Source organism: Camelus bactrianus, chromosome 5 (assembly GCF_048773025.1).
Source record: "Camelus bactrianus isolate YW-2024 breed Bactrian camel chromosome 5, ASM4877302v1, whole genome shotgun sequence".
NCBI lineage: Eukaryota > Metazoa > Chordata > Mammalia > Artiodactyla > Camelidae > Camelus > Camelus bactrianus.
The window spans coordinates 19,178,504-19,250,592 of record NC_133543.1 but is presented as its reverse complement, the minus strand read 5'-3'; the positions used below and the strand labels follow the sequence as shown (position 1 = coordinate 19,250,592).

The following is a 72,089-nucleotide window of genomic DNA, read 5'->3' as shown; positions in this document are numbered from 1 at the left end:
TGATATTTAGACTACCCATAATTTAATTAACTTAGCAAAACTCTTAAGTTTCAAGTTATCAGAAAGATTTGGGGAAACTATTTAAGTAGACATACCACAAAACACAATTATTGCTAAAAAGTCACATAAAAATTCTTATCTCAATCACATCTATTTAATTCACTTATTCCTAACAATTATGTTTAGACTACTCCCCAAAAAAAACTTCATGAGGCAGAAGACAAAGTCTGCCATCACCCCAAACTATTTTTCCTGCTGAAAAATTCTGTAACAGAGATAACATGAAATTATTTGGTTAGTAAACCCAGGTTGAATATGAATTGCATATCTGCATTATTTTCAATAATATCAATGTTGATAACTCTAAAGACATGTCTATTTTAATTAAACCAACAAACGTAAACTAGCTTTTATTTACTGAATATTATCCTAGATCATAATGTACTTGAAAAATAGTTAGAGGAGTTTTTTTTTTAATTTCTGAGAGTATATGTAATTTATATAGTGCTTGCTTGTTTTTAAGCCAACTAAATAGAGTGCTTTACAAATTAATTTTAGCAATACCATCTGAAAGTAGAAAAAAATCACGCATCTTTAACATACATTCATAAACGCACATAAATGTACAGACAGACACAGAGATCTTATAGCTTTCATTTTAAAATTGTAGCCTCATGGATATGGTAATATAAAACTCACTAGTTTATAAAAGAAGTTGGATTTAAATTGTGTTTTGGCAAACGGAGTAAGTTAAGTTTACTTGCCCAGATGGTAAACTTTTTACTAATAGTTTTGAGGAAGACACTTACAATTTGTCATTTGCCTGAGTTCCAAATAACTTTTCCCCCTTTTGTTTTTCTTCTGATAAGAATTATTTTCCTAATGTTTGTATTCCAAAGGGATGGCCTAGATGAGAGTCCCTGGAGAAGGCCAGGTAGAACATTTACATCTCAAAGGCACAGAGAAAGAATGCAAATTTCTCCAAGAAGGACTTTTGTTTTCCAAGGCCAGAGTTTTTATCAGTCTTTTAAAATAAATATGGGAGATTAGGGCTTTGCAAAAAAGGTAGGTGAATTTTGAGTTGTTTCTGGAGCCAAGTTTCTGGTCTTACAAAGATTTGTTAAGATAAGGACAGTTGCTCTTAATTCCTCAAAGAATTGGTTTGCAGCCTAGATGATATCAAAGGGCTGATCCTTCCACCCAACCACATTATCTTCAATTTGCTTTTTTATGTCAGGGAGGAGATTTCCAACTAAGACAGAAATCAAAAGATTTTTATGTTCTGGATTTAGAACCGTTTGTCTTTGGAATGTTTTAGTAAATTCTTTCACAAAGGCCTCAGAAGGTTTCTCTGTCCCTCTGGGTGCACAGTTTTAGTTTAGTTTAGGGAAGGAGGCTGAAAATATTTCTAGCAGTATTGAACAATCCCATGGACACAAGAGGTGTTTCCAAAGAAGGTGCAAAAATATTACTCTCCCAAGATGCAGAGCACTCCCCAAGACAGCCAAATAGACAGTCCCCCTGAATGCTGGCAATAGAGTAGCTGCAGATGGAGTTCTGCCCACATTGCTGATGGTTACCAAGCTGAATCCTCAGGACACAAAACAAGACACACAAGAGGGGAGCACCTGTCACCGGGAGAGGAAGGATCAATAATCAATGGGTCTGAATTTGGAAAGAATAGGACCACATGAAATTTTATTTTTCTCTTTCAACAGGGTGTTACTGAACTCAGGTCCAGCTGCTCACCACTCAGAAACCAAGACTTGGGAGAGACAATTGTGATAGAAAGGAAAGTTGCTTTTAATCAGAATGCCGGCAATCCAGGGCGACGGTGAACTCAGTGTCTGCAAAAACCAACTCCAAAGATTCTGTTCAGCCATGAAAGTTTTAAAGGGAAAAAGGGGGTATTTTAAAGGGAAAAATCTCAGTTAATCACTGAGACAAGGGATCAGATTTGTCACCATCCTCCCTTCCTTTAGGGGTTCTGTTAGACAGATTACCTCACTAGTGCTGACCCAAGTAATTCCTGATTGACTGGTTTAAGATTCCATTCCATTCCTGAGAGAGGCTGAAACTGTAATTAAGTGAGGTATTAAGTCTTGGTTTAATGATATGGGACATATCAAAAGTGACTCAATTTGGGTGTTTTGTCTCTTTTTTAACACCACTGATCAATTTCTGCCAGTCCACATTCTGCCTGCTAGTACCCATGGAACCCTTCAGTAGTTTGTCTGTGTGTGTGTGAGTGTGTGTGTGTGTATTTTGCAGCTGTTTTGGGGTTGTTGGAATCAGTATATAGTAGATGGGGAAGTATTAAAGTTATGCAATTTGTATACAGAAATGATAATATTTTCCGGGCTTCCAGGAAGAAATACATAGCTATCCTTTTGAGGTTTATTTTACGTTCAGAGAAAATTTGAAACTAATCAAAGTAAATAGCCTGTGTCCACTTCCCATCACAAACCACTAGACTGAAATGGTATGAAAATAACAAGATATCATTTACTCTTTCTTTTTGGGTACCAGGAACATCTTACAGAGAATTTGGGTAAATTGTGCTCTTTCCAAAAAAAAAAAAAAAACCATGAAAAAATTGATTGATAAGTTAATATTTATTGATAGCCTATTCTGAGCTAGGAGTTACAAAGTATTCAAAATAAGTCATAGACCCTGCCCTCAGGGGGCTTAACCATCATTGAGAAGACACACAGAAACATCAAAGTGTGAGTCCCAACATAAAGCATTTGCTAAGTACTAAAGAAGTGGTGTAGACCAGAGTTGGGCAATTTTTTTCTGTAAAGAACAGATAGTAATTATATTAGGCGTGCATTTCTTATGGTCATTGGGCTAGCTCCACTACTCAGGTCTGCCCTTGCAGAGAGAAAGCAGCTCCAGACAGCACATAAGCACATAAATGAATGGGCGGGACTGTGTTCCAATAAAACCGTATTTACGAAAATAGACGGCAGGCTGGATTTGGAAGGAGGACCATGCTTTGTGGAGCTCTGGTTTAGACATTAAGTAGTGTGCATATTTAGAGAATTGAGAGAGTTTAACAGTGGGTAGAAAGGGAAGTCTTCGTGCAGTAGGAGGAGATTGAAGACTAAGCAGGAATTAGGTAGAGAGGTGATCTTCTGGGTGGGAACACTGTGAATAAAAGCTATGTATAATTGCAAGGCTTTGTGAGAAAATGGGTGGGAGTAAAATTAGAAAAAATGGGCTTCTCTGTGAAAGCACCCCAAGAGGGAAGGGCATTTGCACTTCTGACAAGCACTTGCTGAGAGATTAAATACACAATTTAGGTCCTGAGATGCATATTCCTAGAGCCATGGGGCCCAGTTCAGTTCCTTTTGCCCTTCCACCACGCTGCTTTTCTAGCCTATCTCTTTCTGTAGGATTGGCATTTCCCGCCCCAGGGCACAGAGATGTCAGCCTACAGGAAGAATGAAATTTGCTGTTGAGTACTGGGGTGAGTCACTTTGTGATGATTTTTCTATATGGTCAAGAGTGGCACACCAATCCAAGTGACGGAGGTACTTCTGAATGTCTGTGTCTCTGGTGACAAGAGCTCTCAGTTTAAGCAAACCCTTATGTCAAAGGGTGGCATTTCTTAAAGTGTATTAATCAGAACACTAGTCTGGCCAAATGATTCCAGGAAAAGGGGGTTCTATGGTATAAACAATGCTTTCTTTTGGATGTTGACCAGGTACATTGGTAAATTAAAGGGCATGAGAAGATCTGTTGCAAAGAAGTCTGTTTAACTTGTATAACCGTAAATTTCCCAAACACTTGACCACAGAACCGTTTCCCATGGAGCATCTGTGACCATCTCGTGGCACCCGTTTCGAAAAACAATGCTTTAAGGAAACTGATGTGAATATAAATATTGCTAACAGGTACTAGTTGTGGCTTCAAGTTAACATGAAAGACAAAATGGGGGAGAGAGAATATAAAAAAATTCAGATAACTCAAGCATGGATTGGAATACAACCTTCTTATTTGTTGCACCCATTTGAATTCTGTTTGTCCCAACCTACCCCCAGCATTCTAGTTTCAGGTGAACAGGAGTACTAGAGTGCTGAGATAGGAAAGCAAAAAATGGGGAGCAGGAAATTTAAATTTATTTTCTTCTTCTTTTTTCTTGTTGTTGATGTTAAACTTCTGTCTTTGTCCCCTTCTTCCAAGTCCTTCTGGAGCCTTTGTTTGACTGAAAGCATGAAAATGATTGTCATCTGGAGCTATTCACGGCAGGCGGAACTGAGCTTAGAGGGAAAACAAATGTATAATTAGCAAGAACGTAAACATCCCCATCCAAGCCCAACTCTCCTTCTCTGTAGGGCAGACGAAGAGATGTGCAGAGGAGCTAGGCAACCCAGAGTCTCATTGAAGTATCTGGAGGATTCAACTGGGAAATTCTGTGCAATTTGCTGCAAACAAGTCAGACATTACAATCTAATTAAGTATAACCCTATGTTGAAGAGGATCTACTTAGCATTTCATAGCATTTCCTTTTCCTTCTCTATTTTCATTTCTTCTATGTGCTTCTGAAACATCCTTTCTAATTTTTATGCACTGTCCTGCTGTCTGGTTTTGTCAGCTTCTTCACTTGGCACGTAAGGATCTACTGTGTAACAAGTATCAGCGAGTCAGTGAAGACTTCGACATGATCCTCACTGTTGAGAGGCTGATATTCAATATGGCCAGAGAGACACAGAGGTAATAAATGCAGTCAAATGTTTAGATGTTATGTTCAATATCTGCATAGGGGTAAGAATGATGCAGGAAAAATGGATGTGGAGTGTGAGGAGGGCCGTGTCCCAAGTCTCAGCTGAGTCCCTGGGATGTCAAGTGTGGATCCTTGGCTTCAAACAGGAAAGAATTCAAGAGCAAGCCACAGCTGAGTAAACGTAGATTTATTCAGAGAGATGCATATTCCACAGGCAGAGTACAGGCTGTTTCAGAAGGCAAGATCAAGGCCACGAGGTGTGGGGGCTGGGTGCTCAGATTAGAGTAAAAGTAGGTACACACTCCATAGACAGAGTGTGAGCCATCTCCGAAGATGAGGGAGAGAGAGAGGCGGCCACGAGGCACAGTGTTGCTAGTTTTCATGGGCTCGGTAGCTTCATATGCTAACAAGTGGGAGGACTGTTCCAACTACCCTGGAGAAGGGGCTGGGATTCCCAGGAATTTGGCCACTGCCCATTTTTTGACCTTTTATGGTCAGCCTTGGAACTGTCATGGCGCCTGTGGGAGTGTCATTTACCATGCTAATATATTACAGTGAACGTACAATGAAGCTCAAGTTCTACTAGAAGTCAAATCTCCCGCCATCTTGAGCTTCAAGGCCTACTGGGGGTTGAATCTTCCACCATTTGGTTGTTAATTGTGTCATTCCTTGAATGGTTGTGCCCTGCCCCCTTCCCTCCTGTCTCGGGAGGATCCAGGGGAAGCAGTTGCGGTTCTACCTGGATATGCCAGGGGAAGTTTCATGCCGAAGATGACCTTAGAACCAAATCTTTAAGAATGAGCAAGGAGGGTGTAGATCAAACAGAAAGGTACTCACATCCTTCAAATATGTGTTGCTGGTTAGTTCCATGTGCAGTTGGATGATCAGCAAAACCTCAAGCCCACCCCATCCCTTTACTACCTTGTAGATAAGGGAACTTTATCATCAGGGACCTTCAGAGTGAAGTGTGTGAACCCAGGATGAGGGATGTTCAAGATGATCCACTAGAGTGTAGAAAGGAAATGTCCGAACTTTAAAGATGTTATCTCATCTCTTCGAAACTTCTGTTTTTGAAATTTCTATTTTTGAGTTTTATGATGTGTCTATGAATATCATTGTCTATGTTTATGACTTATAAATAAATATAAATTTATTGAGGGGTGCAGGGTGCATTTTTTTACTGATGCGGTGCAGGATCCAAGAGCTTGTAGACCACCTGTATGTATTATTCATCTAGGAAGTGGTTGCAAATATCTTAGATTTTATCTTTATTCAATAGACTATTCCTGAGAGTTTTCTTAGACATTATTTTTTTTTCTTTTAGTAACAGTAACACACTATTTTATGCCTCTAATATGTTCCAGGTTCTGAACTAGGCAATTTGCATAAAGTACCTCAGTTAACCTTATAATAGTACTAATAGTATAGGAAAACTAGCCCAGGATGTGATTGAAAAACTGAGGACCATAAAAGTTTAGTAATTTCCTCTAGATTAAAAGAGGCAGAGCCAGGGTTGAAATTACACGTAGTCTGACTTAAATGCCCATGTGTTGAACGATTAACAGTCGTCTTTTTAAGGTCAACAAAAATAAGTTACTAACATGCTTGCTTTGTTTTGTTGGAGGTGGTAGAAATTAAGTATTCATAGCCTTTTGCACCTATAATTTTTCTATGAAAATGCATATTCCTGTAAGCAAAAGTGAACTCTGATGCTTATTAGGTTATTCATCCTTTTATAATTGCATTTGGTTTTTGAAAATGTGTCTCTTCTTTGACTAGAAAGAATTACCCATCTGTGGTAATTTATCATTAATAGAACACTTATTTAGTACTTATTATGTGTCAGAGATTAAGTCCCCAGTTAAGTAAGAACTCAGAGTAATAGCTAGCAGGTCATGAAGTAAGAATTCTAACCCAGGCAGTCTCTTTGGCTTTGGAACCCATGCTATTAACCATTAAGCTATGATCCCGCCCCATAGAAGGGCACCCAGTTTTCTCAACAAGAATGCTTATTGCAGCATTGTTTGTAATAATGAAAACCTGAAAGCAAACTAAATAGCCATCAATAGCAGCCATCATTATATTCCATTCCCTGTGGCAATCCATGTGGAATGGAATACAGTAAACACGATGCAGCCAGTAGAAATGCTAACTGTTTTGGTTTCTTGGGGCTGTCATAGCAAATTAACCCTTACTTGGTGGCTTAAAACAAAGGAATTTATTCTTTCACTGATCTGCAGGTCAGAAATCCAAAATCAAGGTATCATCAGCGTCAGACTGCTTCTGAAGGCCCTAGGAAAGAATCCTTCCTCTCATCTTCCACCTTCTCGTGGCCCCAGGCGTTGCTTGTAGCTACGTCCATCCAATCTTTATCTCATCTTCATATGATCCTCTCTCTGTGTCTGCGTCCAAATCTCCCTCTCCTTTTCCTTAAAAGGACACCAGTCATTGGATTTAGGGCCCATCCTAAATCCAGGATGATTTTATCTGTGGACCCTTAATTAATTAAATTTGCAAAGACACTCTCTTTCCCAGTAAGGTCACATTCTGAAGTTCTGGGTGGACATAAATTTGGGGGGACCCTATTCAACTCACTATATTAGTTGAAACCTATATTTATTGAAATGAAAAATGATATATTATTAAGTAAAAAATCCACGAAATTGCAGTATGCTTAGCATGATTTCATTTTTATAAAGAAGTATATGTTAACCTGTGTGTATACAACACACAGAAACATGTTTAGAAGAGCGTACACCAAAATGGTAATACTGATTATCTCTGTGTAGTAGCATTATGTGTGATTTTTGCTTGTCTATCATTTTGTATACAATCTGAGTGTTTTGCTGTGAAGAAAAAAATCATCAGAAAAACACTTTCTATTTTTTTTTAAACAAATCTATATTTGACTCAAAAATTCCCAAACAGTATAATGACAAGAGTTTGAAACCCTGTTGGTCTAAAACTTTTGATGCTTACAGAACATCACCTGGGGGGAAGTCATTAGAAAGGATTTTGCTTTTTGTTTGCATGGAAAACCACTTTATCTGCTGTGTTCCTAATCGCAAGTCTTTTGTCATCCCCACCCTCATCCCAGTGCAATGACTACAAAAAGCCTCTAAACTCAATTTTTTACCTCTTGGTTAGAATCATACATCTTTTCCTCCACAGAATTTTCAGATATTAGGCAAAGGGTTTTAAAAGATTTCTACAGTATGAATCAATATCCCTTTAATCTTTTTTTTTTTTTTTTTTTTTTGGTTTCTCACTTTTTAAAAACTTTATTTAGTTTTTGAAGTACAGTCAATTACAATGTGTCAACTTCTGGAGTACAGCAAATTGTCCCAGTCATGCATATCCATACATATATTTGTTTTCATATTCTTTTTCAACATCCCTTTAGTTTTTCCATGTGCAAAACCTCAACTTCCAATATTGTGACTCAAAGAAAATACTGTCACACTTCTTTGCCTTCTCTTATGGTGGTTGCCCATCTCTGAATGCATAGAAGTTAGCCAAGAAAACATGTGGTTATCTGAAAGACAAATTTCTCTATACCTTTTGAAAATAAATTATTTCGTTCCCATAATTGCCTAATGTTTTATGAGAAATTGAAATGCTTTTCCCAGTATGTCTGTTTTGTATTTGCGGCCAATCTGCTGCTTTTCTCGACCCACTTAGCATTGATCCATTACCATCAGCTGTCTGGTTGGGATTGCTTCGCTACTTGCTATCTCTGCAGTCAGAGTTCCAGTCCTTTGGGAGGTTCTGACTATTTTTGTCATCACCTTCGCAATTTAGTTTCATGTTTTGCAACATGAAAAATACTTTGGGAGGCTCTTCAAATTGCGAACAGTGTTGAGAATGTTAACAGACCCAGACGGTCAGATTTACCATGAGGTCCTTACCAGGCTGAGCACTCTCGGAGGGCGCGCACTGCGTTTGTCTTCCTTCTTATACCCCTATGCTTGTACCCAGTCTGGCCCACAGCTCTCACTCAATGAGCTTGCTTATTTGGCTTCCAAAACTCTAGACTTCCTATCAGCCTCATTAGGCTGAAACTCAGAATCTTTTTCCACCAGGGATGGGTAGTGACAGTGCCTAGCGGAGCCAGAGGAGAGAAAAGGCCGGCAGATTCTCCTTTCCTTGCTTCTGAGTATGCAAATTTGTCCCTGGGATAGAGGTCCAGTCTTGGCCCTCAGCTCTGGGCACACGCGCTTTTAGGCTATGATTTAAAGATGCAAGGAGACCAGCAATAGGAGAAGGAGTTTCTTCAGTGAATATGAAAAGGATTAAAAATCCAGGATATAGTGCCAGTCCCCAAGCCATCCCGCCCTAGTCATCAGCCAGGCAAAGCGGGCAGAACCACCTCTCTCCCTCTGCCCCCACCCCGTGCTGTGCACATTCTTCAGAAGGATGCTGTATGTGGACCTTGGGGTTGGCCAGTCCGCCACAGACCATGTCCACAAGCTCCCCCACCCCCCAATCTCTGGGAGCCGTGTTGTGATTGATTGCATTTAACCATTATCTTGCGAGTGTGCGGTGAGGTGGTTGAGGATAACGGGAGCCTAATGATCGCAGGTTTTCTTGAAAGCAGGCACAAACACTGGATCCCATTTGTCCTGCAGGGACTGCGAGAAGCCCAGAGGAACTTTGGCTTATACAATGGGGGCAGCTGCTGCCTCAGTGCCAGGGGTAATTCCTTCCACAGAGGTAGTAAGACAGAGTTTTAAGTGTAGGGGAAAAGCCCTATCTCTTTCCCTGGCCATATAAAAGATGGGGAGTGCCAAAGCTGGCTGAATGCTCATTTTGTGACTGCTGGCATGACTGAACTTGGCATTGTTTTAGCAATCGTCTCTCAGAAAAAGGAGGTAACCTTGGTTAGAAAGGAGTACCCATCCTTGGGCAGCTCCATCCAGAAGCATCCTTAGACTGTTAATGTCAGGAGTAGAACCCACCTCCCTGCTGGAAGAATAAAAAAGAAAAGACAGCAGCTGAGTCCATTGGGATGCTGAATTACTGAACAACATTCTGCAGAACTATTGGAGCAGGAAAGAAACGCCTGTGTTGTTTGCATCATTTCTTGCTTCAAAAGAAGAGAAGCTAAAAAACAAAAACAATAAAGACAGATGTAAAATTTCTGTTTCCAGACTCCCAGTTGACACAGATAGAATCTGAAAAATAAAATAAAATCTTATTGCAAAAACAGCAAAACTGCCAAAGAGGGGAGAAAAGTAACCTCAGATCTGCAAGAAATATCAATCTTCAAAGTCCATTATCCAAAGACCTTTGTACATCAATACTTGATTTGAATTATGGAGCTGGGTTGTACCTTCATTTACATGGCATTTCCCCGAGTAGCTAGATAATATCAATACCTTGCATTTATACGGCGATCATCTTCCCAGATGGCTTCATTAAATTGTATGTTTTATGAGACCCACTGAAATGTGGTCATCTCTGAATGAGAATGATGCTCCCGGGTAACTCGGGGCAAGGGGAAAATCGTGTTTTGCATTTATGGTGTCTTTCTATCAGTGATCGTAAAAATCTTCAGTTAGCAAGCCTTGCCTGAGCATCTGTGTGGGCAGAGCCTGAGACAAGGCTCCGCATGGTGACATACGGAAGATTACAAGGCGTGGTCCCAGCCCTCCAATACCTCAGTCTCCATTAAGAACTGTTTTTCCTTTTCACCAATGTGAAAACTTGAGGCCAGAGAAACTTAGGGAATTGGTGGAGATCTGATGGTATATTTTTCCAGAAATGAGAATCCTTATTTCCAGGTTTGGATGTGAGTGATTTTTGATAATAACACCTAAACATGTTTAAAGTATTTCAAACATGTATTTAAGTGGAATGGTCAAGGCTTTGGTTTTACTTAAAGAAGAAAAGACCAACCCCAAAAAAGGAAAATGAAGAAGTGTCTCTTATGTTGTCAACCTAGATTATAAATATTACTAAATATCTAAGGCCGTGATAACTGCCTTTAGGGACAGAGGAAACGCAGGATTCCAACTCCGAAGAGCTTGGCTGACTTGGGAAGTAAACGACTGCATATCCGTGGCGATTTCAAGGAAACAGGAAACCTCACTCATCTCTTGGATAAAGATTCAGTTTGTTGGCTTATCTCTCTACCTTGTACAATTGCAAGTGCCCCCAGGAGAAGTAACACATTAAGCCATGCCCAGCACAATGCTGGGCACACGACACTCACTCTGTGAGGATTATGAGGAATTTACATTGTGCGGATAAATTTATCATAGCCTTCCTTGAGAACTTAGTTTTAATGAGTTTGGAGGGGGAGTTGGGTGGAGAGGGTAGGAGTAACAGATGCCAAAAAAGGGAAGAAGAAATAGTTAAGGGTGAAAAGAAAGCAGAAAAGAGAGCCTGTGGGACTGGGAAAACCTCGTCTTATGATCTCTCTTAGGGACTGCAGCGATGTGTCATGTACTATATATTTTGAGATATGGGGATATGAGATTCTTATACTTAAAATACCTATGAGATTATACATCGTGGTAGAAGTCCCAGCTCTAATACTGACCTGCTTGGGATTTGGGGCAAGTCTCCCTTACCTGGGTCTTAGACATCCCATCTATTAAGGGGATACACTGAATGATGCCTAACATAACTTTCTATACATGGCATTCTGCTTTTCGATTTAAGTGAGAATATGGGACTATTTAGAACAAGAACTAGAGAAGCAATTATCCTGATGTTTGCTTAGCTTGGTGAAGAGACGGGATAATGTTAAAAATCAAAGGTTTCGTGAACCTTTCTTAATGTACTACTATAGCATTTGCAGCCCCTCAGTCTACTGATCAAAATATATTGGGTTCTATCCTGTCAGCGTTACGAGACCTTAGCCAACTTCAGATGCATTTAGAACAATGGGTGATTCATCTCCCGTCTACGTTTCTGTATATTTCTTCTTTCCTAAGCTGAATCTTCTTCAGGGCTGTCTAACTTGTGGTTCTCTCAGTTGGTAAGGACTTTAAAAAATTTGTAGTTAAAAATGAAACTGTTACCCGCAAAGCATTTTAAATTCCCAAAACTTTCCCCACAAAGTAAAAGTGCTAAATTATATATTAAAATTGGAAGTGCTAAAAGAATTCAGAGAGTAGAAAAATCATAATAGTCATGCGGAATCCAGGGAAAGCTTGAAAGTAGAAATGGGGCTAAAAGTTTGGCCTTGAGGACATTTTAGACTGGAATTGTTGGAGAAAGGCTTTCTACTCTAAGGGTATCTTACAAAGAGCAGGACTTCCAAATGTAGGTCTAAGGGCCATGCTGGCCCAAGGGGAAGTTTTCAATGATCCATGACTGTTAAGAAAAGTCATAGTGAGTACGTCTGAAAATGAAATGTAGCAATTTAAAGGACTGTTCTTTATTTTGAGATAGTATCCTTCTTTCGCTTTAGTGGTAACATACCCTTTTGTAAAATGATACAGGTCGTGGGTAGCAGATGTTTTTATATTGTGGCGTAATGGCATCAAATTTGGTCTCCGTTTGATGGTCTCTCTCATTCCCTTTGAAATTTTACTAGCCCGTGACATCCAAGATTTGGGCACCACCAGTTAGGTGACCGTTCCTGATATGTGACCTTTATCGCAGCCCTCCCTTATGTAGGCCAAGAGGCCGAGTACGGCTTTCTAGCCGGAGAGAGGACCACTGTGTTTTAAGATTTTCTTTCCCTGTTCCTGTGACTGGCAAGGCTTAGCCACGATGTGGACAGAGTTAAGCTTGCTCTGCTGGACCTACAACGTGTCCCGGGTCTCTGAACGACCTCGCACCCTAGACAACACCATGTGCTCTGTTGACTTTGACTGTATTTTTGAGCTCTATGCCACATTGGCAGCAGGAGAGCTGCCAACCTGTTTACCCAAGTCCCTGCTTTGTATTGATTACATAAATCAATACTATTTCACAACCCTTCCTCACTCTGTTGATGGAGAATGCTTTGATCGTTGGATCTTTACTTTAGTAAAGGCATGAAGAATTCTTTCTCACAAGCCAGTCTTGAGTATTTCAAGTGCTTCTTCACTCTGACATATGGGGTGGGACCACCCCTCGAAGCCACCATGTAAACATTCACGTCTCTCTGGAGGAAACATGTGTGGGGACACAGTTTTTCAGTAGAAAACTTTATGGTTTTCTCTTTGTCCTCGTGTCTTCTGGCCCCTTACTAAGGAATCCATATAAGAAAATTTTATTTGCTTTTTATGGGGGGGGTGGTAATTAGGTTTATTTATTCATTTATTTTTAATAGAAGTAATGGGGATTGAACACAGGACCTCGTGAATGCTAGGCATGTGCTCCACCACTGAGCTATACCCTCCCCTCCATATAAGGAAACTGTAATGATGATGCTAGGACTCGAACTGTGAAAAAAGTAGTGAATTTTCTATATTTTAATTGATGTTTTGCTAAATATTTTAGTATTTATATTTTATTACGTATTTTAATAGATGACAAATTTTCTACCTTTTTAATCAGCTCAGTATAATCTTTGAGCTGATATGGGGTAAAAAAAGATTTTAGAAACACAAACTCTGGTTTCACATTTCTCAATTCAAAGATGAAGGACACTAAGGCCCAGGGCAGGTAGTGACCAGCTCAAGGTCACCCAGCCGCTTAGCCCAAGTGCAAGGACTTGAAGTTGATCTAGTGCTCTCTCTCCTACCTCCCTCCAAAACCCCAGTGGAATTGAAATCATTGCAATAGCCACTGCCAAGTACTTAACAATGGATATTTGATGGTGGTCCTTTAAGTCTGTACCAGGGTGGTTTTCAGTTTTTCCCTTCATCAGCACAGGAAGGCAAGGACATCACACTGACTCTAATATTTCATGCTTAGCTCTGGATTCCCTTGGTTTTATATTTCTGACTCTTCCCTCCGTTTCTCGTAGGGCTTTATGATTTAATTTAATTTCAGCTTATGGCTGGCTTTGGTACCCAGAAAGAGTGGTAATTTGTCCTTTAAATTATTCACCCAGGGGAGTCAGTGTTCTTCGAAAGCGAGGGCGGGGAGAACCCAGAAGCTTCGTCCCCTCAGAGGGATACATGACACACACTGACACCTCATTCACTTGTTCTCCTGCCACCACACCTTATCTCCTGTGTTCAGCCCTGGTTCCTATAATACCTTGTTTTTCTGCCGAGCATTTCACATTCACAAATAAAGCAATTTACAGAGTATTTACACACTGACTGGTGACTAATTATATACGTGCAAACACTGCAATCATTCTGGACAAACAGCATTCCTCTACATTAGGTTCTCTGTAGGAAAGTGTCTGAGAGTTATTTGCAGAGAGAAATTTGGGGCAACAGTCTTGGCTCTGACATTCAATTTTTCAACGTCCGGGAGTTTATATAATCCAGGAAGCACCTCTGGACTGTGGCGCTCAGGTCTGAGCTCGGGGCTGGAAGGGTTATAAAAGGAAGGGGAAAAAAAAAAAGGGTGATGATGACCCTGGTGGATCTTAACGAAAATTGCTAATAAAACCAGGCAATGATGCGTGCAACCACTCACAAAGAACACAGGATGTTATAAAGTCACCTGCCGAGGTGTTTGGTACAGATGGACAGGTGCTGTTTTATGCAGAACTGGAGTACAGGATGGAGGAGACTGTAGCCTTTTTTAAGCTAAAAGGATAAGAGATGAATAATGTTCAGAGCTAATTTCTGAGCGCCTACCCTGTGCTAAATTCTTCACATATTCTCTCATTTAATCCTACTGTCATTTACTCCCACTGTCATTTCCACTTAGCAAATACATGTACTAAGTTTTACTAAGAAGTAAAAAAATGTTCTCCAGATTACCTGGATAGCTAGTAAGGGAGAGTAGGAATTACACCCAGGTCTGTCTGACACTGAACCACGCCGTTACACCTTCCCCACCCTAAGAGAAGGGTGACAAGCATTGTTAAAAGGCAACTATCTAGTACATAGACACGCACTATACACACACACACACATAAATATATGATTGGCAAATCAGAGGAAATTCTCTGCTACTTTTTTCAGCCCCTTATAAAAGCAATATACACTTTTAGACAACTAGATGTCTAGCTTAAGTTCAATTAGAGCTTCGAATACACGTATTACCTCTGGGAGACTGAAAGCTCTGTGAGCCCCTCATGTGTGAATTCAATTTGAATGGAGGAGTGTGCAGATCTGGAAGCACAGTGCGGTGAATGAGCAGGAGAGAAATCTCTTAGAGAGCACCTTGCTATGTTTTTTGACCTCAAATTGTGTGGGCCCTTGTCATAATTAATAGCGAGTGTTGCCACTTTCTTCTTGGTCTTTATCATTGCCTCCCTGACAAATAGTTTATAGTCTGTAATCTTCCCAGCGGTCTTCTCCCCCTGATGTTTTATACCTCTGTGACTTTGTCTCAGAGTTTTGTTTTGCATTTGCCTGCTCATCCATGGTGACCTTGTTTGGGCTTTGTTTAGTTTATTTGTTGCCTGATGATACATACCGAGCCTTACAGGGACCATTGGACTTTATATACATTCAATTTATTGACTGCAGTCATCACTGCTTCCCAACAGGCCCCAGGCCAAAACTAAACGATGAATGCCCTTCTCACTCAGAGGTTCCACCTATCCTGGTTCCCATCTGCTCTCCTCTTGGGCCATATGTTTTTTGTTTTGTTTTGTTTTGTTTTGTTTTGTTTTGTTTTGCAGCCAGCAGTGATCTTACTAATCGTCACAGCTTGAAGCAATGTGACCATGAGAATGCAGGTTAGTTTGCCTGCTTGTGACTGGATTGCTTCATAAGCACTTCTGTCACTCCTTTTTGTTTTTTCTTTTTCTTTCCAGTTTGTTTGAATGTGATATAAGAGCTCGCCAACAATTAAAACTTAAAATCAAGCTAAGGTCAGTAGTGGCAGAAGACATTTAATGAGTTTGTATCAAGAACATAAGCATCCTTATTATGAAATCACCCCACATTTGTAGCTACTACTGAATAGTGGGTGACCTCAGTGCAGAGTTAGAAAATGATAAAGAACTTATATTGACTATTCTGGGCATATTATCAAGGAGATGTAACAAAAGCTTTTTCTACAAATATACCAAGAATTATCTATTAAGGTCTCAGAGCCTGTCAAGCTCAGACAGCAGAAAAGTTTTCTTCTACATAATCTAAAAGATTTAGAGCATGGTCCTGCTCTAGGTCAAGATGAATTCTATGGAAAAAAAAAAAAAAAAAAGCACCGGGTTGGAATCAGAAAATCTGATTTCTATTTTGACCCAACCGTTAGTAAACTTCCACAAGTCCTTTACCATTGTTAGCCTTCCCTCTCCTCACAGCACTGACAAAGGGCATACAAAGATGCTGCACTCTGGGTAAAACAAAAGCCTCCTTTCCTTGATAGAACTTACTTCATTCTCATGGACCACTGCCCCAGGCTCTTCCAACCCCAGCAATTAGGTTGTGTGTTCACCAAGAGTCCTCTGTGATTGTTACCAGTTGTGTTGCTGAAATTACATAAAGTGAATGCAAAAATTCATAGTCAGACAAAGTGAAAATATAAAAAGGATGGTTTTTGTTCCTACAACAGATAAGTTAAAAGCTCTGGATTCTTGGTTAAGGTTACTGTTACTAAAGAAACTTCCAGATGTGTTAGAGGTGGGCTGGATATTTGGAAATGACTGGACAAACATTGAGAAGGGTTCAGCTCACCAGCATTTTGGACCCTACCAGTCTCTGACCGCTATAAACAAAATCAAAGACATAAAGTTTTTGTATTTATGGAGCTGGATGAATTTGGAATGCAAATTTACCCGAGAGCCAGGGTTTGGCTACATTTGCACATTTTGTATGTTTTGCTTTTGTACTTTTTTATTTCCCAATGCGCCACTCATCTCCCCCTTGAGCGAGGGGTGGTATTATGTCACATCATTCTTATGTCAAAGCTGCTGTTCTCTGGGGTCCTACTTTTTACATTTGAGGTCTCTGCCTCTTAAATTTAGCAGACTCTAAGATTTCACATTGTCTCTCATCTGAAAAGTCTGTCGAAACAGAATTTCAGTTTTCCCAATCAGTAATCAGCCGCTTCCTTGCTCTGCTTAGCTTTCTGGGGTCCCATTTTCCCTTAGTTTTTGGTCTGCCAATCCCTCTTTTTCTTTTCAACTCTTTGATGCTTTTAAGGTGATACTTAAAATACATCTGTATAATCACGGCTTTCAGCTGGAGGCTTTTTCTGTACAACCTGGCCCACAGTACATGCTATAGACTTCCTACAAGTCACCTATCTATGATTCTTGCTGAGAAACCCAGCTGCCTTCTGAAATTGGCACGTCCCGCTGGAAGAGGCTGGTGCCAAGTCTGACAGCTTAGAAAGCCATAATTCAATTTTTTTTCTAAAGTAAAACTAAAACCTCAGGGTTCCTTTGCATTACATAATTCAGTCTCCAATATGCCAAAACAGCTAATACATTTTAGGTGGACAAATTGGTGGTAGGTAATGATTTGGCCTCCATTTCTTGATTTTTTTTTTTTCCTTACCTTAGTATTCTGAGGAAGCTAAATTTATGTAAATCATCGAATACAGTGCTTTCTAGTAAAACTTCATGTGGTGATACAAATGTTCTATAAACCGCACCGCCCACCCTGGGCCTTTTGCTCTCTTGAGGTGTGGCTGGTGTAACGGAGGATCTGAATTTTTACGTTATTTTATTTTAATTGCTGTAAATAGCTGCATGTGTCTAGTGCCCGCTGTATTAGTGCAGATTCTTTTTTTTTTCATTCTTCAATTTTATTAGGTAGAATTGTTACAATTTGACTGCACATATATAATATATTGCATGTAAATACCTATATACAATATACTGCACTTTTTTTTTAAAGTTTACATATATGTACTGACCATTGTTTCTAAGAACGGTTTAGAGCTTTAGCTTTTTAAACTTACATAGTTATCAAAGGAATAAAGCCAACCACAAAATAAGAACCAACAGAATGCGGTAATCCAATCATAAAGGACAGTCATATGTGCTTACACATATTCAAGAAGTCAATCATCCACGTTATAAATAATAAGTAGTTCATTTTCGACAGTGCAGATTCTAAGACAGATTTCTTTCTGCTATTTCAGGATAAACCCCTGTTATATAAGAATGCTACATAAAAATAATTTTGTGACCACGGTCTTCTCTTCAGAAGCTATGTAGTTCATGAAACTAAAATAACAGCAACCACTATTGCCACGAAATAACAACAACAGCAAAATGTTAATTAACCCAGCAAATATTTATTGAGCTCATATTATGAACCAGGCACCACGCTGCAAAGGGTGTCCTATACCTGATGATCCCTCTGCTTTCTGTGTAGATGAGGATTAAGTGGTTGATGATAGAAGACTTTATAAACAACTTTCAGTGTAAAATACAACTTCATTACTTCAAGTTCCCATTAGCATATTAGGGAGGAATGTTTATTTGACAGTATACAGTGTAGCCAACTGCTAGCTCTGTGAGATGATCTGAAACGGGGAAGAAACCAAACATTCCATGGGGCAAACTGTGTCCTGGAGTATCACAGGGTCTCAGAATTCCCACACTGACAATATCTGTTTAATTTGTTCTAATCCAATGCTTACCAACTATGAGCATTGAATCCCCACAAAATACCTGTTAATATTAATTCCATGGAATACATTTTGGGAATTGGAGATTTATACTAAGGAATTTTACAAGGCATAGGTAAGCAGAAACACTGGGTAACCTACATCATGGTTTTTTTTCCAAGTGGTGTTTGCGGATCTTCAGTGGGGGCTTGGATATATTCTCAGGAGCCCCTAATTTTACTGGAGAATTCTGAAATGATGTGATTTTAATTACACGATAACGTCCAAATATTAACACAAGCATATTTTGAATCATGTTGGTAAACATATTCTAACAGAGTAATCTACATGATTTCTCTTAAGATTGGCTTCTAATTGTCTCATACTGATTAAAAAAAACAACAGAGATGGATTTAAATGATCACTTGCCCCAAATGAAGACCAAACAACGGTAGGGTTAATTGTACAAATAAAGGTTTAATAAATGGAAGTAGTGAAAGAATTGAGCCATCACATGATAAACAGTAATAATAGCATGTTATATCTCAAAATAATTTGTTCTGTAGCAACTATTTCAATATATTTGAAACGTTTCAGTTTCAAAAAAAGCACCTTTTACATTACTGTAATTTGAAGCTTGCTTATTTTATGCTTTTGTTCATATTTACTTTGCAAATGTTTTGGTTTATAGATGTTTATGAGTTAAGTCTAAGAATTTTCTATCTAGTTTCATGTTTAGAACATTATAATTTTTGTTGGCTTGAGTAATATTATGATCAAAATAACTGAAGTCAAAACTAGGGTTACATACAAATTATTTTTGTGTGGAAGCACTGTGCTGGGATATTTCTGTTACATTTCTCAATGCACTGTATAGCATTCTTAAATATTTAGCCAATATTTAAAATTGGTTTGCATTCCATGTCTCTGCATCATCTGTTAAATTTGCTGTGTGGCCAGGGAAGTTCTGGAAAGTATTAAAATCTCATCACGGATAATCATGAGTTGACTGTGTTTCATATCACTGCAGATAAAAATAGCTTTATTGAACTACTCAAATACGGCAATGTCAGGTTTTGTGGATTTTTTTCCCTCTTGATCTCTATTGTCTTTTAAAAAAATTCCATACACAGCACACGCACTATGCAAAGCATGCTTTCAACGACCGCCTGGAAGTCAATGTTTCCAGATCTCTATTACTAGACCCATTTGCTCACTTGAATTCCAGATGCACATTTCCAGCACTCTCTTAGACATTTTAACCTAGATGTTCAACAAGTAGTTCAAACTCATTCAACCCCAGGTTCAATTCTTCTGTTCTCGTTCCAGATCAGTGATGACTTCCACTGGGCTCATCAAACTTGAAACCCTGAAGTCAGCTTCCACTCCTTTCCTGTCCTCACCCTCACAAGAGCGGTCAGCAAGTCCTGACGATTCCCTCCGTGCCCTCGCCATTGCCTTATTTCAGGCTTGTACCATCTCTCAGCTGATGACCGTGACAGCCGCCTACCTAGATTCCCTGACACACCAGTTACCTTCAATGCCAATCTTCAAACAGGAAGAACTTAGCTGATCTCACTGAGAGTTCTCAGCTGATTTGCTTCTGCCTATGGGAGCTGGCCTAATTTCATTTACAGAAACTTCTGCCTTATGAGGCTGTGAATTTGTTGAAGGTGAGGGCTCTGCCTTGCTCATTTTTTTTTTCTTACTTAAGTACAGTAAGTTACAACGTGTCAATTTCTGGTGTACAGCATAATGTTTCAGTCATATGTATACCTACATATATTCATTTCCATATTCTTTTTTATCCTGTTCATTATTTTTGTCTCAGTGTTTTATGAAGTTCTTTGCAAGCAACTGGTGCTACGTGTAGCTGAACGTTGACAGGGCACTAGTGAGGTGCTAAGAGCACATGTTTTAGACTCAGATCTAGGTTTAACTTCTGCTTCCTCTGCTACTTTGTTACTAAGTGACCCTGGGCAGATGGACTTTAAGATAGTGATTCTCAACTCTAGCATCTCATTAGAGTTATGCAAGGGATTTATTAAAAGGGCCCAGGCCCATTCTTCACCCCCAATTAAATTAGAATATATGGAGGGTGAGGCTCATGCACTAGAAATTTTAATAGACCCACAGGTGGTTTAATAGATCCACAGGTTAATATGCAGCTAGGGTTGTGAATCACTGCCCTTGGCTTTCATTTCTCATCCACTATATGGGATCTACTTTAAAGGGGTTGTGAGCATGTGAAATGAAAGGAATTTAGCATAATGTCTGGCATCTAGTAAGTCATGAAGTTAATACAAAACCTCAATTTGTAAACTTCCTCTTCTCAATTGCTAACCACTGGGTGCTTTGCCTTCCTTTCAATGCCTGGAACATATCAAACTTTTTTGCTTGTAATGCCTTTGTATTTGCAATTCACCCTGCTCTTAGCAGATCCCTCTTTAAGTCACACCTGAAGTCACGCATGGTCTCCAGGGATTCTCCTTTATGCTCCATCACAGTACGCAGATGTTCATCATCTTCGTAGCACTTGTCTCAATTCGAAATTAGGTATTAATTTAACTCTGTACTGTCTGTTTCCCCAACTATACTGCAAGCTTCACAAAGGCAGGGACCTCGTCTGTTTTGCTTTCTTCCTCAGGTCTGGCACCAAGTCCCCGGGATGTGCCAGATGTTCAGGTGATAGTTGTTGAGGGATGAATGGATTAATAATTGATCCATCCCATGATCTCAAAAAGGCAAAAATCCTTGACTTTTTCTATCCCACGACTCTATGCATTCCCACATTAAAACACCACAACCAAAACCCAAACTAGTCCTAGAAATGACAGCCTCTAGTGTTTTGGGTTCTAGCTATTGACTAGAAAAACTGCAATCCTTTTTTTTTTTGAGGGGGATGTTTTTAATTTGGGTAAGGCTTCCAAGTCCAAGGTTCTCAGAGGCTTATTCATCAACTCTTGGGCAATAATTAATGTTAGTCTAAAAATATCTTGCTTCAACAAGGCAAATAAACTTTTGTGGGTGTTTGTGCTAGCTAAATAAAGAGGTTTTTGTTTTCAAGTTTACCTTTTGTTCCATCCAGTTGAGAAACCAAACAACACGTAAGGTTAATAGACGAAATTTTTCTCTCAAGTCATAGAATTATCAAATCATTGATACTTTGGCCTGTGAAAAGGACCTCAGAAATAAACTAGACCAATCCCTCATTTTACAAATGACAAAAAAGCCTAGAAATATGAATTTATTGGACATGTTTATGCACTTGCTGTCACAGTATCAGGTTTCAAGAATCCTTGATCAGTGTCCTGTCAGCCATGTTACACCAACTTCAAATTAACCCAAAGTTATTCTGATTTTTCAGAGTTCATAATTTATATTCTGGCATCAAGTAATTTGAGATTTTGATATTTCTGTAATAAAAAGTACCTATTCCAAATTCATGAGCATGACATTAATATCTAATGTCTCAAATACCTGTCCACACTCCAGGCTCTACCATCTATTTCATATTTTTCCAACTCTGAGCTCTTCAAACCTTATTGGAAGAAGACAGTGGTTCTCTGTATTTCTCCTAAGGAATTTGTACTTTGCCTTATGCTGCAGTAGGGATGACTGTATTGGATGTAAGAACCTTAGGAGCTGGTGTCACCTGGTCCCTGATTTTTAGGTCTTGTCTCTCCTTGTAATCAATAAATATTTAAACCAAAACAAAGATCTTTCCAGGTTAGAAATTTTCCATAAGGATTTTCTTGGTGGCAATTTTTAAGTGTTTGAAAAAGCTAGGTAGAGAACGCATGGCTTGGGTGAACAGGACTTATGTTGCTTTAACGTGAGCATTATGTCAGGACATTCTGCAAAAATTGGCTCTTTTCTGGATGCTTTCCTCCTTTTTAAAGTTCCTCATCCATTCAGTACAATACACCCACAGCTTTTTTCTTCTTTTTTAACTGTAGTGTAAAAACGTACCGGAGGCAGATTTAAGAGCTATAAGAAACACCAGAGAAGACAAGAAAGTTTATATAAATACACACTTAGATGCATTTTGTTGCAAATTTAATTACTCCTTCAATTTTCAGAAATAAATGTAGCAATAAAAAGGTCAGAAACAAAAAAAGCCATCGTTTACCAGTTCAAAGTAGAAAAACAGAAAGGAATTTCACCAACTAACATTTCTTTGCAACACTCTTAAGCAACTAATCTAAGCCCAAACTTCATCTAAAACCTTCCTCAAGACCACTGTAACCTGAGTACAACCATGTTACGGTACTTCTGACAAATAAGGGGTTATAATTTTCTCTACTTTGTATTTCCCTCTTTGTATTGTACTTTGCATTTTCTCTACTTCGCTGTAAACCTCTATGGCTCTTCCTATAAAAATAACTCTCCCCAAACCGCTTTACCTGGTCAAACTTGGGGAATGATTACTAATGAAAGCCACATAAATTACTGTGGGATGGAGAAGAGAGAAATATTAATTATGCTCTTTTCCCCAAATAGCTTATGACTTAGGAAGGAAGGAAAAAGGTAATGAGTAAAGGCTGGCAAAACACAAAGGTACTGAGAGTCAACAACCTTAGCTGGAGGACCGGCGACCTGCGCTCCAGAGCCCTGATTTCGGCTCAGATAAGAGGGCCGCGCCTCCCGGAGGGTGTGCGTGTGTCGCTGCGCGATTCTCTGACACCGCCCACAGGGTCTGGGTATACGTCACAAGCCAGGACTGCTAGGTCAGCAAACAACAGTTGATCTGGCCGCCTCCCACCACTAGCCAGCCCACGCCTACAGCCAGCCGCTACCCTCGCAGAGACCGGAAGTCCTTTTGCCCCGGCTCGCAGGCCCACCCCCGCGCACCGGTGGGAACCGGAAGTTCTCCTGCCCCTATCGGCGGAGCGTGGACGCGTCAGCCGCACAGGCGCAGTAGCGCTCGGGCGGAGTTGTGGGAGGGGAGGAGGAAGCCGAGGAGGAAGCGGCAGAGGGGGGCGGGGGCCGGTCCCAGAAGATGGCGGAGGCGGGGGTGAGTTGGGGTCCCCCGGGGAAGCTCGGGTGACTTGGTGCTGAGGGAAGGGGCCTTGAAGAAGGGAGTGTTCCTCGGGAAGAGGAAGCATTTGCGTTTCTGCAGCCTGGGAACCCTGCTGGCAAGTGCGAGGAGCCAGGACACCAGATGGGGCCTGAAGCGCGAGGGTCTCAGCTTACTGGAGAGGGGTCGGTGAGATCCGGAAGGGAACGGCGGGGAGAGGTCCTAGGAGAGGCGCAGGCTCCCCGGACAGTGGAAGAGTGTCCGGAAGGACAGAAGGCTGGAGGCCGGCGAGAAGGGCGACCCCGGAGATCTGATGGGGTGGAGGTCGGCGAGCTGTCAGCTGTCAGGACTTGGGAGGCTCGTAGCCAGGGAAACCAGACTCAGGCTTGCGAGGGGGATGGATCCGAAAGGGTAGGTATGTGTAATAAGTTTAGAATCTGCCAAAAGGTATGCTGATACTGGGTTGAGGAGTAGGACTTTGGCATTGTGAATTGGAATAGAAACCTTTGGAATCGGCGTTTGGATTAAGCCAAAGAGAACTCTTGCCAGGACCTAGAAGTCGGTTGGTGATAGTTTCTGCGATTTTAGGGTTGGTCAGTGGAGACTGGCAATCCGGAAAAAGAAAGCAGTGTGAGTATGATGGGGGACGAGGGCAAGGGTGCTAAAACTTAAGTGATGACCCATGTCCAGTTAGCTTTGTCAGAGAGTAAAGTATGGTGTTAGCTAGTCTAAGAAAATGTACCAGGAATAGCTTACTGTTTTGTAGGATTTATGAGGAGATGCTTCAAGGAGGAATGAATAGATTTGACAGCTGGGCCACTGAGACTGGCCGGCGTCAGTATTGCAATGGAGCTTTGCGTTGCAGGGGAAAACGCGCTTTAGTCTTGAGTGCGGGAGGAATGAAGGCGGCCAAGCAGTGGCTGGATTGTGTCTCCCAACTTTGGGGTTTGGCCCTGATAGGGAACCACTGAGTGAAAATGAATCCATAGGTGTCTCTACTAATAGGGATCCCACGGAGAAAAAAGAGCCACATACTCTTCCTGTTTCCTCCTTTCGCTGGACGTTATATCCAGTAGTGTGTTTTGTTATAGTTCTCAGTACATACCTGATAGAAAACAACCAAGCTGTGAATCACATCCATTTAGGAAAGAAGTTGATTCTTTTTAAACTGACAGCTGTGGTTTAGGTATGGTGGGTTGAAAAAGCAAGGATAAAATGAAATTAAGTAATTTAAGGACAGCTTGTTTTCATTGTTACCAGAAAATTATTCCCAAATGCTGGAGGAGTAACCTTTTTAGGGATTGAGATTTGACGTTTAAAAGCAGTAATGGGATGCGAATATGGCTTGCCTGATGGTTTCTGTGTTTGGGTTTTAATGTTGACAGGAAAGATGAGTTGCAGGGTCTTCAATGTAAACGTGTTTTTCTTCTGAGAAGTTTTTAGTGTCCATAGCCTGTGATTCACATGTGTGTGCTTTTATTTAAGGAGAGTTTCATTGATTTAAGTGTATTTTTCCCAATTGTAATGCGTGTTCTATTTTGAGAATGCCATTCTAATTACAAGAGCATAGAATAAAAAAGAAGTGAGGCAGTAATTAAACGTTATTATTTAGTGACTTTTCTGACCTAAGCAACAGGATAATCTGAGGGCATAAACATAACTTCTGTGACTGCTGTTCCTTTGAAGATGAAGGATCTTGTTTGCTTTTGAGGTTGTTGCAATTGTTAAAATTAAGGTTACAGGAAATTTTGTTCGTATGTTTGTTTTCAAATGCTTGTTGCCTGGAAGTTGTTTCAGTGGCCAAAGTAGACTTTGATTTTCATTCACAAAGTCCAGAATCCCTTATAATCCTCTTTTATTTATCTAAAAGTAATACCATCAATCCATTGACAAGCAGCCATAAGCTGGGAGTAGTATTTTTCCAGTTTTGATGATTTGTCATTGATCTGTCCAAATTGTTTGAACTAGTTGTCTTTTTGTTCAGTAATGTACTTTATAGAAATTGTAGGTCAGGGCTCAAGGTGGAATTTTTCTTGTCCTGTAGAAGTTTTTTCTTTGTCAATTTTTTGGGGGAAAAAAGTGTTATTTTGGTATTAACAATAGTTTATCAACATGGCTTTACAGGCTGTTTGTTGTGTGGCACTTAAATTATTTTTGTGTGGTGTTTGTAGAAAAGGCAATTGTGGTGAGAGGGGAAGTCCTCTGGGCACGGAGTCAGAGTGCTTGAGGCTGGTCCTGGTACTACCTGGTAACAGTTTTATAATCTCAGAAAGTTACTTAACCTATTTTACTTTGTAAAATGAGGATTAAAAATACCCGCCTACTTCCTAGGATTATTACTGAGGATCTATTGCGATATTGTCTTTTAAATGATATCTTTATACCAGGGACTGCTTTCCTGATCAGAAAGTTATTTCTTGGGTAATCTAAAATTTTCAAATATATGTATATTTTTTCTTAAATTTTGGAGACTCAAATCTGTCATTGATGTAAGAGTAACATTGAAAGTTAAAGAAATGCTTTGTTTTAAGAAGCTCTTAGCCATACATAATCAGAAAACCAAACTTTAAAACAAACCAATTAGGGATACTTATTCCAAGAGCTTTCACTTTAAAATAACCTACTCCCCAGTGTGTGACTATTATAAACAACAAGCTTTTTTAGGAACTTACTTATTACCTAGTAGGGAGTGAATGATGGCCCTGTGGAATTTCTTGTCCCTTTGATGAGTCAGTCTGGCCATTTCCAGGAGTTCACTTTACATTTGGATAGTATACATTCTGGATCTTGGCACCTCATTTCACCACTTTGGGTCTCATTAGCTTTGCCAGTAAACTTTTAGATCATTGGTTCTTAACTTCTTTTGGATCACGGACTTTTTGAGTACTTAATATAACAATGTCCAGCTCTTCCCAGAAAAATGCCCATATGCACAACGTTTTTGTTTTTTGTTTGCATCAGACTCAGATACCCCCTGGAACAGATGAACTCCCAATTCCCTTCCATTTCTTAAATTTTAGGATACTGTGATTCTAAAGCATTAAAACTTTTTGTCTCTAGTAATTACGTACTATTGTATTATTATGCAGTCACAGAGTTAGCTTTTTGGACTTATAAAAATTGCTTTAAAAATTCTCATTCAAATAAACAGCAAACAAATGTTGTGTTATTTTTAAAAGCAGCTTTTGGGGTGAAGTAGGAACCTATAAAACAAACACTCTTAGGAAAGGCTGAGTAAACCGCTTCAGCAGAGTAACACGAACAATGTTGAAAGCCTCTAGCAGCCTTGAAACAGAATGAAGGAAGAGCCGAGCCATCCGTGGTTATCTCAGTGGGAGAGCGTCGCCTCTCTGGGGCATTTGGAAGTATGTAGGGATATTTTTGGTTGTCTCAAAGCGGGAAGGGGCTGTGCACTGGCATTTAATGGGTACGAGCCAGGGATGCTAAATGTTTTGCAACATAATTGCTTAGGACAGTTCCAGACAACAAGGAATTGTCCTGCCCAAAACGTCAGTGCCCTTTGACAAACACTGGTGAGCGACTGTGACGTGGGGCTACCACAACTGAGATAGCTTTTTCAAACTGAAGCTATTTTGTTCTTTTAAAAATATTATTCAACACGCAAGTTCCCTTTTGGAAGAATTCACCAACAGAAACAAATGATTTACTAGAGAAATTTGGGTTCCTTAAAATGCATATTTACTCTCTGTCCTCTAATAGCTGTTTTAACAGCAGAAGGTGGGGGATACTGCTGTGTCTACTGGAAGTTTGGGAAATGAGAAGTCGAATATTGGTCTAATACAGTATGTAAATTGGCCATATGATTTTTTTTTCTTTAATGAATCTTTTTACTCCTTGATCTAGCTCAGTGAAAGAAAATTTCAAGGGGTTCATACATTTATTCTTATGGTCTTTCTGCTTGGACTTTAGTTGGCATTAATACCTTGAGAATGTATTACTGCTGAGGTTGTTTTCCAGTGTCTACCCATCTTTTCAGTAACCAGATCCTCTTCTGTAGACCCATGTGCCAAAAAAGAAGTCTGAGGAGTTGGGCTGAAATGGGACTCAAGGTTTAGAGGAAAAGAGGATGGGTTTTAGAACCAGTCAGATGGAAGGCAAAGTTCCAGTGCTAATACTGCATGTCATGTGACCCCAGGCAAGTTCCTAAGTCTCTTTGACTTTATCTCTTTGTATGTAAAATGCAGCTGGCAATACCTACCTTTGGGATGATTCAGAGGATTAGAGTTACTCTGTGTCTGGCACGGAGTAGACCCTCTGTAAATGGCTGCTAGATCAATAGTCATGATGCTGCTGATGGTGATGAATTCTGTAGCTATTAAACAGCAGAACGTGTGACCTGCTGACAATGCTGGATCCCACGGCAAGGAATCGTCTGCAAGACCAGGTCAGGAGGGGATGTTTTCTAGGTTTTCTGGGATTTTTCAGTTGGTGTTTAGAGTCCATTTTCCCATGAGTCAGCTGTAATTTGTACTGTTTTCTCCAGGCTGCTAAACTGTAGATCTAGACTAAGTATTTTTGTGAGGACTCACTGGAGGATAGAATTCCCACCTTGGGTGTTGGGCACAGGGCTCTGTGTGTGATAGAGGCGCAAGAAAAAAAATAAGTCTGTTGTCTGTGTTTACCACATGGAACTGATAGGCTGTGAAAGTCTCCAGGACTTACAGATGTGAATCATTTTCATGCTGTTTTATGTCTAAAGTTACTACCCCACCAGTTTACATACAGATTTTGTTCCAAAATTCATTTGTAAGGTAGTTTGAAACTTGGAAACTCAAGAGAAAATGTACGTTAAATGATAATTAAGTGCTAGGTTAGGTCCTCCTTCCAAAAGGCTGCTTAACCCAATATAGTTTGCTTCAAAAAGAGTTAACCCAGTTTAATTAAACAAATATGACTGTGTAGAGCTCCCACTGTGGGCTAGGAAGGTAACTTTCTCAGTACTTAGATACAACATTTCACAACTTGATAGTGAATAAGACCTACGTGAAAAGTTTATCATCTATAAAACAACTATACGTATCTTAAGGTAGCTATTAGGATCATACTAAAATTATAAACAAACTGCTTTGAGATTCAAAGGAAATATCTATGTACTGACTGTGACAGTGCTCAAGATATATTGTTGTAGGTGGGATAATAGTAAGTTATAAAAACAGTCTGTATAGTACTTTCCCGTTAAAAAAAGTTAGTATTCATAGAAAAAACATCGAGGAATACACAACAGTTTGGGGGAGCTGAACATAGCAGTTACAGATGACGGCTTTGGAGCCAGACAGATGACATGGCTTTGAGTCCCAGCTTTACTCTCTTTCTGAGGGTAGAAACTTGGTTAAGTGACTTATCCTTTTATTGCTTTTTTGCCTCACCTGTAAAATGGACAGAACAATTGCATTTAGCTTCTAGGGTTATTGCGAGAGTTAAATGAGTTGCCATATGTCAGGTGCTTAGAGCAGCTCGTAGGAAGCCTCAAATGTTATTTGTCTTAAACAAACGTGTACAAAGGAAAGATCACTTTGGTTTTGCAGGGTGAGCTAACACCTGGAATGATTGTGTTTACAAAGCCCTAGGTCTTAGGAGGCAGGAGCCATGTGGATCAGACTCCTTAGAATCTAGCCAAGAGGTTATTCTTTTTTTTTCTTGGCTTCCTTTCTTCTGCTGCCTACTCCAGCCTTCTCACAGTAGCTCCCGTGACTGAAACGGGGGTGGACTGGGTCAACGTGGTGGTGGGGACACAGCTGGGGCTCCGGGGAGAGCCGGTCAGGTGTGATCTCTGTGCTTGGTGTGTGTGTGAGTGAGTGGGTGGTGGGCTGTTTTTTCTAAGGTAACTTTTGTGCAGAAATTTGAATATATAAGCATTAAACATTAAAACAGGTCATTTTGTTCCCCTGTGTAGATTGTCCTCATGAGCAAGTTACATTTTATAGAGAATAGTACAACATTTTCAGCTGCAGTATGTTGATTTTCTGAAAATATAAATTTATTTGTTTTCTGTAAAGTATAAAAAAATTCTGCGTGGATCTCCAAGCCCATCAGTTACTTGGGCTTGGAGATTTGAGTAGAAGAAACAGAAAGCTGGATTTTGATCTTCCAGTTTCTAGTGGAAGTGTCTCAGACAACCTACCCTGCTTTTTCCCTGATGTGAAGCAAACTGTCTTAGCTATTCTTCTAAACTTTAAGTCTCTTAGGTCACTAATTCTGTCCTAGTGAACGTAACTGTAGCACTTAATTTTTTATTACATCATGTATATGAAAATGCTTTTTAGATCTTTTCTTATTCAGTAAATAACTAATTTAAATATATGTAAAAGCTTGTCATTTCATTATTTGGCCTTTTAAATTAATTAAGTATTGAAATCAGGATAATTGTATAGTCATTTATTAGGCGCACATTGATTTCCTTTTTCTTATTTCTTGCAGGATTTCTGGTAGGTCCTGTTTTAGGACGAGATGCAGTACTGTTGAAACGCCAATCTGCTTTGGTTCAGGCCGTTGGCTTTTCAGCTGGGAAGCCATTTCTTCTTCTTCTTCTTTTTTTTTTTTTTTTCCGACTTACTGAACTTATGAAACCATGGCGGAAGGAGAGAGAGAGTCATCTGGGCCCAAAAAGCGTGGTCCCTACATCTCATCTGTCACTAGCCGGAGTGTGAACTTGATGATTCGAGGAGTAGTGTTGTTTTTTATTGGAGTGTTTCTTGCATTAGTGTTAAATTTGCTTCAGATTCAGAGAAACGTGACACTCTTTCCACCTGATGTGATTGCAAGCATCTTTTCTTCGGCATGGTGGGTACCACCCTGCTGTGGCACAGCTTCAGGTATGTGTAGGCTGTTTCTGGAACGCTTAGAAAGGAAATAGGGTAAATGATTGTGGATATTGGCTGAGTAGTACTTTAAAAAAAAATTCAGCTTTTTTTTTTTTTTTTTGAGGTATAATTTAAATACAGTACAATGACCCTGTTTTAAATGAGCGAACATTTTGATGCGCTTAGACAGATGCATGTATTCATGTAACCACCATCATGGTCCAGCTGTAGAACAGTCCTGTCACCCCCCTGAATTCTCCTGTGCCCTTCTGTAGTCCACTTCCTACCCCCAGCCCAGACTTCCACTGATCTTTCTGTCACTGGATTATTTTTGCCTGTTCTAGGATGTGAGATAAATGGAATCATAGAGTATAATAGATTTCTATCTGACTGACCTATATGACCTTTAAAAATGTAATCTTAAAAACAATCTTGATTCCCTCAGGAATGAGGCTTTGAACCTCTTCATTTTGTTCTTTCTTTCAACCCATTTTGTATAAAATTATTTTAAGTTATTTTGATTATCACTGTTTGGTTTTAAGGTTTTGATGTGTGTGTTATCATCGTGTTTTTGAAGTAGATAAAAACTTGAAAGATGGAAGACAGTTGACCCTTGAACAAAACAAGTTTGAATTTATATGTGGGGTTTTTTTCCCAAGAAATGCCTACCACAGTGCTACACCATCTGAGTTTGGTCAAATCCATGGATGCAGAACTGCGGATACAGAGGACTGACTGTAAAGTTATATAGTTATATTCAGATTTTTGATTGTACAGAGGATTGGTGCCCCTAACGTTGTTCAAGGGTCAACTGTAGTTCTATTCAAGTTTAAATCTTCATTTTGTTAATTTTTAGATTTTTGTGTCTGCTTTTTTCCTTGGTATCTTATTTTTAAATATACCTTCAGAATGGTAAATTCTTAATGAGATCGATAAAGTAGATTCTCTTTGCTTAAAATCATCATTATCCTACTAGTTTCTTTAGATCTTTTTTTGGCGGACAGCGTGCAGTGGATAAAGTGGAGCATCTCAGAGTGCATTATTGATGCTGGGCTTCCAAATGGGGTAGCTCTTCAGCTTTTTCTAATGAGACCAATAGAATAATGCTATTTTATATAATCAAATAATAGAAGGAAGCCATAACCGTGCTAGAAAAGAATTCTGATTGAGAGAGAAAATTGCATTATGAATGCTCATACTTAATATACGTAAATACTTTGCAATGTGACATAGCTCCCTCCTGGCTTACATCCTAGAGCTGGAGGGCCAAGGGGAAGGAGTTAGGTGTGAAATGTCTTAAAATGACCTCGTGAAACTTACTGGACAATTACACAGTCCCACTGAGTGGACGGAAGGGCCTGGTTGTGGTAAGGTTTCAGCATGGTTTATATACTGATGTCTCACTGTTACAGTATTCACATTAAAAGAGACTTGTAAGGCGATGATTCTTTGTTTCCCCAGGGTTATTATTATTCTCTGAGAGAACAGGCCAAGCAGTCCAAACAGAGAAGAAAGCATAAATCATATTTTATTATTCTCTGTTGTATCTACTATCCCTCACGTATTTTCCTTTCTTTCATTTAAGTTCAGAAGAGAAAAAGTTTTCCCAACAACTTTTTCTACTTCTTTGTTTAGTTTCTCCTGTGGTAGAGCTGCTGTCTGGCCGCTAATAGAAGGTTTTTAGGACTCAGAAGAACATGTCTTTTCAGAATCGATGAAAGGAAGTTCAGGGAAGGGAAACTCTTACTTGCTGAATGTCTTCTAGTGTTCCGTACATATCCCCTAACCCCAGGGATCTGTAGGGCAACCTTGGGAATGAGATGTTTGGCATTGTGCCTGTTTTGGGGGGATGAGGGAACCGATGAGTAGAGGATAGCAATAAGCCGGGGGTCCTAGAGACAGTGAGGGGTGTGGCTGGGTGAAGTGTCCCATGCTGGGGGAGGGCAAAGAGGGGGGTACTCATCCTTCCCTCTACTCAGGGTGCCTCTTTTGAACCTTCCAGACTCAGTGCCAGGCTTGGATGGAGCACACTGGCCTGTGCTGCACACTTTGGGCTGGGGCAGGAGACCCTGACTGAGGTTTCATTGTCCCTCTGTTATGGAGAGGGGTGTGGGGTGCATCTGTCCCTGTGATGCGGGCACTTTGGCCACAAACACACATGTAGGAAGGAAAACTTCAACTGTTAATGCTACATGTCCGTCACTCTGTCCCACTTTCTTCCTTTTTCCCAGCCACTAGGCTTGTCACACAAACTTAACCTCATGTGGAGGATTTGCATGCACGTTTCTCGCCTGTGTTTCTCTTGAAAGCAGTGCATTCTACGAGGTACCCGGGCAAATGAGAGTCGAGAGGCCTTGGGAAAGTGAGGTTCCACTTGATTCTCCCCATGATGTTGTTGGGTCAGTCGTGATGTTTATTAGATGAGGGTGAGATTTGTGGAAGCTGCCAAAGATGAAAAATGGATTCTTGTATAATCCCTGCCTTCCTCTAGTTTTAGGGAAAATATTAAGAAAAAAAAACCTAAATGATGTGAAAAACAGTATGTACAGTTTACGTGTGTATATGGCATGCATATGGTTTTGTGTATATGTGTTGGTGTGCATTTTCAAAGCTCTCTCAGCGCTTACCATCTGAAATCAGAAAAACTGATCATTGCCCTTTGCTTTTCCTGTCCAGTTAATATTTAGGCACTGAGCAACCAACTTCTGGAGGGTCTCCAAAATGACCACTTTCTACATGTAAACCCCGTGCTGGAACACTTGCTAGTGGTGCTTCTGGAGGGGCAGCTGGTAGGGAACCCAGGGAAACTCCGTTTGATCTCATCTTCCTTCTCCTGCTTCTCTATTTTTGGTTTCACAGTGGGTGGTGTTTCAAGTTGATTCACTTCTTTACGTGCGCAGTGCATTAGAGCTGGAGTTAAGAACCTCTTGAGCGCGATGGAGAGCTGCAGAGGCATCTTTCTGAAGAGTAACTAGGAGGGAAAAGACAGCTATCATGTGGCTAAAATAACTGGAGAAGCTGACTGGCAGATCACAAGTAACCAGACAGTATCCATGCCTATGAAATTACTGTCTAATTTTAAAAGGAAAGGCAAACAGATCTTTCCTGTTGAGCCGTGCAGTCAGCCAGCCACCCAGTTCCTGGAGAGCCTTCGAGGCTCCTCCCTCTCTCTCACCGCCACACCCAGTTCCCAGGTTTCACATCTCTCCCCGGTCTCTTTCCTGGTCTGGGCCGTCACGGCCCTGCTTGGAATCTTCAGTCTTGTCCTTTTCCACCTCTGATTCGGTACCCCCCCCCCCCCCGTCCTGCATTGAATACTCACTGCTCTGAGAGCGACTGGCCCTCTGTCTTGCACAGTGTGATGGTGTTACTTTCCCAGTGTCTGCAGGGAACGTCTCTGTGATGCGGCCCCCACCGACTTGTGTCTTTCTCAGAATCTTTCTGGACCCCGAAGCTCCCTTTCAGTTTCCAGATGACCCAGGTATTTTCCCTAGTCCGTACTTTCCCTCAAATGCTTCCCTTTGATTAGAAAGGCCTTTCCAGACCACTCACCTGCTGAACACTTACTCCTCGAGGGTCACCTCTTCTGTGAAGCTTTCCCGACACCCTTGCATCTTGCCTCCCCTCGAGCCCTGTTAGTGCTCCCCCTAACGCATTACTCCATTTAATTGTTTCTCTTGTCACTTTGGGCCCAGGATCACATCTTACTCATTTTTCTTTTTTAAACCCCCAGTCCCCAGCAGATACCAAGAAGCAGACACATTATAAGGGCTTAAGGATTTGTTAGATGAACACATTACCTGTCCTGTCCTAGTTTTCCACTTTTGTATATATCATTCAGTGGTTTTGTTTTTTCAGCCCCTTTTCTTTGGAAAATGTTTGATTTAATGGTTTCTTTTAGTACAGCACTGTTAAATACATGACCATAAAAAAATCATGACTCCATATTAACGTTTGACAAACTTCTCGCTTTTCGTCTTGGTAGCCTGACACTAGTCACTGGGAAATAACCAAAATAGATCCTAAGAAATGTGATTTTTGCATCAGAGGACCATCTGATTAAGCAGGACCGTGTTTGTGTATGATTCTACACAGGCGTGATTTTAACGGTCTCTCTTGTTAAAACAAGAAAGTGGAGGAAAGGAAGGCCAGACACCCCTCTGGGAGCTCTCAGCAGTGCAGCCTCCCTGTGCTGTGGATGTTGCTCTCAGACTCTGCCAGGCCCTTATTTAAAGGAAAGAAAGAAGACATTTAATGGGAAGTGACAAGCTCCTTCGAATGCTCCCTCTCGGTGAGCAACTGAGAACCACGCACACTCAACGGATTTGATTTTTATTGGCAAACCCCGAGGTTGGCAGCGTGGCAGTTTAAATTTCTGTGTTTTTGCTTTCTCTCCTCAGTTGTCTCTCATTTGCGAGTCTGACATCACATACATAAAAAATAGAGTCAGTTTTACTTATTTATACGTTTGCACACACGTCAGTATCCTCTATGTGATAATTCTTTACCTGTGGCATCAGCTGCTGCGGAAAATTGACTTGGAATGCCCGGTCTTAGTTGATTTCCTCAGCAAGAGGCAAAGGTGGGGAGAGAGAGAGCAAGTGAGCGAGCGAGCGAGGAGTGACACATGAGCTGCTAGTTTCATGACCCCTTGAGAACAGAAATACTCATTTAGATATTTGAACTGTAAGGCATGCCTGTTGCCACTTTAATTTTGTAGAAACTTGGAAATGCTGTCAGTTAATCGCGCAGGATTTTAGAGCAGAACCTTTTAAGTAGGAATGTAATGTGAAACTTTCGGATTTATGAGTGGTTATTAGAGCTTTGCAATGCTGAAATTTGTTGTTAATCTCCTGATGGTGTGTGAACCATCTATCCTCAGCAAAAGCCCAGTTCAAAGGAGCATTTTCAGTTTTGTGGATTGTGTGAATGATGCACACATCATTACAGCATCTCCACTCCAGGTAGAAGGGTGGCCGTGCAGCCTTTTTTTTTTTTTTTAATTGAAGTACAATCAGTTTACAATGTTGTGTCAATTTCTGGTGTACAGCATAATACTTCAGTCATACATGAACATACATATATACATTTTCATATTCTTTTTCACCATAAATTACTACTAGATACTGAATTTAGTTCCCTGTGCTATACAGTATGAACTTGTTGTTTATCTGTTTTATATGTAGTAGTTGATATCTGCAAATCTCGAACTTCCAATTTATCCCTTCCTACCCCTTTTTCCCCCTGGTAACCATAAGTTTGTTCTCTATGTTTGTGAGTCTGCCTCTATTTTGTAAGTAAGTTTGTCTTTTTTTAAAGATTCCACATATATGTGATATATGATATTTTTCTTTCTCCTTCTGGCTTACTTCACTTAGAATGACATTCTCCAGGTCCATTCATGTTGCTGGGAATGGCATTATTCTTTTTTATGGCTGAGTAGTATTCCATCGTATAAATATACCACGACTTCTTTATCTGGTCATCTGTCGATGGACATTTAGTTCTCTTCCATGTCTTGGCTATTGTAAATAGTGTGTGCAGCCTCTTTTTAATGCTGCTCCACTGGCCTGCTAGCCTGTGATTCTTGATATTAATCAATTTCTGTTTTTCCTTGAGACTGAGCACACTGTTTGTGAGACAGAGCTGGCCAACCCCAGGCCAAGCAGGGGCTTCTGACCCTTCAAGCACTTAGATTTTGGTACAATAATTTCACGATACATCTTTGGTAATATCGGCCATTTTAAACATACTTTTCAAGTGATGTGACAGTTGTGTTTTTATTACCAAATGACAGCATAAACATTCTGTTTTTAGGAAGATTAACAAATTGAAGCCATCCAGCTATTTGTCTTAAATTTAATCTGTAGATTTCCCTTATAACTTGTTGAAGGATGTTTTGGTTGATGAAATACTTTTTTTTAAATGACTAACTTAGCATTTAAAATCTTGTCCCACTAAATGAATAAAATATTAAGGTTTGACAAGTATTTAAGTTAAAAACTGGGTGAGAATGACTATTTTGAGTCTCAATCACAGGCATTTTGCATACAGTTGTTCATAGTTAATTACACAGTTAGCATTCAAGGTGTGTTCTTTCCAAAAACTGAGAAAGACACCAAAATGATTTCTTATCTTTTAACAGTGAATTTATTTATTTATTTTTGACACCTTTATTGTGGTATTAACAGTGAACTTAAATTTTAACCGAAGATTTATAGTTCTATAGATCATATCTCCTCCATTTTTTCCTCTGTGCAGAATGAGTCTTACCTGTAGATTCCTGTTGACAGTTTCCTTGCTTTGACAATCTGACGTAGAGTCTCATTAGAGGGCCAGGTTGGAAGGGAGTGTCAGGACAAGGCATTAGACTCAGGAGACAGATCAGAAGCTGCTGGAGTTGGAGGGTGGGAGTGGGGCGGCGGGGGGTGGCAAGGATCATTTCTGTAACAGGACAGCCGCAGCCATCTAACATTATTACGTTAGAACATTATGGTGAGCTTGTATGTGCTTATGCTCTGAGCTTCTCTTTATTTTGGTGCTGTTTGATAGCATGTTTCATGGTTACGTAGCTTAGAGAGAACACTGCTTAGCTGCCAACTGGCCTGATGCTCTTCAAGTCCGAGAGGCAGTAGTAGAAAAGCAGCGTGAGTCACCCAGTGCAGTCTGCGAAGCTGTGAAGCACACCCCCAAGTGGTGTCTTGCCTGTTAGAGTTTAAAATACCCTTGTCATCGTTTACGGTGCTGCCCTCGGTGATGCTATCCTCACATTTTTTCTTTTGGAAGGTAAGTTTAAAATATCAGTGATTAATACTAGTTAAGCAAGTAGAAAAGCTTTTCTAGAGAAGCTTTCGAATGCTTATTTATGACGGTTGTAGAGACTCTTTCAGCTTAAGTTTTGCCTGCACACCATCGAGGCTGACTTAATTTTTTCCCTTTTTTCCCCACAGCTGTGATTGGGTTATTATACCCCTGCATTGACAGGCATCTAGGAGAACCACATAAATTTAAAAGAGAGTGGTCCAGTGTAATGCGGTGCGTAGCCGTCTTTGTTGGTATAAATCACGCCAGCGCTGTATCCTTTCCGCTGTAATGAAATGCGTAATAACAGAGCCGCTTCCGACAAACCAAAGGTTAAACAGCCCCTCGTGGCTTCACCGTCGCCACGTTGTGATACGCCCCTTAGTGGGGAAAGCATGCGCGCGTCGCGGTTGAAGCCTCCGGGGAGCCGCTCTGCAGTGACAGGGTGGGGTTCAGCCTTCATCTCCGTCCGTTTCCCAACATCACTTAGAAACTTTGCAGGTTTGAACGTTTTACAGGTTCTTCTTAAATTAGGTTACTTAATTACTTCCACGTAGTTTTGGTAACTCTAACATTGAAACAGGTACATTTTCAAAGGCATTTCTTTTCTAAGATTTGCCAGTAAGGAAACGTGGTGGCTTCAGGTGCTGGTTGATTTGTTTGTTTTGTTTTTAATTTGAAGAAACCCCCCCCCCCCATATATATATATTTTTTAAGACTGTCATCTGTTGGTTTTAATCAACACCAACAAACCACACAAATGCTATTAAAGGTGGCATTAGTGTAAGTAACCAACTTAGACTGTGGCCAAAAAGAACTTTTTTCCTAAGCAACGTATTTTTAAAGTTTGATCACTGAAAGATTCTTACGTTTTAATTTAGTGACTAGTGGGTATTTTCAGAGTGTCCCAGCTAGAAGGGTAAGGTGGCCTCTATTTCCCTTCTCTCCTCTGCCTTCTACCCCTCAGAAAAAAATACCCACCAGCGGAACAGAAGTTTTTGCCTTCATATGGTTTGTCTCCTTTCATCCTCCCTACTTCCTCCCTGTCCCCCTGCCCTCACCCCGCCATCTTCCCTTTGTAGAAGAACATCTGGAAATTGCTAGTTCGGTCTTCCCTTTTCTAGAAGATAAGGCTTAGAGAGTGGAGGTGGCAGGAGCCTTCGGGGAAGAGAAGACGTGTGACTCAGGCTGCCCAAGGTTTCCCCTCATAACTCTGCCCTGGGCTTGGGGCTGACAGTGAGCTGGAGAGAGGGTGGGTCCCGGGGCAGGGAGATTCCCGTGTCTCTTACAGAAAGTGCTGAGGGGTTTTGGAGCAGCTGGGGAAGAGGAAGCAAGGAAAGAAGCAGGGTCCTAGATTCTGAAGACCACCTGCCTTTCAGTTCCCGTGGAGATCTGAGAATTCGGAAGTCCTTCAGTGGCTCTTATTATTTGTTTGTTTTTCCCTTTTCTTCTGTATTAAAGAATTTCCCAGCATGGTTAGTTTGGTGAAATCTTTGAGATTTAGGATTTTACAACAAATCTAGTGTTTAGGAGGGCTTAAAAAGATAGACTCATAGAATTTTAGGCCTAGAAGAAAACTTTGAAATCACCTAGTTCCACATTTTCTTTATAAAGATAGTAAGACAAATGAAAGCTTTAGAGTTCCTGTACTTTGCTAAGTCATTTGTACTGCGAGACTGTGCGGGAGCTGAGACCAGACCCCAGAGATCCTGACCTGAGTCTGGGAACATGCATTCTCCTACCCAGGAGCCCCACAAGTGTGTAACGTCCTCTCTGTCTGGTGGGTTAGACCTTCCTATCCTAGACAGTTCCACTGTTTCTCAGTTGAGAAATTTAAATAACGTTTTCTGGTTAATTCTAGAGCTGAAAGAATGAACTGATTAAATTCTTTGATCATTCTTTTCCTTAAATATAGTAATCTTAGCTATTCTGTCCATCCTTTAAGCGAAACCCAAAATGTTTATAAAATTTATAACATAGACTTAATATTAGGTTACTTAGACTTTAGAAAATCATATTGCACTATTTTTAAGATTGATGCTTTACCTGTTTACCCTGGAAGCCTCCTTATTTTGCTTTGACTCTTACTGAAGTTCATTTAGTTAGCAAAGATAGAAGTCACTTAATGTCAGATTCCACTCTTTAAAAGAATGTTTATTGCAAAGAGAAATCAGAGCTCGCAAGTGTTTCTTTTGAGTTTGAGGTATAATGCCCACTGAAGAATAAAAGCTTTTTCAGAAAGCATACCCATAAACTATAGGTTCTTGATAAATCAAGCCTAAACCAGAACTGACCTTGAGGGGAGGGGCTCAACCGCTGAGAAGTGAGCAGGCTGGGTGTTAGGAGACCTGCTGGTTGGGTGGGAGAGGGGAATGGTGGTAAACAACGGGGGGTTAAAGGAAGTGGAAAATGGTTTTATATGCATTTTTTGAACTCTCCTCTTTTCTCTGTAGTTGCAGCATGGCCAGTTAGTTTGGCAAGATATGTAGTCTCCCCTGGGGAGATGGATATAGAGCCAAGATGTGGCTTTTGGGACATAGATAATGCCCTTTTAATGATACTTGAAATTAATTCCTTTAGTGTAATCCTCAAGCAAAGAAATGAGAAAATTGAATTTACAAAGCTTTGTTTTACCTAGAGATTTTGGAGTAGAAAAGGGCTGTCCATTTGTGAATGGATGCTTAAGAGGGTGACGGAAATAAAATATCATTTGAGCAAAACTGTCCTGTACCAGAAAGTCCGAGGCACCAAAATAGCTGGGCAGGTTGCGAGATAATGTTCACTTCAAGGCTTTATCTGCAACAAATTAAAACTGGAACAGTTGACATAATAGACAGGGATACTGTGTCCTTGGTCCTCTTGTTTCTGAACTGCATTAGTATAAAATGTGTCTGTCAGTAAATCATACACAGACTGTGGTACCCTGTTAAATAGCTGTCAGCGCTTCTATTTTCAAGTTCCTGTATTTTTCTCAAGTAATTCTAAACCTGTTTGAGAAGTAATACTGGTTTCCTTTTCAGCGAAAGTGTGTTCCTTTCACAACACTGTGTTCTGAGGCTTCCAGTTTTTTTTTTTTTTTTTTTTTTTGCAAAGGAAGCATTTCTTAAATAATGGGTCTTATCTGATAACTGGAAATGTATGTAGGATGCTGTTATTTTTGGAGCGATTACAGGTTGGTAAATTCTATTAGTGAAGCGTCATGCCCTCTGTGTATCTTTAGTAAATACTGGAGATCGTTTTAATCCCCCCTACTCTCCTACATTGTATTAAAAGACTGAATGCACTCTAGACTGAGCAATCAATTCCCTTCTCAACATTAACATCTCTTATTTTAGAAAAATGAACAGGTGATATTATTTGGTTACAAGTTTTAAGATGACTCTTTAACACTGACCTCAGAAAGTGGATTTTGATAACAACATACAGTTGTCCCTCACACTGGCTGCACTATCCATCGGACTGTGGTGGACTTTTGATAGATCTAGAAGTGGTTTTGGCCTTGGAGTAGGAATTGCTTTCTTGGCAACTTTGGTCACTCAACTGCTAGTCTATAATGGTGTTTATCAGTAAGTATTCTTTTTGGTGCTTGTTTGCTAAAATAAGTAAATGATAACCGAATTCAGAATTGAGATTTTCAAATTGCATTAGCCACTTTAATCGGCAGAGTAATTTATTACCATTGTAATTATCTTAATAAGTGCCATTGTACGTACTTTGTGGGTTGTTAAAGGTATTTCTGTTATTCCAGATACACATCTCCAGATTTTCTCTATGTTCGTTCTTGGTTGCCGTGTATATTTTTTGCTGGAGGCATTACAATGGGAAACATTGGTCGACAACTGGCAATGGTAAGCTCACTGTGCTCATTTAGTCACTTTTCTGTTACTGAGAGGTACCGGCAAGTTTTCTCCAGTCGGCAGTGGCATAAATCATTTGGAAGAATTTAATCACAAGTGTATTAAAAGTGGAAGGAACCACTGGATAGAAAAGCTAAAATGTGTTACAGACAGGGTGATATGATTTATTGTCCCATTTTTATTAATTAATTAATTTCACTAATCTGTATATTTCTACTCCATGAAAAAGGGACAGTTTAGTTTTAAAAGTGAGAAGAGGCGCTCCCAGTAGCTATGTTGCTATGATAGATAGAAATTAGGATGAGCTCCAGCAAATCAAGATGTTCGATCAGTTAGTAAGAAGGTAAAGGACCTGGTTGATGAGCCCGGTCGTAGATAGCAAGGGTCAGGGGGCGGCATTCGGATGTGCTGTCACTTTACCAGTGCAGCCGGCTGGGAGAACTGACTGGGTCACATTGCTGTCTGTTTATAATCTGGCCACCCAGTTAGCCTGAGTTCATTGGTGTACCTTATTTTGAATTATGGGTGTACATTTTTATAGCTGCACTTTAAAAATAGTTTAGATCAGGAGCTTTTACTAACATAATAGATTTTTTTCCTTTAAATTTCAAAGTTATTTGAAAAGATGTTATCTGAGTTCATGATATCAGTCCTGTCCTTAAGATCATGAGCGTTCCTTTGCTGATTTGCCTCAGCAAGCACTCAAAGGAATTTGTTTTGCTCCCTTTGATATTCTGGGATGGATCCGAATCATTTACTGTTCTCGTGTGCTTGTAATGTGGAAACCTCGCTTTCTCCTGCTTTTGGCTATGCCTCGTTCAGTTTTAGAATGTGAACTTTCTTTTACCCAATCACACTTGTCATTTAATCCTAATAGTTGTGTAACTCTCAGAATCTTTGAGGAATAAAGTGAGCATATATTAATAAACTGTTAAGTTTTAGACCTTTTTTAAATTTACATGAAAATTGCTATTCAGAATAAACGTTAACCTGTTAACCTTTTAATTTTTACAGTATGAATGTAAAGTTATTGCAGAAAAATCTCATCAAGAATGAAGAAAGCAAAAATATATCTTTTGTACAGAAAAATAAGATGGAAAGAGCATGTAAATGATAGATACACTAACAAAACTTCGGACTATAAAATTGCCAGGATGCAGTTTTTCCCTTGATCGGTGTATATATAGAGACAGACATATACGTATATATACACACACACATATTACTGCAATCTGTGATTGCTTCATCTGTAAATCAAGTACAAACCTTTATGTATTTGACTTAAATAACTGTAAAATATATATGCACTACATTAAAAAAAAACATGTTGATTCATAGATGAAATTTTTAAATTAATTTTTTAAACATACCATATACTGTATCACAATGTTGATGTGCCAAAATATTCTCTTGTCATCCTGCAGAGTCTAAGAATGCTTTGAACAATTTATAAACTTAGTGAAATAAAATATGAGGAAAGCCCCCCCCCCCAATCAAATGGAAAGCTGGCATATTCTCTTTTGCTTACTGTTGTGCCTTTTTGTTTTTCCAATTACAGCAGTGTGAGTCAGGGTGCCCTAATGTGTGGTTAGTTTCTATTTTAATGTTGTCTTGGAGAGCTTTGGTGTTTTACTATATGATGAAAAAGAACTTCCATAGAACATTTCAAACCTGTGTCACTGGAAAGAGTCCAAAGAGTAATTTTTTATTTTAACTTATTTTCCTGGAGGTGAAAGTGACGAGCAGGAGAGTTTATCAGCATTAAATTGTTTTGAGTCTAAATCTGGAAGAATACATACAATTAAAAGTAAGGGCCATTAAAAATTTTATCTAGAATGAATATGTTTTAGAAATACATAATGACCTTCTGCAGTGCCACAAAGTGTTCAGTGATATTAACTGTCATTTGTAATACAGTGTTCCACTGCTTTTGCACATGGAACACATAAGGAACCCCAAACAGGTCATCACGAAGTTTCTGATTTTCTTGGGTCCTATAATCTATTGGGTTCTGTAAAGTAAACCGCTTTAGCGTGGCTTTGTTATATGACTGATGTCAGTGGGTTGCCGTCTGGGGAATGGATGGGCTTATAATTTCTTACATATTCACATGCCCATTTGTGCATAGTTCTGGAGTTAATTGTTTAAGAATATATTGGTATATTGTGCATGTTAAAGACCTTGATAACAGTTTTATACATATCTAGAGCCAACAACTAGAGCCATTAAAGTATGATTTAAACATATTCTTCGTTAACTTCCCCCCGTTGAAATTGATGGCAATTGTCTGATACACAAGGGTGGAATCTCTGCTCCTCTGGAGATGTGTGTTTGTGTGAGTGTGTGTGTGTGTGTGGGATTGAGTGAGAGGGAGGACGGATGTACGTGTGTATGTATGTGCATGTGCTCACGCTCTCTATGTCAACTAGATATTTTTCAATTTTTGATTTGCAAACCATTGCTGTCTGACTGAGATCTTGTATGCCAGACTTTAATCTGCTCCTATATTTTAAGGCTGAAAGTGTGGACATCCTAAAAGGATTTCAAACTAAATATATGTACACAATCTTAACTGTAGTGGTGGTAAACATACTACTGTAATTTATTATTCTATCTTCCAGATAATGTTATTCATTTAGAACAAATAAGGTATATTTTTAGAATCAACTTTGTAAGCGCTATAAATCTTTAATAAATTATAAGGCCTCTGATGTGTTTACTTTGAAAATTGCTGTTTAAAGCAAGAAGTATTAAATGTATAATTATCATCTTGGTTAAGAGTTTTTTTTTCTTCTTTATGGTTAATCTTAGAATTGTATTACTGAGGATTAATTTAATAAAATTAACATGTATGGTTAAATTTATTAAGAAATAATGAAGGAAACTAAGTTTAGTATTAAAGGAATTGAATGATTGTCATTTTGGAGTTCTTACATTATTTTCATATCACCCAAAGAAAATAAGATATTTATGACAAAATTGTTTTGATATTTTGATAAGTATATAAATATATTACATCTTTTTTTTTTTTTTGCAAAGAAAGAAAGTGATAAACATCTTTTAACACTGATATTGGCAGTGCTTCCTTGCTTTGATTATTTAAAGTTTTAAAAATTGGATAGTTGAAAACTGAAACTTAAATTCTATGAAAGGACAAGCAAATAATTAAACTAGCAAGAATCCTGCTGGTACTCTTGTTATAAACTTCATTTGTTTTCATCGAGCTGCTTTGCCTTCATTAAGGTCCTTGGAACCTCTCAGTGTGCCTGTATCTCACACATCCCTTTTCTAGGTGGAATCCAGACTTAGTATCATTAAATACTTCCCTAATCTTTTGGCTCACTTACCTGCGTACTGGCATCTTTTCTTTTTAAGGTTAATTCTACCAGTGATGATCTGTGAATAGTAGTAGAGTCTTGTCTTTGTGTGTCTGCACACGTCTCTTTCATTCTTAAAGAACAGTTTAGCAGGCCACAGAATTCTAGGCTCACATTTTCCCATCACTTTGAAGATTTTTTACTTCTTGTCTTCTGTCATCTGATGTTGCAGATGACAAGTCTGCTGTTGGTGTAATTTTCTTTCCTTGGTAGACAGTCTGCGTTTTCTCTCCAGGAGCTTTTTCGTAATTTTTTCTTGATCCTCAAGGTTATTCAGTTTCACATTCACTTGGTTAGTTTTAAGATGTGTTTTTATTTTTCTTGCTTAGTATTCAATACACACTTTTGGTCTGTGGGTTCGTGTCTTCAGTTCTGCAAAATTTTAAAACGTGGCAGTGTATTGGGAGAGTTATATGGAGTCTTGCAAAAATATGCTGATGTCTGGATCCCAATCCCAGAGACTCTAATATAATTGACCTAAAGTGTGCTCTGAGCATTAGGAGTTTAATAAGTTCCCCAGGTGATTCTAATGTACAGCCCAGGCTGCCTCTCACAAGTGTAGGTACACGTAATTTATAGTGGAGGGTCCAGGTGAGAGATGTAGTGACTTTGGAAATGAAGAGTGAGGGACACATGACCTGGGTCCCTGGTGACCTGGGTGTGAAGGCTAAGTAAAAGGAAGTGTCAAAGGTGACTTAACATTTTTCTTCCTTGGAAAACTTTTAAGTGGATGGCATTTCCATAAACCAAAAGAGAAATGCAGAGAAGTAGGTGAATAGAAAAAGAATTTGGTTTGATATGTTGAGTTTGAAGGGGGTGAAGATGAATCATAAGCAGCTGGACATTTAAGCCTGGGTTATTAGGTGTAAATGAGGGCGTCACCCGCATACGACAGTGATAAATGCAGCCGTGGGAGTGGATGAGATCACCTCGTGAGCATGTTATAGTGAAAAGGCAGAGGTCTGAGGCATACTGGTATGTTGGCAGAGAAGCTGGTGGAGATAAAGGAGGTGTGGCCAGAAGTAGGAGGAAAAACAGAAGAGTAATGTGTTCAAAGCCAAAACAGGAGGGAGTTTCAGGCAGAGGGTAACTGGGAGTATGAAGCACAGTTGGAAGGAATAATTGGCCTTAGAAATAAAGGGGATGATACCTGATTTTTGTATGTGGAATAATGTTTTTTCTAACCTATTTTATCTTAACATTTAAAATATATCACTGTATATTAATAGCTCAAAGCTTTTTTTTTCTTTTTTTGAGTGAAAGTATATATTCAGGGAGATACAGGCCATCTCAAAAGGCAAGAGAGAGACAAGAGAGACAGAGACACAGAGAGAGGGATGGCTCATAAAATACATTTGAAGAAAGCTTGATCATATACTAAGTCATGCATTGTGAGCCAGGGGAACTGGGGGCAGCTAGAGAACTTTGATGAAAGAATGGAGATTTGGACAGTATCTATAAAGAATGGACTGGGGAACTGACTAGGGGCAAAGAGAGGATTTTGAGACAGCTTTGAGGCCACCAAGGACCCAGGTGAGGCTAGAGCTGGGCATTTGCAGTGGAGCCAGGTGATGTGGTTGCGCCATGCCTAAGAGGCTCAGTAGCCCAGGTTAGGCCAACTGTGACGGAGTAGATTGTCTAGTGGGGAGTTCATTGGTTGACATGGCACAAGGAATTGTGAAAAATTAATGGAGGCTCCTAACTCAAGAGCAAGAGATTTATCCCAGGATCTAGGCAAATGGGGGAAGGAGGTTGAGTCAGCAGTGCTAACATGACGGCGTGGGAGGACAGTGAGGGGTGAAGGGACAGTAGTTCTAAGGAGGCCAAAGACCCTGTTTGATGGGAAGGGTGATCGGTTTGGGGTTTGTAGTCAGGGATTTAGTGGCACGTTTCCACATCTTGAGGTCCAGGGTGTGAGCTGAACAACTGTGTTTCTGTAGCTCACATAAGTGGGTGGAAATCCAAGGCTGGGTGACCAGCTGTTAGTACCGGTACCAGTGGTCCTGGGATGATCCCAATGGTCGGGTGAAAGGAAGATCTCTGTTGTCCTCATGACCATTTGAGTGAAACACTTACCAGATGCCTTTGATTGTATTGGAATTTTAATTAGAGTCCCTTCTCCCCTTTTATATGCTTATTTTTACTTGTTTCATTGTCCTGGGTGTTTTAAAAACTCACTGCACAATCTTTGGGAGTAGGTCTTCTCTCATCATGTTCAATCGGAGACATCATCTCTTTAATTCTGGGCAATTTTTTTCCCTGTCTTTGCTGTTATTATTCCTTTGTTCAACTTCTCTGTTCTTTTCTTCTAAAACTCCTCTTTTCAGATCTCTGACCTTTTGTTCCTGTTTTCTGTATATCCCTTAGCTTTTCTCTGTTGTGCTACACTCTAGAAGAATTACTTAACTGGATCTTCCAGCTCAATGAGTTGTGCTTCAACTGACCCATTTAGCTGTCAGCCCATCAGTTGACTTTTTAATTTGTGATCACAATTTTCATTTCCAAGATCCCTTATTTTGTGTGTGAGTATGTGCGGAAGTGCGTTGTCATCCTTGTGTTTTCTGAGGCTATTAATGAATCTTCTGAAGTTCTAAGCTCTTCTAAAGAGCCGTCGCAGGGAAGAGCAGGATGAGCCGGCACCAGCCTGCCTGGGTGTGAGCAGAGCGCTCCCCGGTTGGCCTTGGGCACGTTGCTAAGCCTCTCTGAACTTAGTGCTCACACCGCTTGCATCTTGTCGCTGCCCGGTCCAGGGTGATGAGTGGAAGTGTGGAGGGACTGGCCAGTTGGCTGCTTAAGCAGGAGCCTGCTCTAACCCAGGAGATCTGTTGCCCTTTGGTATTACTGGCTCCAAGCATTAGCCACCTCTGAGCTTTGAATGTCCCTGGTGTCATTTTTAGGAGGTCTTAGGAGTCTGAGCTTTGGATTCTCTCCACCTATCCGCTCTCCATCACTTTCTTGCTTTCAGGGATTCCTTGTAGCGGCTGGTCCGTGGAGGATGCTTCTCCTTATCCAGCAGTATAGTTACGGGTTCCTTTTCTTTTAAAAAAATCTTCTGTTGTTACTTCTGTGGATTCAGGATAGGAGGGAGAAGCTACAGCCTGACTGGTCTGCCGCCCTGATTCAGTCTTCCTCACCACTTTTTTAGACCATAAAATCTTGCCATCTGCCTGATCGTTTGTCTCTCCATTTCAAAAACTCAATTTAGTTGGGAACTGAGATAAATAGGTTAAGTCAGTGGTTTCTTACTTGGTTTCAATAAAAATTGGGGTATGGAGTTTTTTTTCTCCCCTTTCGAAAAACATGTCGTTCACTGAGATCACTGTGCCAGGAAGTGCAAGCAGAGTGGTATCTGTTCCTCTTTACCGCCTTTCTTTTTATCTCTGATGAACTCGGTGAAACCTGTCATCTCTCTTTGTGATTTACAAGACAGACTTTCCCAGGGTATGTCAGCTGTTCTGGAGACAATGTTGTTAAGGATCAGATTTGGCAGATCAGATAGATAATGATGTGCTGGGAAAGCCTGGGCTATTGATGGGCCTCGTGTCAAAACTGATTGCCACGTACAGGCCATTTTTCCCTTTCACCATTGCCCTGGTCGCAGTCTTTTATGAGGATTTTCATGAATGAGGGGCAGTTTTGATTCTAAATTGAAATGTGTGCTGGTGTGAGCACATTCTTCTGTCCCACTTTGTCACGGCAGGGTTTGTAACTGCTAATTGTTCTGTGGCACCCGCAAAGGAGGGCTTGAAAAGTCATGAGCAGTTAGGAAATTATTTCCGTGTAATATTTTTTTGTCTTCCTGTTCTGAAACTAATAAATTCACTTAGTACTAGTGTGTTTCCATGAGTCCCATTCATAAGATTGGTCTCTCTTTTAGAAACATGTTTTAAGGAAACTGGTACCAAATGGGATCATGGACCAATTCACTGTGATGAGCAATCGAGCAGACAAGAGAGAGAACCCAAGCGCTGAATCTGTTTGCTTTAAGAAGGAAAGTTCTAAAATGCATTCCCTGGGAATTTCTGCCATTGACTGAAACTCATTTCTATGTCCTTTATAGTCATCACATGTCACTCCTAGATCTTCTGGGTTAATGTCTGCTCAACCAAGGTCTGATGGTGGCAGTTCTGTTGTGAAATAATTCTTTCTGCTTTGACGAAAGCTTGAGATTTTGCAGCAGGACATTACAGGAAGACAGAGTGCTGCACCATCATCTTAGCATCAGCTGCCGTGCATGGTCTCCACACACTTGGCTTGGGAAGCCTGCATGCAGACTGACACGTGGAAGATGGGGTTTCAAGGTGTTTGTCAAGACCAATCTCTGGATTTTCTATGCTACAGACTCGTGTGGGTCAATATCATGCCTGTCTGAGAGAGACAAGGGGGTCAGTATGTGTTGAAGCCCATCTTTCCAAAATGCATGTAAAATTCCTAACAGAGTCAGATTCAACTTTTTTTCCCCTAGGAAAAATAAATTAGTGATCGTTAAATCTTTGTTAGGATTAGTTCTGGTCTCATGGCACCAACTGACTGCAAGGGGGCCAGGATGCCATCCCTCCCCTCATGGACGGGAGAACCAGTATGGGTGGGTGATCACTGGTAACGTCCAGCACAGTTGGTTTAAAGCATTTTGTGGCTCTGTCTTCCCATGGGAATATATTCTTTCCTAAGCAATTCAGAGTGAACACAAAAGAAAATGAAAAAAAACTTGGTGGTAAAATTAAAATTATAGTCTTTAAAATACATAAAGTATAAACATTGTATCCAAGTCCTGGAAAGGTGGGAGAGAAGGAAGGAGTTCACGTTTGTCTTTTCCAATCACCTAAAGAAGAAGTGAGCGGGAGGGAATGAATCAGGCATTGCCTTGGTGCTTCCTAGGAACGTCCCTACACCGCCCTGCAGGTAGGACGATCCTTTTATAGCTGCCAACGTCCAGGTTTTTCTAAGTGGCAGAACAGGGTTTCAAACTCTGATCTCCCTTTGCGCCAACAGCCAAGGCTTCTCACCACCACCACCACCACCACACTGTACTGTCCCTGCAAGTCCCTGCAAATCGTTTTGCATGTGCATTTCCAGCAGATTCTCCAGACCATCACTGAGAGTAGGGGACGCTGGGCACTGAGGCATTGCCCACGTGAATGTGACCTTGACTTCCTAGACATAGGTTGAATATGTTACTGCACTCTGGGATCTGGGCTCTTTAGGAAGTTGACACAAGCATTCTTAGAACGTCTGATGACTTCAGCCCTCAGTGAATCCCACGACTCAGACCGCAAGCCCCTCTCGGTAGCAGGTGTCCCACCTCAGCTTCCACAGACACAGTCCCATGTGGAAGTGTGACTGCATATAAAGGAGATACAATTTTTTTTTTTTAACAGGTTTTGACTTCTGACCTTTTAAAAAGCTCAGTCTGAGAGAAGTGTGTGTGAGTGATGGTGCTGGGTGGTCTGGTTTTTGATGTGCCCTGTAACAGCTAAGCACTGGCCTTGTGGGATCCACGCACATGGCTTGTGTAGACGGCAAGTTCTGTTGGAGTCTAAGAACAGGATGTGAAGTCAGTGGCCAGGAAAGGCCTCTGGAAGGTGGGGGGCACCAGTACGGATGGGGTTTGAAGGGAGGGTCAGATCAGATTGGGGCGGGGGGAGAAGCATTCCTCTTTTCTGGAGAATCCAAAATCCAGTCTGAATGTAGTGAAGATTGCAGGTAGAGGAAGTGGCAGGACTTCAAGTTCTGATTAAGCCTGGACTTAAAACAAGGCTTTAGTTCACTCTGGGGATTTATTTATTTATTTTTGTTTTGTTTTTGGTGGGGGGAGGGGGGAGGTAATTAGATTTATTTATTCATTTTTCTAATGGAGGTCCTGGGAATTGCACCCCGGACCACATGCATGCAAGGCATGCGCTTTACTACTGAGCTACACCCTCCCTCCGCTTTGGGGATTTAAATGACTCCCAAATAGCCTACAAGCAGGGCATCTCTGCTTAGGCAGCGTCCCCAGCTGCCCATGGCCGTGACTCTTAGGAGCCTTCCAAGTTGAGACTGCGCCGTCTGGCACAGCTCAGAGAGTTCCCATTTTTATCAGACTTCTACAGAAAAAGAAGGTTCTATGGCTGATCAAGGTGTGATCCTGAAGTTTGACAGAGTCAGGAAAAGTCAGCCTTGGGGATCAGACAAATTCAGGCTTAACTGGAGGGGTTATTTACTGACTGGGACCCTGGGCAAGTCCTCCAGGCCTTCGAAACTTCAGCTTTTCATCTATAAAATGGAGATAAACGACCTTCCCTTGAGGGCTGTTAACATTAAATGCAAAAATAAGTAAACAGGCGTCCAATTATGTATTATTCCCTTTCCTTTCCCTTCTGTCTACTCCCTTCAAAGTCTGGGTGCTGATCCAGCATGTTAACATCAGAATAACCTCGCTAATGTTTCCATGAGAATGGAAGGAAGCAGCATGTGGGAATCCACGACTCCAATGACCGCCTTCCACAGCTCCCCTCTCCAGGTTAGTCAACAGGGAACAGGTTCCTAAGGAGGCAGCACAGAAAACTGGATGGTTGGCACATTGACTAATTATTCGGCTGGAGGTTTGGCCAGGTGAGTCTAGGATGTCATCTGGGGAGGGGAGCTGAGGTGCGGCGCCACAGGATGGCATGAGGACACCAGAGGGAAGGAAGGATGTGGGAAACAGGAGATGATAGGTTTTGTCAGCATCTTACTTTTGCCGAGGGATGATGGCTCTGTCCTCACACTTTACAGTGTCACCACTGTGAGAGCGCAGTTTCCCGGAGAGGGAGTTACATTTTAATTAGCCATCCAGCACCTGATTTCAAACATATCAGTCCTTTTCTCCAGGTCTCATCGTCTCGGATTATTTTTGTCCATGACCGCCACGTGCCTACTCCTTTCGTGTGTATCAGAAGGGAACCACCAAGCAGCCTGAGAATCCTATTACCAGACCTCAGGATATTAAATGTCGAGTTCTCCCCCACGGTTACACAAGTGCTGAAAAAGTGGTTCCCTTTCAATGGTGTCTTGTCAAAACGCCAGGCACAGTTTGTTTTTGACATTTGCCGGTCCTGTTAAATAATAGTCTTGCTTCTGTCATAGCTAATGTTGACTTGAAGGCATTTGGAGGGCATTTCTCAACTCCAGCCTTAACGGTGAGACCTGGGTCTTGACAGATATTCCTCTTGCTTGCCCAAGGCAAATGCATGTAAGGGTTGCAACCTTTGCTTTTCTAAACTCAAGAAAATCTCAAGATGGTCACGCACCACTTAAAACTTTAGATCTAATTGCACACACGCGTGTGCTCACAGCCGTGAAGACAGACGTGTGCAACGTACAAGTTGGAGTTTTTGAAGTGTTGCCATCCTGGGAATGACATTTGCATCAATTAAACAGTATCACGTTTTAAGCCCCCTGAAATCCTGGCTGTTCTGCCTTGGTAAACGTTTATCTGTTAGAATGTCACACTTAACTACAGATCTCTTTAAAATCAATAAGCAGTTTTATTGTTTCTGTATTTGCAAGGGAGCAAGCCCCAAGCACTGCCAAGCTAGCAGCAAACAACCACATGCCATCTGTCGGAGAGAACCCGGGCTCTTTTCACACACAGCTCTTTCTGCTGCTGCTACGTCCCTTTGAAATATAGTTTATCGGACTTTCCCCACTTTTGTGCGAAGGCATCTTTTGAATTTCCCTCTAGTGTCTTAAAGATGAATATGTAGAGATATCCTTCTAATGGGATGCCAAGTTCTGAAATGTTCACCATTTATGAGGTAAAAGAAGGGAGGGTAAGAAAAAAATTAGGCGGAGCAAGTGGGAATGATACAGATTTACTGTATGATCCAGCAGTCCTGTATGATCCACTCCTGGGCATATATCCAGAAGGGACTCTAATTCAAAAAGATACATGCACCCCAATGTTCATAGCAACACTATTTACAATAGCTGAGACATGGAAACAAACTAAATGTTCATCAACAGATGACTGGATAAAGAAGATGTGGTATATTTGTACAATGGGATACTACTCAGCCATAAGAAAAGAATAAAATAATGCCATTTGCAGCAACATGGATGTCCCTCGAGAATGTCATTCTAAGTGAAGTAAGCCAGAAAGAGAAAGAAAAATACCATATGAGATCACTCATATGTGGAATCTAAAAAAAGAAAAAAGAAGACACTAATGAACTTATCTACAGAACAGAAACAGATTCACAGACATAGTAAACAATCTTATGATTACTAGGAGGAAGGGAGTGGGAAGGGAAAAATTTGGGAGTTTGAGATTTGCAAATATTAACTACTGTATATAAAATACATTAAAAAATTTCTTCTGTATAGTACAGAGAACTATATTCAGCATCTTGTAATAACCTTTAAATGAAAAAATATGAAAACGAATATATGTATGTATATGCATGACTGGGACATTGTGCTGTACACCAGAAACTGACACATTATAACTGACTATACTTCAATAAAAATATGATAATTCTGTGGAATTGTGTATGAGTTGGCATCGTTTAATATGTGAAGAGGCCAAGAAATGCACAGTTGGTTTAAAATAAATACCAAAGGAATGGTTAATTAGACAAGTCTGTTTTGCAGTTTCAGAAAATGGAAGCACACCAGCCCAGTCAGCAGGGTTTCCAATAAACAAGACATCCTGGGTTTGGAACTTTATGTTTGGGGTGGTAGGTTGTAAATCTAATGGATAAGTGTCCATCACGTCCTGCTACACCCTTTTCTTTCACTACACTTGTGTCACAAAATTCATCTTCAAATTTCGAGAAATCATTTTTAGAGATTTCCAAAATTACAAAATCTGAACCTATGAATTACTGTATTGTCATCTCACTCAACCCTTTCTTTCCCTCTTTCATTGTCTCCCGAGGCTGATTTTTTTGGGGAGACTAGTCTTAGATGACAACAGGTTTTCTTCTTCAGACAGGGATATGAGTTCATCGAAAATCAAGATGTAATTATCCCATGATGAATCGTGTACCTCACACAGCAACTTAACCAAATTCTAAGGTTCACAGAGAAGAATGGTAAGAGCAGCAAGAGATCCTAAACTTCATCGAGGGTGGTCCAATCTTGTCATTTTACAAGTGCGAAGGCAAAACTCACATTGGTTAAGTGCTTGTCCCTGGTCCCAGAGCCAATCAGTGGCAGCATGAGACATTTCAGTAGCTTTAACAGAGAATTAGCATTTCAATTCATGAAAAATCTAGATTTAATTGCGTAACACTGCGAGATCCATGGCGATGTTGACAACTGGTAGGAAGTGGACATTCATGAATTATGAATGTTTCTATTGTGAAGGGCAATTATTTGTTACCTTAAGTAATAGCTGGTACATTGAATATCTATTATATGCTTTAGATGTAATAGATTTAATTACCCCATTAACGCTATGACATAAATATTATTGTTTACAATATAATATGAAAAAACAAAGGCGTACAGAGATCGTACATAACCTGCCAACATCATGCAAGTAGACGCTATAGCTGAGGGTGAGCCCAGGCCCTCATTCTGCCCAGGCAGCATCGGTCCTGCCTGTGATGTCCACACTGGGAATATGTTGGTGGAACCTGGTTTATTTGAAATGTTAGATGTGAAACTTAAAACATATATGGGAAAGTCATACCCTTACCCTTCCTAAACAATTTTAAATTTCATTTGAAGCAATGAACAACTTCACTGGTACCATCTTGATTAAGAAATGGATTCTGAGCCCAAGATTGATTATTTTGTAATGAAATAAATTAGATGTCTTGAAAGAGGAGTTGTGGGGAAAGATGATTTGCACTATGACTTATTAAAATGATGAGATATTATTAAATCAAAGAATTGGATTAAATAATCTCATAATGAAGAAATAGGATGTAAAGCACTTCTTACCAGCTATGTTTTCATTTGTGGCTTAAATATGAACCTCTAAGCCACTCTAGTGTCTTCAATTTTAAGATTAAAGTTGGCATACTGAAAAAATTCAAAATGATGTTGGCATGTTCACAAAAGGGTAACAATGAAATGGAAATTTTCTAAATTTTCATTGGAATTGCATGTAAAAAGAAAAATCACAGGCACTGTTTATGACGTTGGAAGTGATTTCTGTATGCTGTCTCTTCTGTTTGCACATTCACGACCTTAATGAAGACAGGACAGAAAAAATAGGATTAGGCTAATTGTCAGATCAAGGACTCTGCTTAATGAATATAAATGCAAGAGGTTAAGGATTTCATCTCCCTCTGCCCCATCTTTAGCTCTGAAAAGGATCGTCCCACATACCACAGTGAACTCCACTCCTTCCGTAACACACCCTTCCTAACGAGGCCAACCAGGAAACTGGAGCCACTAGGTCACGTCATAGAATCGGGGTTGGCTCTGTGGAGATCCAGGGCAGATGGCTACATCAGCTGGGACCTTCGGGGTGATGCACAACAGATTACCTGATTCAACACGACTTAAGCAAGACAGAAAGCGATTGGCTCATGAAAGTGACAAGCGGAACTGGCTTCACATGCAGCCAGGATTCAGGTTTCAAAAATTGCTATCAGGGCCCAGCTTCTTCCCATCCTTCTGTGTTGGCTGTGTTGGCATTAGGCTGGGGTTTTACAAGGCTGGATGGTGTTGGCAGCTCCAGCCTCAAGTCCTCCCCGATTCACGTCCATCTCTCAGGAGCCTCTGCTAAAGTCTCATCGTACCTTTTGGCTCTGGTCAGGTCAGGTGTCCCTCGCCACACCAGTCCCCATGGCTGGTTCTGCACAGACAAAATGCGACATGATGACAAAAATAAATGTAACTAAAAAGACAGGTGTTGTGTATCAGAGCCCAGAAGTCATAATGAACTGGAAGTTGCAAAGGCGAGAGAAAGTTGCTAATTGTGGAGGGAAACAGACAGAAGATGAAGGAAAAAGAGAGAAAAATCATCTGGTGTCTTTCTACTTCCCATGAAACCTACACTTTCCGTCTGATAAACTCTTTTAAAAAGGATTTAAACTGAGTGGTTTTCTGGTCTTTGTAACTGACCAACCATGGCTAAAATAACGTGCTGGAGTTCCCTTTACTGATTAACATTCTCAGTAATATGTAGGTAATACATGCCCTATAGATCATGTGCACATAGGAACTTGTGGGCTGTCCCATAATTCCATATGCTGTTTCTAAGTCCCGCAAGTACCCCAGCTCTGCTTGCTGGAACTGGAAGTTATTTATTTTTTAATGACCCTTGAAAATCATGAACACCTCATCTATCAAAGGAAGGAACAAGGCTGATTCTTGCTGATACTACAGAAAAAAAAAATCAAGACTTGGAACACCTTTTTACTGAACTTGACAAAGGTTCAGAAAAATCTTATCATCAAATGGATGGGGTATTATTTATAAATCAAGTTTGACGAAGTGATCATTGTCTATGGTGGTTCAACTGTCTCAGTGGGAAGAGAAGCCTGCCCACCAAACAGATCATCCAAAGAGTATTTGGAGGGAATTAGATGTGTCTTGGAGACGCCCATGAAACTGAGGTTCTGAGGTCATCTGGTTCTCTGAAAATACCTATACTTAGTTTCATGAAAAACTCATCTTTTTGCAGCTCTTTTCCTACTTTTGCCAGATACATTTTCATTTATGACTTAAAGTGGAACCAGGTGTGAAAATCCCCAGCTCGGCTGTCTTACTGGGTGTCACGGAAGCCCTCCTGATAAGGAGTTGGCCATACTTCCTTTTAAATAAAACCTTTTGCAAATAAGAACATTTAGGGCAATGGGGCTGGAGAAACCATTGAAGCGATTCCCTCAGATCTGACCTTGACCACGTGTAAACCATGTCATTCTTTTGTCTGAAATGAAAACTGGGAAAACTGGGAAAGGAGAGTCTAGAAATTTCTAGTCTTTCCAAGAAATCAATCCTATATTTTTAGCTGCTCTCACCTTTATTTGACATTTATCAAACGCTAGGTTAGAAGGCGTGGGAGGTGAATTTGCTCTGTAAGATGCTAGGAAGACATTGGATTCAGTTTCTGTTGGAGGGCACAGAGGAGGCAGGTTGTGGGACTAGCTTTGGACAAATCCTTTTATGATGCCATGGTTTGAGAAAGATCATAGTTTCTATTCTCATACTTTGTAGAGATTCTGTACAACTGGAGGACAGGCTTCCAGGGCTTGTAGTTGGTCCTATCTTGCTGGCTTATTATGAGTGAATCCAAGGGGAGCACCACCACCAACAGCGTCAGGTTCCCTAATCAGAGCTTTGAAAGCCTCCGTGTGTGGCGTTGCACACGACTATTGCCTCTAGTCATTTGGCCCAGGTCCCTACCCTAGCCAGCTTAACAGCTTTGAGTTTTGGTAAGCCAAATCATTCTGCTGGGTAGGATGTTGTTACAATTTCAGAATGAAATTCTCTTATCTGGCCAAAGCGATTATGTCCTTTCTTAGTAAAGTTGATACAGAGGATCCGTTTCTGTCCCAATGTCATCAAACTCCTTTCTCTTTTCATAATTTTTGGAATAAGTATGGAATGGAGGTGGGGAAATCTCGCCATCTCAAGCCAAGCTATGTAGGGAGATGTTAGATCACTTTTGGCAACAGAGAAAGACTCTAAGGGCTGGACTTGGATGTAAGAAATACACGAAACTCATCCATTTATGCGCTGGTTTCAATGATCACCCTCTCCCCTGAGAACTGATTAGTCTTCTTTTTCCCATTGGCTATCTTTAGTTCCTACTTGCCCTGAGAAAGTGCCCGTTTTTAAGCCTGACACCCACAATCCATAAACAAAAGCATAAAGGTCATGTGCATGGGAATTGGAGAGTAGGGGAGATGCTTATTGAAAATACAAGCCTCACTCGGAAGGATTTATCCCTTGTAGAATTTTACTGTTTTGTTATTTTATATATCCTAATCATATTAAAAGTGAATTTATTCCAGCTGCGTGATTTGTACAGGAACCAAAAATACACATTATTTAGGTAGCAGTAGATCAAAACATCTTTCCATCTACTATGGTGTTACCCTGTGGCCCTGTGAGGTGGGCAGGCGGGGGTTGCTTTAAAGGATTAACCTGTATCTTCCAGCAAATTACAGATTCTTTCTATTACGAAGCACTGCTTCTATGCAGTGCTGTATAGTGGGAAAGCTTTGGATGAAGGTTCAAATATTAGGGGTCTAGTTTTAGCTCTGCTAATAGTTTGCTAACTGACTCAACAACTTTTGAGTCTATTCCTTCACCTACAGAATGAAGCCACTGGACGAGCTGGTCTCTAAAAGAGGCAAGAGAGCATAATGACTAAGGGTGGGGTCCTCGCTCTGCCACACACTAGCAGTTTGAACGTGGACAAGTTATTTCACTTCCACTTGCCTTGTTTTCCAGTCTGTAAAATGGGGATATTGTGAGTCAATGTGAGGATTAAATAGCCGAAGACACACAAAGTGCCTGGAAGAGAGTTTGGCTCATAGTAAGTGTTCAACTGCTATTATTAGTGACATTGTCTTGTAACATCCCTCCAAATCGCGAAAGGGCCTTGTCTTACCCACCATGGAAATACCAAAGGAGAACTGAATTTTCCAACTTGGCTTGGTAAACAAAACCTGTGTACGAAAAAGTTAGAAAACCCTACAAAAATCAACCTAATTAAATAAAAGGTTAATTCTTCCTCCTTCCAAGAATACTAATAGAAATTAGAAAATATAGACCTTGGTCAATTTTAGGGGGACTTTCCTCAATGGCAAGAGTGATTTTTGGTTGGACATGATCTGACAGATGTCTCCAATAAACCTATGATTTCTTCACACTCTAACTCCCCCACCCCACCAACTGCCCTGCCAGGAACTGGCTTCTCAGCCTTTTCACATCTCAGGAAGCACATCCACTCAGCTCAAATGGACCAAAAGTGAATAAGGATACAAAAGACATAAGCCACGCAATCTTAAAGGTAGAGATGTGCACAGCTTCATCCAGAGCCCAGCACTTAGGTTTTGTTTACCAAACCAGTTGGAAAATTCAGTTCTCCTTTGATATTTCCATGGTGGGTAAGACAAGGCCCTTTCATGACTTGGAGGGATGTTACAAGACGATGCTGCTAATAATAACATTTGAGTAATTTACTATGAGCCCAACTTTCTTCCTCTCTGAAGGAAGGAATAGATTTTTGCTTCGAGTGCCCAGGAAACAGCCACAATAGCTGACCACATCATTCACCACCATGAAGGAAGCCACAATACATTTCAGAAAGCAGAGATAACGTAGACAACATTTTTTTGTTCACAATGCAGTAAACATAAAAATTAATTTTAAAAAAATCAGAGAATTTTAAGAAAGTTGTCATTTAAACAACCTTTGGGTTAAAGGAAAAAGTAAAAATCCAAATTGCAGAATTTCTAAAAACCAGCGATAGTTAAAGTACTACCTATTAGCTTCTGAATCTAGAGGATGGACTAAAGCAGTGCTCACAGGAAATATAGAAGAAGTTCCTATAAAAATATAAAGGGGAAGAAATGGAAAGAATTAAGAATCAAAAAGTTAGAAAAAAGAAAGCACAACAAAATAAACCAAAAGAAAGCAGAAGGAATAAGATAAAAATAAAAGAAATCAATGAGTTAGGTAACAGGGCTGGGGGAGACGAAGTAAATAAGTGAACACCTGGATCACTGGGGCAAAGTCAATAAAATAGATAGGCCTTCTCAGAAATCAAGGAAGAGTGAACAATGTGAAAAATAATGAATGACAAGAAGACAGTAATGAAGAAAGCAAGGAAATTTAAAAAAAAACAACAACAACAATTTTGCACATGATGTCTCCAAATTTGCAAATCTGAAAGAACTGAATATTTTTCTAGCAGAATATCGTTTACTGAAACCAGCTCTAAATAGACCAATTTTCATAGAAAAAGTCGGAGAAAGTTATAAAAGAGTTAATTTTTATAAAGTACTAGGGGTAGAAAGTTTCCCAGGCGAATTTAACCAAACCTTTAAAGGGTGGCTGATGCCAACACTATTTAAATTGTTCCAGAGCATATATAAAAAAGGATAACTTATAAATGATTTTTATCCAGCAAAGATAACATTGAATACCGTGGCTATACAGAGAAGAAATGATAAACGAATCTCACATGTGAATATTGATGCATAAATCCTAAGTAGAATATTAGTAATTGGAATGCAGCAGCATACGAAAAGAATAGTAATGCTTCATAACCAGCGCAGCTTATTCTAACAACACAAAGACAGTTCATCAAAATAGACCTAAGAGGAAAAGTCAGATGATCGTCTCTGTAGATATTGAAGGTGTATTTGACAAAATTCCACACATGCTTGTATTTGCATAAGGAATCACTGGAAGGGCAGGTAAGAAACCAATGAAACTGGTGGCCCATGGGGGCAGAGAGCAGGGTTATCGAACAGGGCAGGTACCAGCATGGGCGAAGGCGAGGTTTTCCGTGTTCATCTTTTTATATCACTTTTATTTTGGAGCCATGTGATCATTTTACCTGTTCAAAAATGGGAGCTTCCCCTAAATGTTAAATAGTATTATTTTAGCTACCGTTGTATTTGATGGCAGGCGCTTGAGCTGTGCTCTTGTTGAAAACTCAAGCTTCAAGTGAATCACAGACAAGAGCAGTACTTTGTCACAGAGTTGTAGGTCAGAGGGAACTGAAGGAAAGAACAGATGTGCTCATTACCTTCTTTCCAGACACTCTCTCTTTGCTCCATCTTGACCACAGGATGTAGGCTAATTTTGGACTTGCTGTAGCACAAACAACCCTACTCCTGGGCTTTGGTAAGTCCTGCATTGTCCCAAGTCCACCATGCTGGCCGCACTCTGTCCTTTGATGAGGGCGGAAAACCAAAAATTAAGTGGTGTTTTCAGGTCATTTTGGCAGAGCCTGAGCCTCCAATCTTTCTATTATCAGCAACTCCCTTCCTCGAAAAGGAACTATAAAGCGGTTAAATGGGAAGTATGGCCCAGGACTACCCATAGGGTCCCGATGCATCTTAGAAACCTACTCACATGCTGCGGCTATCCCACTGTGTTTACTGAGGACCCGCTCTGTGCCGACACCAGGGACCCGGAGCTGAAAGTCTCCTCCCTTCCTGCAGAGAGCTCAGCCCAGAGGGGACACAGGCTGGTTTATCTACTAAAACCTGCTCCTACAGACGTGAGCAAAGGGTGCAGGAGAACCCCACAGAAAAGCTCCACAACCCAGCCAGCCTAAGTTTGAAGGGATGAGTTGGAGCTTGCAAGACACAGGGAGGGCGCGAGGAGTGGTGAAAACATAACTTGAGCGCAAGAGACCTGCACTCAAGCAGCCCCTCCGCCCAAAGGGTCCTGTACCTCCCCTCTCTTCCACCGCCCTCAACCTTCAGGTCTCCTCCACAAAGACGGTTCCAGAAAGGCACCCACTGTTCCTCTCTCTCACGTCCTGGTGTGGTTGATATGTTGGCCACTGGATCCCTAGGACCCAGTCCAATGCTTGGCATCCAGTAAGTGCTGGGTAAATGTTTGTTAAATGAATATTTAACACGATTGGTTAAGTGGTGTTCTTCAAACAAAACTGGCCCAGAATTTTACCATGAGTGTATTCTGTTTCTTTGGATAAATCTCTATGGCAAATAAAAAACAAACAAACAAACAACCTCATTCATTTCTGGAAGAGACTGAGGGACCGAGTGTTTGAACCCACAGCCAACAACTTGCAACATTCGGCTTGGGAACAGTAAATTCCTGATCTGAGTCCACTTAATTCTGTTTCCTTTGCTCTGTTCCCTCCCCACTCTCTACTTCCCACACAATATTCCTCCTCTCCCCACAAATCACGTCCAGGAAATCAAGGAAGTCAGTCATGTAGGGACACAAATGTAATAAAGAGCTCTAACCTTGATGTATATTATGCATAAATCCCAACGCTTTTTATTATTCACTGCATGATCTGCTGCTGCTCTCCAAGCCTTAGTTTTTCCCACTGTAAAAGAGAAATGTTACTTCTCCTCTGTTTATTGGCTATATTTGTAGAACTCATAATTGAACACCTCATACATAATAGATGCTCAATAAACAGGAGATGAGACTTCCGTTTAATAATAAGAATTGCTATTATTATTGGTGATGGCGCAGGTGTGTGTGCGTCAGTTCATCCATCAGTCTCAGCACATTACAAATACCAATCAGCAGGACCTCCTCCTTCATCCCATTATGTCTGTGTGTGCAGAGAGCAGTAACGCGTCAACAAATATATTGAGAAATTAATTAAACGTACTAAATGAGTGGGGCAGCGAAATGTGAAATCTTGGAAAATGAAGGCTGGGGAAAAATAAGACTTTCTGAAAAGAAGGTCTTCTTGAATTGCAAGGAAAAGCTCTGTGTTTTGGATATCTAAGCCTGGGTTTAAGCACTCAGATATCTGTTGGAAGTAAATTCTTGGTGTCTAAGCCAGATCCTTCAGGCTGTGACTTTCCTTGGCTCCTTGGGCAGGCACCTGCTTGTTCGTCTCCTTCCCCACTGCTCACTCTTCATCGCTTTTCTCCAGGCTCTGCTTCCTAGGCCCTTCCTTAACTAGTGCTTTCTGAGTCTTCCTCCTCAGGTCCCAGTGCACGCGCCACCCTGACTCTCCAATCATCCAGGCCAGGACCCAGCAATCACCCTTGATTCCTCTCCCTCTTTCTTTCATCAATCTCTGTATCTTTATTTTTTATTTTTGCTGAAGTATAGTCAGTTTACAAATGTTGTGTTAATTTCCAGTGTACAGCATAGTGATTCATTTATACACATACATATATTCCTTTTCATATTTTTTTCATTATGGGCTATTACAAGGTATTAAATATAATGCCCTGTGCTATGAAACTTGTTGTTTACCTATTTTATATGTTTATCTCTCTTATATTTTATATGTAGTGCTTGGTATCTGCAAAAGACAACCTTCAGAGTGGGACCATCTCCCCTCAGAAGTCTTTATGGACAACTCCTACCCCTCACTCAACTTGCACTCACAATATTTATGACATCGTATTATGGTTGTCTCTTAACTGTCCATCTCCCTGCGTGGCATAGTGATAAAAAGTGGATACTCAAGAGCCACCTTATCTGGGTTCGCATCTGGGTGCTCCCACCCAGGAGCTGTGGGATCTTGCATAAGTCACTTAACCCCTCTGTGCTTCAGTTTCCCCATCTGCACAATGAGAGTAATCATTGCAGGATGACTGTGGGAATGAAATGAGCTAATACACGTACAGGGCTGGGAACAGAGCATGGCACGTAATAAGCTCTGTGTGAGCGTGAGTTATTATAATTAGGTTGTGATTGCTTTGAGGGCAGGGCTCTGTTTTATTCATCCCTGAGTCCTCAGTGTCCAGCTGAGTCCCTGGCTTTGCATTAATGACTAATAATAGTAGCGCCAACAATGAAGATAAGAGCAATGGGTGTCTATCGACAACACTTCACAGAGCCTGTAAAATGTGTTCGCCTGCTGCCAGATACCTATGGTTACGCTCATTTCACAGGTGATGACACTAAGCCTCAGAGAGTGCTGGATTAATCCAATTTATTGGAAGAGAAAACAATAGAGATGGTATGCAAACTAGCCATTCTGACTTCTGTACTCATGCTTTTAGAATCTGGGGATTTTAATAGCTGACACTTGGTCAGCATCCTCTCTGTCTGGAAGTCTCTTTTCCATAATTCATCTGGCCGACTCCCATTTGCCCTTCAACTCTTGTTTCAGAGTCACTACTCCCAGGGGGGCCTCGCTGACCCTTACATGCTGCTTTGACTGTGTGCTACCAATGGTCTCTGTCTTTCTTCCCTTTTTCTGATGCCTCCATGAATCAGCGAGCTCTTCAAAGGCAAGAATCATTTACAATTCATCTCAGTACTTTTTTGTGTGTGACATGGCACTGGCAGATGAAAGTCTGGGACCAAAACCAACTGAAACTTGGTTCCTTCAGTGTGTGATGTGCTCACGTGGTGGTATATGGTATGGATCGCAGACAGGGGTGCACTGTGTGTGGGGCTGGCCAAGACTCCTCCCTCCTGCCTGATTCCAGCATCAAATTTCCTGGGCATTGTTCTTCCATTCTCCCTGTAGTTTCTCAACCCCAGGGAGGCCACAATAGCACCTCTGTTGGAGAGCTGGACACGGTTCCCAAATCACACCTTCCAGCACCCATCCTAACCTCCTCCATAGAAAGATCCTCAAAATCTGAAGTGATTTTGCTGTAGAGAGCCAAGAGTGGCTGCCAATGCAATTTCTCAACCCCCAACTTTCTAAAAAAAAAAAAAAAAAAGAAAAAGAAAAGAAAAGAAAAGGAAAGGAAAGTCTGTTTTGCCCTCTGTAAAGGCTGCAAAGGTTTTCAAGCCCTCGTAGTAAGTGCATATTCCCAAACTCTAGGGTATCTATTGCTATAAGCCAAGAACAGTGCCTTGTATTTAAAACATTGTTTTTTCTCCTCAAAGTCTGGTTCTCTATAGAGTACAAGTCTCAGTGACCTAAGCCAGGAATGATTCACTCTACAATCATGAGGATAATGTGTGGTGAGAATTTGGACCACTAATGAGGCACTGGTCCTTTTCCAAAGTAGAGCACTTTAGCAGTTGATACTCGTGTTAAGAGTTCAGATTCCAGGGCTATATATTGTAAAATGACAGATGCTTTTAAGCAGTTTTGGAAATTTTATTAACTGTTTGAACCTTGATATCTTTATCTATAAAATAAGGATCCCGTTAATGTTTTGCAAAGTAGTTGTGAAGATAAAATGATGATAAACGTACATGGTTATTGCCCTCAAGGAACCTCTTTCCAGCTAAACCGGGGAGGTAGATCTTTGGCAGATTAGGTGAGAGCCCTGCAAACATGTGAGAAATAAGTGTTGGTTGTTTTAGCTTCTGAAGTTTTGTGGGTTTTTTGTTCTACAGCAAGAGTTCCCTGATACCTGATACCACATGCCTTATCACTTGGGAGGATAATGGGAGTGGGAACCCACAGGCTGGTTGGCGCATGAGTGCTCCAGAAGACCCATGGGGTTTTATGAACAGTTCACCACAAATGTGTTTCTAGGTTTAGCTCCTCTTGATATGAGCTCTTGCCTATATTTAGACAAATTTTCAGATAAGCTTTATGACTGTAGAAGTTTTCCTAAGTGATAGGTAGGAAGTGCATGCAAAAGACTTCCTCCTTTTAACAAATTACCTCCTAATCAGGACTTTTCTTGTCTCTGTCCTCTCCTCCCCTTCCCTGCTTTGTTATTGGTATTTGAAGGATTATCATATAATCAATGCTAAAAAAACAAAACAAAACAGTGTTAACTGAAAAGTTAAGGGATTGTATATTTCTCTTATCTAGCATGCACATATCATGTATCTCACTCTTCATTAAAAAGAAATTATTTTGAATTCTTTGGTGATTTGTTTTCAGCAAATGAAACTTCATATTCATTTAGTTACTGTCTTCCTTTGAAGTTTTGTGGAAATATTGTTATGATTGGAATCATGCCATGTCCCAGTCTTTTTGTGTGTGTGTGTGTGTGTGTGTGTGTGTGTGTGTGTATATATATTACTGAAGTATAGTCAGTTTACAATGTTGTGTCAATTTCTGGTGTACAGCATAATGCTTTAGTAATACATGAACATACATATATTCATTTTTATATTCTTTTTCACCATAAGTTACTATAAGATATTGAATATAGTTCTCTGTGCTATACAGTATGAACTTATTGTTTATCTATTTTATATATACCAGTATCTGCAAATCTCGAACTCCCAATTTATCCCTTCCCACCCTCTTCCCCTCATGGTAACCATAAGTTTGTTTTCTATGTCTGTGAGTCTGTTTCTGTTTTGTAAATAAGTTCATTTATCTTTTTTCTTAGATCCACATATAGGTGATATCATATGGTATTTTTCTTTCTCTTTCTGGCTTATTCCACTTAGAATGACAATCTCCAGGTCCATCCATGTTGCTGCAAATGGCATTATTTTATTCTTTTTTATGGCTGAGTAGTATTCCATTGTGTATATATACCACATCTTCTTTATCCAGTCATCTGTTGATGGACATTTAGATTGTATGGACATTTAGACTGATGGACATTTAGATTGTATTCTATGTCTTGGCTATTGTAAATAGTACTGCTGTGAACATTGGGGTGCAGGTGTCTTTTTGAATTAGGGTTCCCTCTGAATATATGCCCAGGAGTGGGATTGCTGGATCATAAGGTAAGTCTATTTTTAGTCTTTTAAGGAATCTCCATACTGTTTTCCATAACGGCTGCACCAAACTACATTCCCACCAGCAGTGTAGGAGGGTTCCCCTTTCTCCACACCATCTCCAGCATTTGTCATTTGTGGACTTTTTAATGATGCCTGTTCTGACTGGTGTGAGGTGATACTTCACTAAAGTTTTGACTTGCATTTCTCTGATAACTAGTGATATTGAGCATTTTTTCATGTGCCTATTGGCCATTTGAATGTCTTCATTGGAGAATTACTTGCTTAGGTCTTCTGCCCATTTTTGGATTGGCATTTCCCAATCTCTGGCTACATAATCCTCCTTGGCTTATACATTCCTCTAGAATGCCCTTTATGGCACCTAAAACTTTATAAACCATGTTTACATTGATGTTCTTCTCCTATTTCACCACTGATTGCTATTCTAGCCACCTAACAACGTGAATCTGGCAATCAGTCAACCTAGATATTAGCATGACCCGGCTAATTGCTGAGTCACCTTAATGAAGTTAAACTCTCTAAACCTATGTTGTCTAATTTCCAATGGGAGTAAAAGGTACTTACCCCATAGGCTGTTGTAAGTATCAAGTATGACGACAGGTATAAAGCATCCAACACAGTTCCTGGCACATAGTCACGCTGAAGAAATATTAATTTTCTCTCCCCCAGTGGAAATCTGCCAGTGGAAATGATTAAGTCCGAGAAGCAGAAACTAAAATGATTGGAGAAGACTGAACAGAGCCTAAGGGGTATGTGGGACACCAACAAACAGACCAACATGTGCATTGTGGGAGTCTCAGAAGAAGAGAGAGAAAAAGGGCAGAGAGACTATTTAAAAAAAAATAATGGCTAAAAAATCCCCAAATTTTATGTAAAAAATGAATATAAATATCTGAGGAGCTCAGTGAACTCCAAGATTGAACTCAAAGAGAGTCACACTGAGACCCATTATAATCAAACTTTCTAAAGACAAAGACAAAGGCAGAACCTTGAAAGCAGCAAAACAGAAGTGACTCATCACATACAAGTTATTCTCATAAGATTATTGTCACATACAAATTGCTCTCATAAGATAAGTTTGGAGGCCAGAAGGCAGTGGGCCAATATATTCAAAGTGAAAAAAAAAAAAAAACCCAAAAAACAACAAACCAATCAAACAAACAAACCCCCACCCCCCAAACCCACTAACAACCAAGAATTCTGATCCAACAAAATTGTCCTTTAAAAGTGAGGGAGAAATTAAGACATTCCCAGGTAAGCAAAAGCTGAGAGTTTATTATCACAAGATCTCCCTGCAAGACATGCCCAAGGGAATCCTGCAGGGTGAAATGAAAGGACACTGACTTGAAAAAGCAGTAACTTGAAGCCATATGAAGAAATAAAGATCTCAATAAAAGTAAATACATAGATAATGATAAAAGCTAGTATTATTGTAATAATGGTTTGTGATTATACTTTTTGTTTTGACTTAACAGAATATTACATTGAGGGAAATTATTAGTCCAAAAGCTAATATTATTGTCACTTTGGTTTATAACTCCACATTTTGTTTTCTGCATAATTTAAGAGGCTAATGCATTTAAAATAATCATTAGTTTGTTTTAGGGTACCCAAAGTATAAAGTTGCACTTTTGTGGTATCAATAACTGAATGGGGTGGGGACAGAGCTATAAAGAAGCAGAGTTCTTGTATGTTATTAAAGTTACACTGATAAAATTTAGCATGGTATAACTTTAAGATGTTAAGTGAAATCCCCATAGCAATGACAAAGAACTTACCTATAGAACATACACAAAAGGAAATGAGAAAAGAATTTACATATTTGACTAAAAAAATCAACTAAACACAGAAAACAACAAAGGTAATGAAGGAAATGAAGAACAAAAAAGCTATAAGGGCATAGAAAAAAATAGCAAAATAACAGAAGTCAGTCCTTTCTGATCAATAATTACTTTAAATGTATATAGATTAAAATCTCCAATAAAAAGACAGAAATTAGCGGAATGGAAAAAAAATACATAACCCAACTATATGCAGTATACAAGAGATTTATATTTTATGTCTAAAGATACAAATAGTTTGAAAATGAAAGAATGAGGCATGATATTTCATGCAAATAATAACTGAAAGAAAAAACCAGGGATTGCTACACTAGTATCAGATAAAATAGACTTTAAATAAACAGGTTACAAGAGACAAAAAGGACATAATATGCTGATAAAAGTTTCAATACAGCAAGAAGATATAACATTTGTAAACATTTATGCACTTAATAATAGACCATCAAAATATATGAAGCAAAAGCTGATACAGCTGAAGGGAGAAATAGGCAGTTCTATAGTAAGAGAGAATTCATGACCTCATTCTCATTAATGGATAGAATAACCAAATAGAATTTAAGTAAGGAAATAGAGAACTTAACACATTCAGACAACTGAACCTAACACATGTATGCAGAACATTCTACCCAACAAAAACAGCATACACATTCTTCACATGCGCAAGTGGGACATTTCATGATATACCATATATTAGGCCACAAATTAAGTCTCAACAGATTTTAAAATATATATATATATATATCATACAAAGTCTTTTCTCTGACCACAGTGGGATGAAGTTAGAATTCAATAGCATAAAAAAAGAACCCTGGAAAATTCACAAAATTTTGGAAAATAAATAACACATTTTAAAACAATGAATGGATCAGAGAATAAATCACAAAGGAAATTAGAAGATATTAGAAGATACTTAGAGATGAAAATACAACATATGAAAGTCTGCAAGACACAGTGAAAGCAGTGCTGGGGGGAAATTTATAGCTATAAAGATTTACCTTAAAAACCAAGAAAGATCTCAAATTAGTGACCTAATTTTGCAACTTAAAGAACCAGAATAAATAAAGAACAAATTATACCAAAAGATAGTAGAAGGAAGGAAATAAGAAAGGTTTGAACAAAGATCAATGAAATATAGAATCAAAATATAGAGAAAATCAAAACCAGAAATTGATTCTTCGAAAAGATCAACAAAATTGACAAACATTTAGCTAGACGGATTAAGAAAAAAAGAGAGAAGACTCAAATGACGAAAATCAAAAATGAAACTGACATTATTACTGATTCTACAGAAATAAAAAGGATTATAAGAGAGTGCTATGAACAATTGCACTCCAATAATTTGGAAACCTAGATGAAATGGACAAATTCCTAGAAACATAAAACCTACAAAGACTAAATCATGAAGAGATAGAAAATCTGAATAGAGTTATAATCACTAAGGTGATTGAGTCGGTAATCAGAATCTCCCAATAAATAAAAGCCTTGGGCCTGATAGTATCATTGGTGAATTCTACCAAACAGTTAAAAAATGAATGCCAATATTTCTCAAACTTTTCCAGAAATTGAAGAGGTGGTAACACTCCCTAACTCATTCTATATGGCCAGGATTACCCTGACACTAAAGAAATAAATATATATATTTATGAATGAAACATTATGCTGTACACCAGAAACTGACATAACATTGTAAACTGGCTATATTTAAACTAAAAAAAATTTAAAAAAAATTTTTAAAAGCCAGACAGAGACAATGAAAGAAACAAAAACTTCAAACCAATAACCCTTATGAACACTGATACAGAAATCCTTAACAAAATACTAGTAAGTTGAATTCAGCAATATATTAAAAGGATTATATAGCATGACCAAGTGGGATATATTCCTGGAATGCAAAGATGCTTCAAAATATGAAAATTGATCAATATAATATGCCACATCAACAACATGAAGAGAAAAAAAAAAACAACACATGAACTTCTCAATTGATGCAGGAAAAGCATTTGACAAGATTCAATACCCTTTCATGATGAAAACACTCAACAAAACAGGAACAGATGTAAACTAGCACCACATAATAAAAGCCATATATGAAAAACCCACAGCAAACATAATACTCAATGGTGAAAGACTGAAAGCTTTTCCTCTAAGAACAGGAACAAGACAAGGATGCTTGCTTTTGTCACTTCTATTCAGCATAGTACTGGAAGTTCTGGTCAGAGCAATTAGGCAAGAAAAAGAAATAAAAAGCATCCAATTGAAAAAGAAGTAAAATTATCTCTGTTCACAGATGATATGATGTTATATGTAAAGAGCCCTAAAGATTCCTCTGTTAGAACTAATAAATGAATTCAGCAAAGTACCAGGAAACTGTCCCTCTCCAAAAATAAAAAAAAAAAAGAAACAGAAGAAAATTTTAGTTAAAGGAAATCCGGTATCTCTTGCCATAAGGAGGTAATGTCAAAAATAAGTATGATACAAATGACTAAATTCTGACCATTGTTGTTGACCCAAGGCTCTGAGTCTGAGGCCAACTTGTTTTTTATTGAAAAGGAAAATTAGAAATAAAGTGGTATTCCAACCACCAAACTAACACCAAACTAAAACTTTATCTTCGGGATAATCAAAATTGAAAAAGAAAATATTTTCTCACTGTATCATTGATTCAGTGTTGTTTAATATGATATCCAAAGTCTACCTAAATTTTACCACAAGTAAATTCAACCCTGTACAAGTCCATAAAAATCACACACAGTGATGTAAGAATGCAGAAAGATTGTTTGGATTTACACGAAGGGTGGAAGTGGTTCAAGATGTCCATGGTGAGTGGGGTTAATTGGCAAGTGCTTCTTGATGGGCCAATTTAAGGCAGGCAGGTGGATGGGATGTGATGGGAAAAGGGAGGGAATCACGCATCTAGAGCTTGGAGACTGGAAAGCTGTGCACTGGGGGATTAGGTTCTGAGGGGCATAACTTGGTAAGGGCAGGGGGCACAGAGAAATATCTCAGCAGAGAATCTCTGATATGGCAAAAGAGCTGAAAGCTCGGTCCAATGAAGTGAGCAAAGGGAAACGGGGCTATTGTGTCTCCTAAAACATACTGGCCTCTAAGTCACTAGGACAAAGTTTAGGAGTTGATGGGCCCCTGAACTAGGATTCAGAAGAGTTGTAATTGCTCTGGTGTGATTTTCACCACCTAGGCAAGTATATGCACTAACTCAGAGATTCCATGTTCAAATTTCTGCATGGGCCAGGCAGTTTATGCCCATACAACTAATTTGGTACAGGCATAAGGTAATAGGGAACAGTGAGGTGGCATAGAACACACAGGGCAATTAGAGGCACTCAGATTCAGATCAAACAAAGCACTGGGCCTATCAGACAAAATGTGTCCATGTCGTTGGACTCCACGTTGTTGGATGCAGCCTTGAATTATTTCTATGTGTTCCCACCACTCTGAGACATTCCTCAAAATTCAGATCTTGTATTGTGTTCGTTCAGGTTTCTAAGAAGCAGGCTCCAAGATGATATTAGACATGCAAGATATTTCTTTTTTTTTAATTGAAATATAGTCGATTTACAATGTATTAATTTCTGGTGTACAGTGTAGTGATTCAGTTATGCATATATGTATTCCTCTTCATATTCTTTTTCATTTGAAATCTAAACAAGGTATTGAATGTAGTTCCCTGTGCTATACAGTAGGACAAGCAAGATATTTCTTGTTAGGGAAAACAATAAATGTCTTTTGTGAAGGACAAGGGGCAGGACGTCAGACTAGATAGGCAGGCGGAGTCTTCAGACTGAAATTCAGGTCTGACAGCTTTGAAATGAGTAGCGGGGAAGGGAGAGAGGGTAGGAGGAACGCCAGGATGTAGGGCAGTCCTGAGAAAGTCTTGGCCAGACCGAGGAGGAGTCCTCATGCGAAAGGTGTCTATAAAGGAGTCCATGTCTGCAGGAGGAATGGCATGTGTCAATACCCCTGCCACACGCAGACTTTGGCTGGGAGCAGCCCAGGGGAGGTGTGGATAAACACAAGGGTGGATCACAAGGCAGAAGCTGGAGCTGTCAGTTAGTCTCCCCAAAGCAGGAGATGTGAGCGAGGCTTTTTCACAGCCACCACGTGGCTGGGGCTGTCTGCTTCTCCGCGGTCACGTGGTGGAAGCTCCCGCAGCCGCTGTTCAGCTTCTGTGTTGGGCAGAAGAATCCAATAGCCTTTCCTCTTTGGGATCTCCCACACCAAATAGGTCTTGGAAGTCTGAAAATGACAAATGTCCACTACAAAAAGAACTTTGTGAAAGGTGTTATAACGTTTCCCATTTAAAAAAAAAAAAGTTTTCTTAGCCAACAGTTTGAAAAACACTTACTTTAAACAAAGTTAAACAGACTTCCAGGATTTCCCAGAGCTGTTACTAGGGTGGTGTATATAGTGAGACTCCAAAGGAATGAAACAGGGTGCAGAGTTTGTCAGATTTATTTGACTGTTGTCTGCCCCCATCCCAACACTTGTATTATATTTTTTACAGGGCATCATACAGCACACCTTTTGGAAATGCTGAACAAGCTGTGTATCTCCTGTTTGTCCCCCAGAGCCATGCCCCAACCTTCTCCACCTTGCTCCCTGCCCAGGAGGCTGACCCTCATGGACGGTGGTCCTCCCTTCCCCCTTATCGACCTTGTCCGAATAGAACATTGCAGGGGCTGGAAATGCTCTATTATCTGTGCCGTCCAGTATGGGAGCCAAAGTCTCAGTAGCTTCATGTGGCTACTGAGCATTTGAAGAGTGACTAATATGACTGAGGACCTAAATTTTTAATTTTAATTAATTAAAATATCTC

General features: G+C 40.0%; 1 protein-coding gene across 4 annotated transcripts; it reads left to right on the top strand.

Moving 5' to 3' along the window:
• The first annotated feature begins 23,237 nt into the window (after positions 1–23,237).
• Positions 23,238–48,677, top strand: INSIG2 (insulin induced gene 2). 4 transcript variants are annotated; one of them, XM_045523472.2, is made up of 6 exons: positions 23,238–23,324; positions 29,766–30,160; positions 37,099–37,223; positions 40,349–40,515; positions 40,698–40,797; positions 48,061–48,677. In XM_045523472.2, exons 2-6 carry the CDS (start codon positions 29,917–29,919, stop codon positions 48,217–48,219), a joined length of 795 nt encoding a protein of 264 aa, XP_045379428.1. In that variant the 5' UTR covers positions 23,238–23,324; positions 29,766–29,916; the 3' UTR covers positions 48,220–48,677. The 4 variants fall into 4 exon arrangements, with proteins under 4 accessions (XP_045379428.1, XP_010962438.1, XP_045379427.1 ...); XM_010964136.3 differs by lacking the exon at positions 48,061–48,677 and adding an exon at positions 41,821–43,574; XM_045523471.2 differs by lacking the exon at positions 23,238–23,324 and adding an exon at positions 23,806–23,957.
• The last annotated feature ends 23,412 nt before the right edge of the window (positions 48,678–72,089 follow it).

Excerpts from the sequence above, each read along its gene's own strand:
- INSIG2 (XM_045523472.2), top strand. The coding sequence starts at position 29,917 with ATGGCGGAAGGAGAGAGAGAGTCATCTGGGCCCAAAAAGCGTGGTCCC. Across the intron at positions 40,516-40,697 it reads GTCTATAATGGTGTTTATCA|ATACACATCTCCAGATTTTC; the intron begins GTAAGTATTCTT and ends CTGTTATTCCAG. Across the intron at positions 40,798-48,060 it reads TTGGTCGACAACTGGCAATG|AAACATGTTTTAAGGAAACT; the intron begins GTAAGCTCACTG and ends TCTCTCTTTTAG.